General features: G+C 45.5%; 2 protein-coding genes across 3 annotated transcripts; both read left to right on the forward strand.

Annotated features, from left to right (window-relative positions):
• The first annotated feature begins 24,149 nt into the window (after positions 1–24,149).
• On the forward strand, positions 24,150–27,908 carry LOC125509734 (protein LTV1 homolog). Of its 2 annotated transcripts, XM_048674757.1 has the most exons (5): positions 24,150–24,603; positions 24,671–25,015; positions 25,634–26,242; positions 26,821–26,948; positions 27,680–27,908. In XM_048674757.1, the coding sequence occupies exons 1-5, from the start codon at positions 24,235–24,237 to the stop codon at positions 27,681–27,683; spliced, it is 1,455 nt and encodes a 484-aa protein (XP_048530714.1). In that variant the 5' UTR covers positions 24,150–24,234; the 3' UTR covers positions 27,684–27,908. The 2 variants fall into 2 exon arrangements, with proteins under 2 accessions (XP_048530714.1, XP_048530715.1); XM_048674758.1 differs by lacking the exon at positions 27,680–27,908 and having other exon boundaries at positions 26,821–26,952.
• Positions 27,909–33,466: 5,558 nt separating this feature from the next.
• LOC125507129 (mechanosensitive ion channel protein 5-like) lies at positions 33,467–36,512 on the forward strand. The gene is made up of 4 exons (XM_048671813.1): positions 33,467–35,331; positions 35,424–35,841; positions 35,931–36,133; positions 36,226–36,512. Exons 1-4 carry the CDS (start codon positions 33,467–33,469, stop codon positions 36,509–36,511), a joined length of 2,772 nt encoding a protein of 923 aa, XP_048527770.1. The 3' UTR covers position 36,512.
• Positions 36,513–72,089: the final 35,577 nt, after the last annotated feature.

Genomic DNA, 72,089 nt, shown 5'->3' on the forward strand with positions numbered 1-72,089 from the left:
AACTCGTAATTCAGATATTCATCTCTATGATCATATCATAGATATTTTATCCTCTTGTCACAACGATCTTTCAACTTCACCCTGAAATTACTTGAACCTTTCAATAATTCAGACTCATGATTCATCAAGTAAATATACTCAACATCTACTCAAATCATTTGTGAAGTAAGAACATAATGATATCCACTACACGCCTCAGCACTCATTGGACTGCACACATCAAAATGTATTACTTCCAACAAGTTGCTTTCTGGTTCCATTTTACTGAAAACGAGGCTTTCAGTCATCTTGCCCATGTGGTATGATTTGCACGTCTCAAGTGATTCAAAATCAAGTGAGTCCAAACGGTCCATTTGCATGGAGTTTCTTCATGCATATACACCAATAGACATGGTTCGCGTGTCTCAAACTTTTCAAAACGAGTGAGCCCAAAGATCCATCAACATGGAGCTTCTTCATGCGTTTTATACCGATATGACTTATGTGGCAGTGCCACAAGTAGGTGGTACTATCATTACTATCTTATATCTTTTGGCATGAACATGTGTATCACTACGATCGAGATTCAATAAACCATCTGTTTTAGGTGCAAGACCATTGAAGGTATTATTCAAATAAACAGAGTAACCATTATTCCCCTTAAATGAATAACCGTATTGCGATAGACATAATCCAATCATGTCTATGCTCAACGCAAACACCAATCTTGATGGTAGAGGGAGCTTACGATATTTGATCAACCTTGGAAATACTTCCAACACATATCGTCATCTCACCTTTAGCTAGTCTCCGTTTATTCCGTAGCTTTTATTTCGAGTTACTAACACTTAGCAACCGAACCGGTATCTAATACCCTGGTGCTACTAGGAGTACTAGTAAAGTACACATTAACATAATCTATATCCAATATACTTCTATCGACCTTGCCAGCCTTCTTATCTACCAAGTATCTAGGGTAACTCTGCTCCAGTGGCTGTTCCCCTTATTACAGAAGCACTTAGTCTCGGGTTTGGGTTCAACCTTGGGTTTCTTCACTAGAGCAGCAGCTGATTTGCCATTTCATGAAGTATCCCTTCTTGCCCTTGCCCTTCTTGAAACTAGTGGTTTCACCAACCATCAACAATTGATGCTCCTTCTTGATTTCTACTTTTGTGGTGTCAAACATCGCGAATATCTCAAGGATCATCATATATGTCCCTGATATATTATAGTTCATCACGAAGCTCTAGCAGCTTGGTGGTAATGACTTCGGAGAAACATCACTATCTCATCTGGAAGATCAACTCCCACTCGATTCAAATGATTGTTGTACTCAGACAATCTGAGCACAAGCTCAACAATTGAGCTTTCCTCCCTTAGTTTGCAGGCTAAGAAAATCGTCGGAGGTCTTATACCTCTTGACGTGGGCACGAGCCTGAAATCCCAATTTCAGCCCTCAAAACATCTCATATGTTTCGCGACGTTTCAAAACGTCTTCGGTGCCTCAACTCTAAACCGTTTAACTGAACTATCACGTAGTTATCAAAATGTGTATGTCAGATGTTCGCAACATCCACAGACGACGTTCGAGGTTCAGCACACTGAGCGGTGCATTAAGGACATAAGCCTTCTATGAAGCAATGAGGACAATCCTCAGTTTATGGACCTAGTCCGCATAATTGCTACTATCAACTTTCAACTAAATTTTCTCTAGGAACATATCTAAACAGTAGAACTAAAGCGCGAGCTACGACATAATTTGCGAAGACCTTTTGACTATGTTCAGGATAATTAAGTTCATCTTATGAACTCCCACTCAGATAGACATCCCTCTAGTCATCTAAGTGATTACATGATCCGAGTCAACTAGGCCGTGTCCGATCATCACGTGAGACAGACTAGTCAACATCGGTGAACATCTTCATGTTGATCGTATCTTCTATACGACTCATGTTCGACCTTTCGGTCTTCTGTGTTCCGAGGCCATGTCTGTACATGCTAGGCTCGTCAAGTCAACCTAAGTGTTTCGCGTGTGTAAATCTGTCTTACACCCGTTGTATGTGAACGTTAGAATCTATCACACCCGATCATCACGTGGTGCTTCGAAACAACGAACTGTCGCAACGGTGCACAGTTAGGGGGAACACTTTCTTGAAATTTTAATGAGGGATCATCTTATTTACTACCGTTGTTCTAAGCAAATAAGATGCATAAACATGATAAACATCACATGCAATCAAATAATAGTGACATGATATGGCCAATATCATATAGCTCCTTTGATCTCCATCTTGGGGCTCCATGATCATCTTGTCATCGGCATGACACCATGATCTCCATCATCATGATCTCCATCATCGTGTCTCCATGAAGTTGCTCGCCAACTATTACTTCTACTACTATGGCTACTGGTTAGCAATAAAGTAAAGTAATTACATGGCGTTGTTCAATGGCACGCGGGTCATACAATTAATAAAGACAACTCCTGTGGCTCCTGCCGGTTGTCATACTCATCGACATGCAAGTCGTGATTCCTATTACAAGAACATGATCAATCTCATACATCACATATCATTCATCACATTCTTCTTGGCCATATCACATCACATAGCATACCCTGCAAAAACAAGTTAGAGGTCCTCTAATTGTTGTTTGCATGTTTTACATGGCTGCTATGGGTTTCTAGCAAGAACGTTTCTTACCTACGCAAAAACCACAACGTGATATGCCAATTGCTATTTACCCTTCATAAGGACCCTTTTCATCGAATCCTATCCGTCTAAAGTGGGAGAGACAGACACCCGCTAGCCACCTTATGCAACTAGTGCATGTCAGTCGGTGGAACCAGTCTCACGTAAGAGTACGTGTAAGGTCGGTCCGGGCCGCTTCATCCCACAATGCCGCCGAATCAAGATTGGACTAGTAACAGTAAGCATATTGAACAAAATCAACGCCCACAACTACTTTGTGTTCTATTCGTGCATAGAAACTACGCAATAGACCTAGCTCATGATGCCACTGTTCGGGAACGTAGCAGAAATTCAAAATTTTCCTACGTGTCACCAAGATCTATCTATGGAGAAACCAGCAATGAGGGGAAGGAGAGTGCATCTACATACCCTTGTAGATCGCTATGCGGAAGCGTTCAAGAGAACAGGTTGAAGGAGTCGTACTCGTCGTGATCCAAATCACCGGAGATCCTAGTGCCGAACGGACGGCACCTCCGCGTTCAACACACGTACAGCCCGGTGACATCTCCCATGCCTTGATCCAGCAAGGAGAGAGGGAGAGGTTGAGGAAGACTCCATCCAGTAGCAGCACAACGGCGTGGTGGTGGTGGAGGAGCGTGGTACTCCAGCAGGGCTTCGCCAAGCACCGCAAGAGACGAGGAGGGAGAGGGGTAGGGCTGCGCCAAGAAGAGATCAAATCGTGTCTCTTGGGCAGCCCAAAACCCCCACTATTTATAGGAGAAGGGGAGGAGGGTGCGCCCCCTCTAGGGTTCCCACCCCTAGGGAGGCGGCAGCCCTAGATGGGATGGAGGGGGGGCGGCCAAGAGGGGGAGAGGGGGCGCGCCCTAGGGTGGGCCTTAGGCCCATCTGCGCCTAGGGTTTCCCCCTTCTCCTCCTAGCTGTGCCTTGGGCCTTGTGGGAGGCGCACCAGCCCACTCAGGGGCTGGTCCCTTCCCACTCTTGGCCCATGCAAGCCTCCGGGGCTGGTGGCCCCACTTGGTGGACCCCCGGGACCCTCCCGGTGGTCCCGGTACGTTACCGATAAAACCCGAAACTTTTCCGGTGACCAAAACAGGACTTCCCATATGTAAATCTTTACCTCCAGACCATTCCGGAACTCCTCGTGACGTCCGGGATCTCATCCGGGACTCCGAACAACATTCGATAACCACATACAAACTTCCTTTATAACCCTAGCGTCATCAAACCTTAAGTGTGTAGACCCTACGGGTTCGGGAACCATGCAGACATGACCGAGACGTTCTCCGGTCAATAACCAACAGCGGGATCTGGATACCCATGTTGGTTCCCACATGTTCCACGATGATCTCATCGGATGAACCACGATGTCGAGGATTCAATCAATCCCGTATACAATTCCCTTTGTCTAGCAGTATTGTACTTGCCCGAGATTCGATCGTCGGTATCCCGATACCTTGTTCAATCTCGTTACCGGCAAGTCTCTTTTACTCATTCCGTAACACATCATCCCGTGATCAACTCCTTGATCACATTGTGCACATTATGATGATGTCCTACCGAGTGGGCCCAGAGATACCTCTCCGTTTACACGGAGTGACAAATCCCAGTCTTGATTCGTGCCAGCCCAACAGACACTTTCGGAGATACCTGTAGTGTACCTTTATAGCCACCCAGTTACGTCGTGACGTTTAGCACACCCAAAGTATTCCTAAGGTATCTGGGAGTTGCACAATCTCATGGTCTAAGGAAATGATACTTGACATTTAGAAAAGCTTTAGCATACGAACTACACGATCTTTGTGCTAGGCTTAGGATTGGGTCTTGTCCATCACATCATTCTCCTAATGATGTGATCCTGTTATCAATGACATCCAATGTCCATGGTCAGGAAACCGTAACCATCTATTGATCAACGAGCTAGCCAACTAGAGGCTTACTGGGGACATGGTGTTGTCTATGTATCCACACATGTATCTGAGTTTCCTATCAATACAATTCTAGCATGGATAATAAACGATTATCATGAACAAGGAAATATAATAATAACTAATTTGTTATTGCCTCTAGGGCATATTTCCAACAGGTGGGCGCCCCCCCCCTATAGGGCGCACCCCCCTACCTCGTGGGCCCATGGTGGCCCTCCTCCACTTATCCCAGCATCCATCTTCTTCCTCTATCTCACACAAACCCGAAAAACCAACTCAAGCACAAGTTCCAGCCACTTTTGCTATGATTTTCGATCTCCTTGCTCAAAGCACCTCTCTCAAAACTGCTTGGGGAGATTGTTCCTTGGTATGTGACTCCTCCATTGGTCCAATTAGTTTTTGTTCTAGTGCTTTATTCTTTGCAAATTTGTGCTGCATAGGTGACCATGTTCTTGAGCTTGCATGTCAAATTTATATGGTTCCAAGTAGTTCTAATGCTTGATATAGGCTCTAGGCACTTGTAGGAGTAGTTGCTATCAATATTATTGAAGTTGGTTCACTTTTGTTTGAAGTTACTAAAAAATTCAGAGAAAAACAATATGTTTAGGAAGATGTTCCAAGGTGGTTCCTCTAAGAAGCAAGGACCCAGGATTGCTATGCGTGATGCTGACGAGGATCCACCAAGAGACGCTCCAATACGGCCTTGCGAATGGCCGTCGGAAAATTTTATGGAACGTACGGGAATTAAAGAAGAATTCAAAGCATATTTGCGCAATGCCGGTCTTGAGGATTTTGAGGCTAACAAATGCCCCCAGTATCATGATCTCACAAGTTCATTTGTGAGGAGGTTTGAGTATTCATCTTCGCGTAATTCTCCTTCAGTCATGTTTGATCTTTATGACAAATCTTATACCATGGACCTAGAGGATTTCACTTCTGCTTGCGAACTTCCATCATGGGGCAGTATTAGGGATCCCCCTAAATCTGAATTTAGAAACTTTCTTGCTAGTATAACTGTGGGGGAATCCAGAGACATAACGCAGGCTACCATAGGGAGCATTCACTTTCCTGCTATACATTATTTTGCTCTCTTCATCGGTAGATGCATAAATACTAAGGATGAAGCATGTCACATGTGTGTCCCTGATCTTAGCATCCTTAGGAGTGTTGTGTTAGGAGACCAATCTTATCATATGGGAGCCATTGTAGCTCGTAGGTTGCATCATAATAGACATAATGGAATTTTCTTTGGAGGAATTTATGCAACCCGCTTAGCTCATTTTCTTGAAATAGACATTCGTGAGGGTGATATGGAGTTGCCTCCTGCATATTTAGATTATAACTCTATAGCTTCGCACCAGTTTGTCGAGAGGCCTGAATCACCTCTCTTATATCGCTTAATTTTTGATAAACGACGTGTTTTTCGTATTACTCTCCCTGCTCCTGCCTTCTTTGATTCACAAACAAAAGGAAGATATGTTATTACCAGAGAGGAGGCAGAAGAGTACGAGAGAAGAGTGGAGGCAGCCCGACTCCATGCTGCAGCTCAACAGGCGATAACCGCTGCACATCAGTATGATCCCAACTATCCTTCCTCATCACAGTACGACCCCAACAACTATTATTATGGATATCCGCCAGGCCAGCCGTGGCCATAGACCAACTTAGGCCAAAAGCCTAAGCTTGGGGGAGTACGTATTTCTCACCGACATTACATTTATGTTCACACACACTCATTACTAGATGTCGGTGCTCATACTTTTTCACTGTAATATCCATGCTAGTTTATTTTCCTTTTCCTGCTTTCTTCTTGTGTGTTTGTTAAACCTTAAGAAAAAACCAAAAAAATTAGTAGTAGTTTATTTTCCTGCTGTAGTAGTAATAATTAAAAAGAAAACCCAAAAATATTTCACGTTCTTCTTTTGCTTGTTGGGAGCTTTCCCGTGTAAATAGTTTTATTTCTTTTCTTTTATTTGAGGGTCAGTAGGAGAAGACCATGATTAAATTATTGAAGTGGCTCTTATATGCATTATTGTTGATTTAATCAGAGCCCATATTGCCTTGTCTTCTCCTGTTTATTGAATACTCGCAGATTCCAGCTTAGTCCAATGCACATGCACTCTTATTATTATTCACACCGTTCGGTCGTGCAAGTGAAAGGCAATTATGATGATATATGATGGACTGACTGAGATGAGAAAAGCTGGTATGAACTCGACCTCTTTTGTTTTTGTAAATATGATGAGTCCCTCGTTCTTGATTCATCTTATTATGAATAAACATGTTTTCAATGACAATTAGAGATCATAGTTGCTTGTGCCATGCTTGATTAGCTATGAGTTATAATGATTTACCTTGTATGCCAACATGCTATTGAGATGATTATGATGTGGTATCATGGGGTGGTATCCTCTTTTGAATGATTTAAATGACTTGACTTGACACATGTTCACGCATGTAGTTAAAACAAAATCAACATAGCCTTCACGATATTTATGTTCATGGTGGATTATATCCTACTCATGCTTGCATCCAATGTTTATTAATTTTAATGCATGTACATGGCTGTTGTCGCTCTCTAGTTGGTCGCTTCCCAGTCTTTTGCTAGCCTTCACCTGTACTAAGCGGGAGTACTCCTTGTGCATCCAATCCCTTAAACCCCAAAGTTATTCCAGATGAGTCCACCATACCTTCCTATATGCGGTATCTACCTGCCGTTCCAAGTAAATTTGTGTGTGCCAAACTCTAAACCTTCAAATAAACATTCTGTTTTGTATGCTCAAATAGCTCATGTATCAACAAAGGCTGTCCTTATCTTCCGTGTTAGGCGGGTTATTCTCAAGAGGAGTGGACTCCGCTCCTCACTCACGAGAAAATGGCTGGTCACAGGGATGCCCAGTCCCATGCTTTATGCAAACTAAATCAAAATTAATTGCAAGCAAAACTCCCCCTGGGACCTGATGTATGTTGGAGGCACTCGTTGTTTCGAGCAAGCCATGGATTGATGCTTGTTGGTGGAGGGGGAGTATAAACTTTACCATTCTGTTTGGGAACCGCCTATAATGTGTTTAGTATGGAAGATATCGCCATCTCTTAGTTGTTACGTTGACAATGAAAGTATACCACTCAAAATACAATTTATCTCTAATTCAAAACTGAGCTCTGGCACCTCTACAAATCCCTGCTTCCCTCTGCGACGAGCCTATCCATTTAATTTTATGTTGAGTCATCACCCTCTTATTAAAAAGCACTAGCTGGAGAGCGCAGCCGTCATTTGCATTCATCACTGTTAATTTATATTGGGTATGACTATGATTGGATCTCTTTTACCATGAATTACAATGTCTAGTCAGTCCTTGATCTTTAAAGGTGCTCTGCATTTATGTTTTGCAGTCTCAGAAAGGGCTAGTGAGATACCATCTTGTTATATCATATTATGATTGTTTTGAGAAAGTGTTGTCATCCGAGATTTATTATTATGACTTGCTAGTTGATTATGCTATTGATATGAGTAATGATGAGACCTGAGAATTATTGCAAGTGTGGTTACATAGTTACAACAACAAGAGCAAATAGAGTTTGTAAAAGTTTTTCTTTCTTTCTTTCAGTTTGTCAACTGAATTGCTTGAGGACAAGCAAGGGTTTAAGCTTGGGGGAGTTGATACGTCTCCGTCGTATCTACTTTTCCAAACACTTTTGCCCTTATTTTGGACTCTGACTTGTATGATTTGAATGGAACTAACCTGGACTGACGCTGTTTTCAGCAGAATTACCATGGTGTTGTTTTATGTGCAGAAAACAAATATTCTCGGAATGACCTGAAACTCCACGGAACATCTTAAAAAAACAATAAAAAATCCTCGTCAAAGATGAAGACCAGGGGGGCCACACCCTTCTCACGAGGGTGGGGGCGCCCCCCTAGGGCGCGTCCCCTACCTCGTGGGCCCCCTGTTGCGTCTCCGACTCCAACCCCACCTTCATATATTGAGTTTCGATGAGAAAAAAATCATGGAGAAGAAATCATCGCGTTTTACGATACGGAGCCGCCGCCAAGCCCTAAAACCTCTCGGGAGGGCTGATCTGGAGTCCGTTCGTGGCTCCGGAGAGGGGGATTCGTCGCCGTCGTCATCATCAACCATCCTCCATCACCAATTTCATGATGCTCATCGTAGGCTTGCTGGACGGTGATGGGTTGGATGAGATTTATCATGTAATCGAGTTAGTTTTGTTAGGGTTTGATCCCTAGTATCCATTATGTTCTGAGATTGATGTTGCTATGACTTTGCTATACTTAATGCTTGTCACTAGGGCCCGAATGCCATGATTTCAGATCTGAACCTATTATGTTTTCATGAATATATGTGAGTTCTTGATCCTATCTTGCAAGTCTATAGTCACCCGGCAACCCCGAAGTGACAATAATCGGGACCACTCCCGGTGATGACCATAGTTTGAGAAGTTTATGTATCTACCATTCTTAAGAAGTTGCTCCCCACTACTCCCTATTCTCTCACCATGCACATTGTCCACATCAGCTATATGCCACGTCATTATTCAGAGTTCCAACTACTCCAACTCAGCATACATGCCACGTCAGCAGCTTATTTGAATGCATGCGCAAGCAGAAACGAGAATCTCAATGGTCAGCCGAAGAGTAACAGCGATTAGTGGTTCAGTTATTGCATGATGCATTGACCCGGTAGCATGAAGCGGAGTGCTACTTTTCTCTCCACGCCAACATTTTTTCCATCACCGCGTCTCTTCTCCTTCCTGTCTTCTCCACAGAAACTCCTCTCCCACTTTGTATTCTCCAATCCCCATTAAATCACGCCAGTGGAAAGGTTGCATTGGCACCTTTTCCTCCTCCTATATCCTTCCCATCTTCACGTCCAACCCCTTGCATACCTCCTGTTTCTCCGGTGCCACTTGGTTTGTCATCTTCTCCTCGGCTACAGGGCAATGGGACGCGGGCCGAGCAGGTTCAATTGCCACCCACCCAGATCGTCGAGGAGCACAAGCAAATCAGCCTATGCGCACGATGTTGCTCTTCTCCAGGTCCTCACCTGGCCGGCGGCCTCGGACACGCCGGACGCGGCTATCTGGAAAGGGAGTGCGGGTTCTAGTGGGAGGAGCTTGGCAAGGAGAAGCTCGTCGGGACTGTGGTCTTTCACGAGCGCCGTGTGTTCCTCTGCTGCAAGGCCCTGAGAAGTGGCGACTCCGAGCACCTCTCCCCGCCTCCTTGTTGCAGCCATCAACGTTGCCTCTCCACTTATCTTCCCGTGTTCTTCTGCCATCTGCTCGGCACGCCGGCTTCTACAAGATCGGATGCCAATCCCCTTGCCCTTGCTTCCGCTCTGGTAAGCTAGCTGCATCATGGTGTGGTTGGAATTCAGAATGCTTTCAAATATTTGTTGCTCGCGTATGGAGGCGCTGGCAACTCCCCGACCCCGAGTGAAGCACCTGCCATAATAGCCCCCGTCAGCCCAAAGGCATCCCTCATCTGTCATACCGCAAGCTACTCTTTTTTTCTACATCCTTTGTTGAGCGATTAGGACTTGCAAAACACTTGCTTGCATTTTTAGGTGGAACTCTTTGGTATTGATGACTACGGCTTCTGCTTGCCTTTCTCATACATGGCAGCTGAAAGCTTTTTTTCCTCATTTATTTTCTCTCAGTATGAATGTTTTCTTATCTATACTGAACCAATATATGGGCCAACTTTGGACAGGTGATGAAGTCTAGCTACTGTTTAATTAGTCTTTTGATATATTTGACAATCTTGCTACTGACTAGTAGTAGATTTCTTGAAGTCATATGTTGTTGGGCCACATGCATTCGGTGTCATTTTAGAACTGATCTACCCGAGTGAGATGGTTACACTAAAAACATAAATATGCACGTTATTTTAATTTTCATTTGTGCTCCTGATTGGTAGTAGTACTTTTTTTGTGAGGAGGGTAGTAGCAACGTTAGTTCTATCCGAGAATAATTAACAAAATAACCCGTTCCCCAGATGGGTAAGCAATATACTCCCATGTGGACAAATAGGGCAACCTGCGACTACACTAGAACAGGTAGCTACATCTGACCAGATTATTAATTTTTCCTTTTTCAGTACCACTTTATTCTACGTATCTGCAAATTATGTTCTAACTTTTAAACTCTCAACAAGTTCATCTGTCCATGTATAAAAAACATACTATAATCTATTAATTCTCCCTCTATCCTTTACATGCTACCCATTATCAATTTTCTATTCATTGTTTCAGAATTACAGTGTGATATAGCAATTTGGTCAATAATAAATATTTATTTATTTATTTAAGCTACAAACTAAAAAAATTGTTTGAGTACTATCTTCATATTTGAACCTCAACGACCTTCGATGCAAAGATACGCAGCATAGTACTTTCATGGTGTTTTAGGCAATATTATTTTCAAGTGATATTCAATGAGTATGAGACATATATGTATCTCAATTACCGTGTCATTTTTGTATATTTTTCATATGGTGCTGGACGTTAATTTTCTTCGTAGATAATACTACAATATCTCAAGTTGTCATTTAGAAATCCCGCAGCAACGCGCGGGGAATTGTCTAGATCACTATGTGCTAATGCTTTGTTCTGGTTCTCTATTAAAAGGAGGCCTTAATATCCCTTAGTTTCCAATAGGACCCCGCTGCCACGGGAGGGTAGGACAAAAGATGTCATGCAAGTTCTTTTCCATAAGCACGTATGACTATATACGGAATACATGCCTACATTACATTGATGAATTGGAGCTAGTTCTGTGTCACCCTATGTTATGACTGTTACATGATGAACCGCATCCAGCATAATTATCCATCACTGATCTGGTGCCTATGAGTTTTCCATATACTGATTTACGCTTATTTACTTTCCCGCTACTACTGTTACAATCACTACAAAATAAAAAAACATTACTTTTGCTGTCTTTACTTTTGTTGCCGCTACCACCACTATCATATTACTCTGCTACTAAACACTTTGTTGCAGATACTAAGTTTCCAGGTGTGGTTGAATTGGCAACTCAGCTGCTAATACTTGAGAATATTCTTTGGCTCCCCTTGTATCGAATCAACAAATTTGGGTTGAATACTCTACCCTCGAAAGTTGTTGCGATCCCCTATACTTGTGGGTTGTCAGCGAGCTTCACAGTATAGTGAAGCTGGAAGGACCCACTCTTCTCTTCGTCATGGAAACAAAAATCAAAGGGAAGAAAGTGCAAGAATTACAAAATCATCTTGGCTTCGGCGGATGTTTTGTTGTAGATAGTGTTGGTCTAAGTGGGGGCATAGGCCTCTTTTGGACTAGAGATGTGATGGTAGAACTGAAGAACTTTAGTTCTGCTCATATAGATGTGATGGTGAAATACAAGGACCAAAACTCCTTTGAGTGGAGGTTTACTGGTTTTTACGGAGCACCTCGAGCTGAGGATCGTCACCATAGCTGGAGGTTTTTGCGTACGTTATATGCCGTGCCACATTCAGCATGGATTTGTGTTGGTGACTTCAATGAAACTTTATATGCTTGTGAACATTTTAGCAGAGCAGCAAGGCCAGAGAGCCAGATGCGAGCCTTTCGTGAAGTTACAGATGATGTGGCCTTCCAAGATCTGGGATGGTCCGGTACTGTGTACAATTGGGACAATCGTCAAGCAGGTGTAGCAAATGTAAAATCAAGGCTTGATAGAGCTTTTGCTAATGAGGAATTCTGGCAACACTTTAGGCATATCAGGATCAAACATCTTCCCTCCATAGAGTCAGATCATTGCTTTATTGTAGTGGAAATAAAAGAGAATTTTCCAAACATGTCAAGAGCTAAGAAACAATTCATATATGAAAACGTATGGGCTTCACATGTGGATTATGATCAAATAGTCGCAAGAACTTGGGAACAAGCTCATCGTGGCCCGGGGCTCCAAGGTATAGCCGGCTCTCTTGATTTGTTAAGAAGGACGCTGGAACCATGGGGCACGCGGGAGTTTGGCTACCTCACACGTAAGGTGAGACAGCTCCAGAAAAGACTAGAGAAATTACGATGCCGATCAGTTGGACGTGGACCGACTAAAGAGGAGCGGGTTACTGTTGGTAGCTTGCGGGAGGCGCTCCAACAGGAAGAAATTTGGTTACGGTAACGTTCGCGGGTGCCCTGGCTCCGGGAGGGAGATCGCAACACCTCTTACTTCCAGGCTCAAGCAGCGCAAAGACAAAGACTTAACAGGATCCAAGGCATGCATCGTCAGGATGGTTCACTTTGTGCCACTGAAGCCGAGGACAAGAGTGAGGTGCAAGTTTTCTATGAGAACCTTTATGAATCTCAAGGTTACTCGGATGCGACCGATCAGCTGAACCATGTTCCATCCAAGGTTACTTTGGATATGAATACTGAGCTCACTAAACCATATACTGTGGCGAAGGTTCGTACAACGCTTTTTCAAATGGCCCCGTCTAAAGCACCGGTGGTAGATGGTTTCACGGCTGGTTTTTATCAGTGGCATTGGGGTTTAATTGGTGAGGATGTAACTCGAGTAGTGCTAGATTTCTTGAATGGAGGTGAACTTCCAGCTGGGTTGAATGATACTTCGATTACATTAATTCCCAAGGTACGACACCCCCGGTCAATTGCTCAATATCGACCCATTGCTCTCTGTCCAGTTCTTTATAAAACTGCAGCTAAATGTATTACAAACCGGTTGAGACCTGTAATGGACTTGATCATTAGTGAAGAGCAAAGTGCTTTTGTCCCTGGACGTCTTATAACCGACAATGTACTAGTGGCATATGAAAGTGTGCATACTATGAAGAGGAGGAAGAAGGGAAACAATTTTGCTTGTGCTGTCAAGTTAGATATGATGAAGGCCTACGATCGAGTTGAGTGGCATTTCCTTGAAGCCATCCTAACAAGACTAGGGTTCAACATGATCTTTACTCGTTTGATAATGAAGTGTGTTACTTCAGTCAGGTTCTCAATTCGTTTCAATGGAGAACTACAGCCTTTCTTCACACCTTCACGTGGATTTAGGCAAGGAGATCCAATGTCTCCATATCTCTTTTTGATATGTGCAGAAGGCCTCTCTTCGCTGCTCAAGTCTCATATTGGAGGACATATCGACAGAGGTATTTGAGTTAGTTACAGATCACCTTGGGTGTCACATTTATTGTTTGCAGATGATAGTTTGATTTTCACCAGTGCAACTAATCAAAGTGATATTCGACTGAATGAGATCCTTAGAATTTATGGTGATGCTTCGGGCAGTGTGTCAATTGTGATAAAAGCTCTATCTATTTCAGCTCCAACACACCAGCACACTTGAGACAACAGCTGAAAACGGTTCTGAACATTCATGTGGAGGCTTTCAGTGAGCGATACCCGGGCCTGCCAACTGTTGTTGGTCGTATTAACAGTGGCACTTTTGATCACATCGGGGAGAGGGCATGGAGCAGGATGCAAGGATGGTCAGAAAAGCTACTAGCTTGTGCCGGGCGGGAAACCTTGCTAAAGTCGGTGGTTCAAGCCATTCCAACTTACTCGATGAGTACTCTTTTGCGCACTAAAAAAGTCTGTAAGAGTCTTACTTCTCCAATGGCAATTTTTTTTTGGAGTAGCTCTCTTGACAAGAATGGCATGCATTGGGTGTCGTGGAAGAATCTATCAACACCGAAGTACAAAGGAGGTATGGGTTTTCAAGACCCTCATCAGTTTAACCTTGCGCTACTGGGAAAGCATGGGTGGAGGTTCCTAACCAATCCGAGCTCTCTCTGTGCACGGGTTTTAAAGGGCCGCTACTTTCCTGACACGGATTTTATGCATGCAACAGTCCCTAAGTCTGCATCTGCAACTTGGAGGGCGATCATAGCTGGGAGGGAAGCTTTGAAGGTAGGCTTGATCAAAAGAGTGGGAGATGGATCTTCCATTGATGCATGGACAGATAAGTGGATTCAGGGCACAATTTCTATGTCCCCCATGATGAAACTGGCGTCAGCTACTATCCACATGGTGACAGACCTCATTGACACGGATAACTGGTCCTGGCGACAGGAGCTAATTAGGTCAAACTTCATTGCCCCAGATGCAGATGCGATCCTCAACATGCCAATCAGACGTGGGGGTGGTGATGATTTCTTTGCTTAGGCCTTTGAGACTTCAGGTAACTACACAGTTAAATCGGCGTACCGTGCTCTAATGACTCAGAACGAGCGTCTTGCTCTAGGAGAAGGGACGGATACCGGAGCTTCAAGAGATGAATCACAACTGTGGAGTGCTCTGTGGAAAATCAAAGTTATCCCAAAGGTACATGTGTTTTGGTGGCGTGTACTTCAACGGATTCTGCCTGATGAGTGCACACTCAAACACTGCCATATTGCAGTCATCGACAGATGCAATGTTTGCTTGGCCAAGGAGGAAGATCTCATGCATTCTCTTATTCATTGCACACATGCACAGCGCTACTGGAACGAAGCGTTTGCTTGGTTTGGCATCAGATTACCTCCACTTCACCCGGACTCTTGGTCTCGGGATATCTTATGTGATACTCGATTTTCTGAGGATGATCGACCAAAAATCATCACCATCATGTGGACAATCTAGCACTCTCGCAACCGAATTAAACATGGAGAAGAAGGTAGGGACCCGGCTGCAGCTCTCCGAGCCACTAAGGAAGCCCTAGCCCTACTTGAGATGCCACACAACACACCGATTGTTCTTCCTGGACATGGGTGGCGACCACCTGAATAAGGCATGATCAAGATCACAACTGATGGGGCACTGAATTTTGCAGATGGAAGGGGGTGCAAGTGGTATAGCTCATTCCTCCAATGCATTATTGGGGGCCTAGTTCAAAACATTCGTGGGCATCTCTGACCCACTTATTGTTGAAGCGTTGGCAATGCGAGAGGGAGCCCACTTTGCTGCACTCCGAGGGCTATCGCATGTGATTATGGAAGTGGACTGTCTAGAGTTGGTGACACTCTGGAACACTCGCCACAATTCTCGATCGATTGTGGCACCTATCTTAGAAGAAATAGGAGAGCTAGTCTTTAATTTTTTCTGTATTTGTGATTCAGCATGTAAAACGGTCGGCAAACTTACCGGCACATCTTTGTGCTAAGCATGCTTGCACTCTAAATGTGACCGAAAGTTGGCTCGACAAAACCCCGAGCTTCCTGGTATCAAGCCTACTGGCTGACTGTCTAAGGAACTCTTTTGTTGAATAAAAGCTCTCTGATTTGATCGCAAAAAAAGAGTGATGTATGACTATTAAAAACAAAGGATGCACATTTCAATTTCTTTACAAGATCAATTGTCTCGATTTCGAATTATTTGTGAATTGTTGTGAAAGAGAATTCTTCCTTTTTACCTATGTCTGCTCCAACTTTATCATCGGCCGATGACCCGCACGCTGAGGCCATTCCCACCAAATGCACTCAAAGCCGTTCGATCTTCACTGGAGACCATCTGTACCATTCAGTTTGAGTCGGCAAGTGATGTTTTCGCTACTGTCGTGGTCAGCGTCCCTTTTTACATTGACACTTTGGTCCCACCATGTATTTGGCCCACATTCAGTGACGTGTGAGGTCTTGACCAGGGTGGAAAGCTCCCTCCCTGTTCAGTTGGTTTGTAATTTGTCCTTGGAAGAAAATATTTTTGTATTTTCCCTAACTCCTGAGTCCCAACCTTTTTACTCGAAAAAATAACTTCTAACCATTTCTTCTCTTTATTGTTCACTCCCGCCTTCACTATCACTGTCACCGTACCATCTACTGAACACACGAGCATCTTTGCAACACCCCTCTCACCTACTGAGTCGGTGTTGCGGTCGGGGATTCTCCCCATCTTCACCGCTGCCTCCTACACTCATGCGGCTCGACCCTCATGCCCAGCAACGCAGAGTGTAGCTCTACCCATCCCTTTGCTGCAAACACGGCCCTACACACTCTCTCCTCCTCCCATGTGGTCCGTGAGGTGAGACGATGGATGCTGTGGCCATGAAGGCGGAGAAAGGGAGGTTAACATTCGCGACGCTCGTAGGTGGCTTGGCAGTGAAGATGTACGTCGGGAAAGGGGTTGGGAGCATACACGGTACACAATGGTAGTCAAGAGAAAGTGTTTGATTCACTTTATCAACAACAACAAGACACTAACATATTTGTCTCATATTTTCACGATGAATGGTTATCACCATGCAGAAGTAAAAGGAAAAACTTCAGCAATAACCACACGGAAAACAAAAATCAAGCCTAACCTTGTGTGTATGCTAAAAGCCTCCAAATTTGGGATGAAGTCATCAAAATCATGCACAAGTTAGTGTTGTTACATATTACAACTAATTCTTCTGACTATGACAAATCGGCCTACATCAGGAAAAGGAGGTGGAAGGAAAAATTGGGGTGAGAAGAGGCGCAAGGAGAAAGGAAGTGCCTTTTGGTTGTCTTTGCTCATGTTGTCCGCTCCAGCGATCTAGACCAGTGCTCCCTCGCTTCCTGACACCATCAATGGTGCGACATGTGATGACGCCAGTCAGTGGCACCGGTTAGCCGACGACAAGCGGATGAGGATGGCCCCGGTTGAGGTAGTCAACAAGGGTGGCGGTGGTCAACAAATTGTACCTTGGCCACCCCTACCAGTGGCTCCCACCTACCACCAAATCCCCATTTTCCGTCATGGAAATGAGGAAGAACATGAGGTGAACTGGTTGAGAAGAAAAGGGGACTGGGAAGAGCGTGAGCAAGAGGAAGAGATACACTCAAGTTTTTTAGAACACCCTCAAGCTTTATTGCATAATGTCACTAGGGATACAAGCTATAAGGGGGGTGACGTAAGCCACAATTTCTACCCACACCTACAAGCTTTATTGCATTATGTTTCTTGGAAATTCATGTTGCATGTATAGCAAACAGAACATCATAGAAGCATAACATCTCATCTTTTCTATAATCATGTTACATATAGATGAGCTACCTACTGAAGGAAATATGCCCTAGAGGCAATAATAAAGTTATTATTTATTTCCTTATATCATGATAAATGCTTATTATTCATGCTAGAATTGTATTAACCGGAAACATAATACATGTGTGAATACATAGACAAACAGAGTGTCACTAGTATGCCTCTACTTGACTAGCTCGTTAACCAAAGATGGTTATGTTTCCTAACCATGGACAAAGAGTTGTTATTTGATTAACGGGATCACATCATTAGGTGAATGATATGATTGACATGACCCATTCCATTAGCTTAGCACCCGATCGTTTAGTATGTTGCTATTGCTTTCTTCATAACTTATACATGTTCCTATGACTATGAGATTATGCAACTCCCATTTGCCGGAGGAACACTTTGTGTGCTACCAAACGTCACAACGTAACTGGGTGATTATAAAGGTGCTCTACAGGTGTCTCCAAAGGTACATGTTGGGTTGGCATATTTCGAGATTAGGATTTGTCACTCCGATTGTCGGAGAGGTATCTATGGGCCCTCTCGGTAATGCACATCACATAAGCCTTGCAAGCATTGCAACTAATGAGTTAGTTGTGAGATGATGTATTATGGAACGAGTAAAGAGACTTGCCGGTAACGAGATTGAACTAGGTATTGAGATACCGACGATCGAATCTCGGGCAAGTAACATACCGATGACAAAGGGAACAACGTATGTTGTTATGCGGTCTGACCGATAAAGATCTTCGTAGAATATGTAGGAACCAATATGAGCATCCAGGTTCCGCTATTGGTTATTGACCGGAGACGTGTCTCGGTCATGTCTACATTGTTCTCGAACCGTAGGGTCCGCACGCTTAACGTTACGATGACAGTTTCATTATGAGTTTATGTATTTTGATGTACCGAAGGTTGTTCAGAGTCCCGGATGTGATCATGGACATGACGAGGAGTCTCGAAATGGTCGAGACATAAAGATCGATATATTGGAAGCCTATATTTGGATATCAGAATCGTTCCGGGTGAAATCGGGATTTTACCGGAGTACCGGGGGGTTACCGGAACCCCCCGGGGGTTATTGGGCCTACATGGGCCCTAAGGGAGAAGAGGAAAGGAGGCAAGAGGTGGCCGCGTGCCCCTCCCCTCCCTAGTCCGAATAGGACAAGGAGAGGGGGCGGCGCCCCCCCTTTCCTTTCCCTCTTCCTCCTCTTTCCCACTTCTCCTTCTCCAACTAGGAAAGAAGGGAGTCCTACTCCCGGTGGGAGTAGGACTCCCCCTTGGCGCGCCCTCCTTGGCCGGCCGCCCCCTCCCCTTGGCTCCTTTATATACGGGGGCAAGGGGGCACCCTAGAACACACAAGTTGATCTTCGTGATCGTTCCTTAGCCGTGTGCGGTGCCCCCCTCCACCATATTCCACCTCGGTCATATTGTAGCGGTGCTTAGGTGAAGCCCTGCGACGGTTCAACATCAAGATCGTCACCACGCCGTCGTGCTGACAGAACTCCTCCCCCAAGCTTTGCTGGATCGGAGCCCGGGGAGCGTCATCGAGGTGAACGTGTGCCAAGAACTCGGAGGTGCCGGAGTAACGGTGCTTGGATCGGTTGGACCGGGAAGACGTACGACTACTTCCTCTACGTTACGTCAACGCTTCCGCTTCGGTCTACGAGGGTACGTAGACAACACTCTCCCCTCTCGTTGCTATGCATCACCATGATCTTGCGTGTGCGTAGGAAAGTTTTTGAAATTACTACATTCCCCAACACTTACAATGTTAATAAAACTTTCTCATTGTGGTGAACAAAACCAGATGATAAATTTTTGGTCCAGCTTATATATACCCCACATATCCCACTAATTCATCTCAAAGCAAATTCCACTCCTACCATTTGTTCTAAGAGAGCACTCCACCTCATTGTGTTGATTTCAAAGGGCAATCCACTCAAACTATCCGTCAACCCTTCGAGATCCAATCCCCTTTCCGCCTTCCACTCCAAACCTTCTCCAAATCCATAGCCAAATCTTGAGAGTTTAAGTGTTGAGAAGATTATCATTTGAAGCGCAAGAGGAAGGGGTTCATTGTCAAGCAACCTCGTCTTGCTACTTTTGGAGGGTTTGCGCCTCCTACATCGGCTAGGTGTGCTTGGAAGTCTTCAAGTTTCTGAAGAAGCCAAGAAGTTTTTATGGGCTCGAAGGTCGCCTACTTCGTGAAACCTACCCTAGTGAGGTTGGTCCTTCGTGGACGTCAGCCATGGCGGAATAGGTTGGTTGCTCCTAAGTGGACCCTTTGTGGGTGAGTGTCCTTTGTGGAATATCACAAACCGGAATCCTTTGTGATTCTAGATCCTTCATCGATTAAAGCCTCATCAACGTGGATGAAAGATTGCCCCAACTATCTGAACCATGGGAAAAATCTTCACCAAGCCTATTTGTGTTTGTGATCTTCTCAACTCTACTCCTTTATCTTTTCACTTGCATGTTTTACAATCCGCTCCTTATTACTGTAGATATAAATGTGTCAGGTGCTCTATTGATTCCTCAAAAACCTTAAAGTCCGCGAAGAAATTAAAATTTGGGAAAGGAGTCCATTCTTGAGCTTAGTAGTCCATTCACCCCTCCCCTATAGACATACTTATCGATCCTACATATATTTTCTAAGATTTTCCCATGGATGAGTTCATGTGTGTGCAAATACTTCTGTTGTGTTAGCTTGTACTAGATGGTGACATGGTGGTACCGGAGCCAGGCAATACTTCTAGGCTTTTAGCACTAACTGTCAGCTTCCTTTTCTAGTTTCAGCTAATAGTAGATCATGCTATTACTTCAACATTATTTTGTTTCTTAATGGGAAGTTTCGGCATTTTTGACTAGCTACAATCTCTTTTTGGAGACAGACTTATCTGGGTCTCCCTAAATAGGCTTTTGGTTATGTGTTGTTACACAACAATTAGTTCCTTGGTCAAATTATTCTGCTAGGCTTTAACACTACATCAGTTCGATCAACACATGCTTTTGGTTATATGATGTTACCCTGGAATTATTCTGCCAGGCTTTAACACTAACTGACAGGAGTACTTTCTTGTAATAAAGCCCCTACAATTAATTAGTTCCCTGATCAAATTATGATGTCGTTATGTTTACCTCTAGGTAATCCATAATCTGTACGCTACATTTGCTGATCGAACTGATGTAGTGGAAATGGTTGTAGCATTGTCTCGGAGTTTTGAATCATTATGCGAGACAGAGGTTTGTTATACATTTCTGTATCAGTAGCATCTTTGTTTATTTTTTTAGCTTTCAGAGAATACATAAATTTAACTACTATTGTTTGTCATCTCTTTATGTGTGATTGTAGCATCTTTGATTTTCTATTTAACCTCCTAGAAATGTATAAATTCACAGCTCTCTATCTAAAAGTAATCTTCTAGTGCAGTTTCATTGAAGTGCATTTTAGTTTTTTTTATGCGCAATAACAAATTAGTTACTCTCACAACTAGATTAAATTATGCCGATGTACCATGCTTGCACTTTCTGATCCACATTCGGCACCTTATGAGCAAAATTACAACTCATAAGGTGCCGAATCTAGATCAGGAAGTGCAAGCATACACACACCAGCATAATTTAATCAAGCTGTGAGAGTAACTAATATGTTATTCCACATAAAAGACCCTGAAGGGCACTTTAGTGGCACTACACTAGAAGATTGCTATCGGATAGAAGAGTTGTAAAACGTATGCATTCATGAAGCTAAAATAGAAAAGCAAAGATACTACAAACACGAAAGGGATAACAAACAACATTAGTTAAATTTATGTCTTCCCTGAAAGCTGAACAGAAAGCAAATATGCTACAGCTACAGATACAAAAAAGGGATGACAAAGCTATGTCTTATATAATGATTCAAAACTCTTAGACAATGCTACAACCATTTTCACTACATCAACTTTATCAACAAATGTAGTGTCTAGATTACGGATTACCCGCAAGTAAACATAACAACATCACAATTTGACGAGGGAACTAATTGTAGGGGCCTTGTTCCAAGATAGTACAACTGGCAGTTAGTGCAAAAGCCTAACAGAATAATTGCATTGTAACATCATGTAACCAAAATCATTTGTTGATCGAACTAATATATGGAACTAATTTGACCAGGGAACTAATTGCAATGTAATATATCATATAACCAAAGCACATTTAAGGAAACCCAGACAAGACTATCGCTAAAAACAAATTGTAGTTCTCCCAAAATGTTGAAACTTCCCGTTAAGAAACAAGATAATGTTGAAGCAACACCATGATCTACTGTTAGTTGAAACTAGAGAAGCAGGCTGACAGTTAGTGCTAAAGCCTAGAAGTATTGCCTGGCCCTAGTACCACCATGTCACCATCTAGCATAAGCTAATGCAAACATGAGTATTTGCAGACACGTGAAGTCATCCATGGAAATTCTGATAAAATACCCCATGCGGATCACCATTGCATAATATATAAAAGTGTGAACAGATGCGTGATCATAGTGTTCACATTTAAAGTTCAAAATAACTACAGAGATCATCTTATTCACAAAAAAATACTAGCATGTTGAATAGCTAGCCTAAACAAAAATGGCAATCTCACCCTTACCTCCTTCCTGTAAAGTGTAATCTCGCGCAAACATTATTCACAGAGGTGTGTACAGAAGGAGAGAAGGGAGGTGTACCTGCGCATGGAGGAAGATTGCTTGGTGGCTAATCTCACGCACGATGGTGATGCAGGCTCCCTACGAAGACGCCCAACACCAGAGGTGTGAAGAGAAGGGCGAACCGGGTTGCAGAGGAGGATGGGGCTGACCTGGTGCATCTCGGAGCAGAGGAGGACGAGCCATGGCGGGTGCAGAGGAGGACATGCACCATGACGAGCGATCCCAAGGTGAGATCGAGGCGAGGAACCCATGGCTAGCAAGATCCAAGAGGAAGACGCCATGGAGTAGCCCCACATGACGCTCCCCGTTGAGCTCGTGCTGCCGGCGACGAATCGACGACTCGATGTGTTGATGCCCCCGTACAGATCAAGGGCATGCACGGTGATGGCTGGGCGGTGGGACGCTAGGGGAGGAGGCTAGATGGGAGGTCGAGACGGCTGGATCCTAGAGGTGGAGGGGCGGCGAAGGCGACATCTCGCCTCGATCTGGATCAGATCAAGGGAAAAGAGAGAGTCGGGTGTGAGATTTTTTGGGGATGGATCTGAGAGAGCTTGGTGGGTGGCGTTTGGTGTGAGAGAAAGACACAGGTGGATGGAGTTTTATTTGGTGGGGTGCGGTTTGGGTGGGGTCCTTTCCCTGTACGCCCGCACAAACTAATGTGGCAATTTTTCTTTTTCTCTCCCTATTTCTCTCACATGCACAGATCATGAGACATCCAATGTGTAGTGTAATATGTATATGCGATTTCTTTTCATCATTTTGGTTTGCATTGGTAAAAACAATCCTATTTCCAATTGGCTACCATCGGACTATTACACTATTTTCTAACACAAGGTCTTATTAAACTTTTCAATGCAATCCCAACCTATGTTTCTTCTCTATCCTGATATAAAGTGCATTTAATATTCATATATGCAGAGTATTTGCTAGAGAAAATGCTTGCTATACTCTTGCCATCCCTTGCATAAAAGGAAATGACATGTTATTAATTGAGGTGACTATAAAGCAGTTGGTGAATGGGGTTCAAACCAGGTAGAAACTTAAAAGAATTGATGGAGATGAAAACAAGCGAACACAAACTAAACTGGCAACTCAAAATCCCCTCCAAATTCATGCAGGGCTAGCTACTTGGCTCCTCGGGCCCTCCCCACTCGAGCAATTCTCACCATTCGATCTTCTTTCGGATTCATCCGGCCCATGTCGCTGATGAACTTTTAATTACCTTTGCATATATAATTCCTAACTGCCATTGAAGACCCCAATTGTAGGCCCACGATTCACTGAGATGTATGTCCCTCAATCGTCCGATAAAACTTTATTATCTTGTCGCAAGCATATCTACCCATTAAAAATATGTACAAAAGCACTTCTCAAAACACAATAGACTATTGGAAGCAGCGACGAGTGATAAAGTTACAAACTGATCAATGAAAGGTTTAAGTTTGAAATTGTCCACTAACAAAAAAAACTGCAGCTTCACCTTCTTCTTCCTCTCATTCCCCCTATTCCATTTATATAACCAATTTTTTTTTAAAAAGACACTCACACGGGCTCTCTCAGACGCGGTGGCACCCGCCGCGTCTTTCCCCGCTAATATAGGAAAGGAAGGCACCACCGTCGGACCTGCCCGCCCGCTCTCCCATACACACACAGATGCTCGTTGGTGCAATCGTAGCTTGTTTGTCTCGATCTAGATTCATCAAACTCGTTCAACTTATGTTTCAAGCCCACACAAATTTGGAATTTTGTTTTGTTTTTGCCACTCGAACTTATATATAATTAAAAGTGATATGTCAAATTTGAAGTGGCATAAGGGAAATGAGCAAAACCTAGAGGGGTGACAACGAAATTTCTCCCCCAAAAGTTCTATTCGTCCGTTTCACGCTCCCACGGTCTCACTCTCACCCCCAAACCCAAATCCCCAAACCCTAACCACAGCACCTACCTCCTCCTCCTCCGCCGCCGCCGCCATGGCAGGAGCAGGAGTCGGCGGCCGCAAGGCTCGCAACTTCGCGACCTTTCGCCTATTCCCCCGCGACGGTGCCGCCGACCCCAACGACCGCGTCTTCGTCCGCGTCGACAACAACGCCTACACCATCCCCGGCTTCGGCGACGACGAAGACCCTTCCCTCTCCCCCACCGCCGCCGCCGACCAATTCCCTTCCTCCACCTCTGCCCCCCTCCCCGACCACGTCCGCCAGCAGATCCTTGAGCTCGGCCTCCCCGACGATGGCTACAACTACCTTCTCCATCTCCGTGAGCTGCGGCCCTCCGCTGTGGCCTCCTCCTTCGTGCCCAGCCATACCGCCCGCCCAGAGCAACTTCCCCTGGACGTCAAGGTTGGTTATTTCTCAAAAGCCCATCCAAGCCTGCCATTTGAGTGTCTAATGTTGGTTCTGTGTGCAGGCCTATGATGCAAGCAAGGTGCGGGTTTCTTCTGGCAAGGTCGAGGAAGAGCTGGACGAGGGGAGGACCATGTGTAAGGTGGCCGCAAAGACGGCACCGGTGAGGCGAGTTGAGAAGGCCGTCGACCCTGACGTTGCAAGGTTGCTCGATGAGAGCGAGGATGAGGGTTTGGAGGAGGATTTCGTCATCATGGCAAACCAAGCCGAAGGGGATGACATGGAGGATGAAAGTGAGGAAGAGGGTGGTGGTGTGTTCAGTGATGTGGAAAATGATGAGGAGTTCGACAATGAAGAGGATGAGCCCAAGCCGAGGGTGCCACGATTGCTGGATGAACAATTTGATTTGGTGAGCTTCTTTCATTTGATAACCCTCTCAGTTTGCTTTGCAAGACGGTCTGAAAAAACTGTTATCTTGTTAGTTAAAGTTTATGATTGATTGATTGCTAGCTTGTTTCTGAAAGGAAGATCACTAAGTTTTGGTAAATTTAACTGATACTATAACTTGCTAACACACAATGACGAGTCTGCAGCTTTAGTATGTTACTGTCAGCGTTGAATACTACTTCCCATTTGTTGCAACCGTACCCCTACTGTTATGGATAATTAAGTACAATATGATATGGAAATATCTGTTATATATATTTTATAACAATCTTTGCTTCCTAGTTTGTCATTTGTATTTAACCATTCAGTAGATTCAACGCGTTCTCTATGTAGAAGATTTAGCAGGACTGTGTTAGGCACTTTCCTGTTGTAGACTAGGACTATGTCGAAAGTTAAATTGACCTTGTAACTATTCAAGTGAACATATAGGATGGAGTATCTTGTATTGCTTGTATCATTAACCGCCTGCTGTTTCTGAAATTTAGGCTGGAAATCTTGTTCTATGCTTTGAACCTTCACATTTATTTTATTTTATAAAAAGCTATACTTCAGATCTTGACTTCTCGTGGACCAATTGCAGCTTGCTCTGGAAGAGTATGGAGCTAGTGATGATGATGATGGAGCTGTTAGAGATGGGGAACATGAACTCCCAACAGAGGTTATAGATGAATTGAAGTTGTTCCACAATCAAAATGTATGTGTTGATGAAGAATATAGAACACCAGCAGATTTTGTTCGTGGAAAACTTGACTCAACCACCGCTGAGGAGGTGGATGAATCTGCTAATGTGATCCAAAAGTGTGCTGAATATGCTGAAAGGTATTTAAATGAAACTGCAGAAGATGAAGAGGTCTTGCTTGTTTCAGAAAGCAGTGATGAATCTGAAGTTTGGGACTGTGAGACCATTGTTTCCACGTACTCTAACTTGGACAATCATCCTGGCAAAATTCAAACTCCAGGAAATCCTAGAAATCGTCTTCCCAAAGTTTTCCCTGGGGAAACAGCAACAACGAAAGATATCATCAAGCTTCATGGTAAAGAGAAACTTCCTGTAGATTACCTGCCACAGAGGAAAAGAAAAGTTGAAAAGGAGAAGAAAGCAAAGCCCACAGAAGCTTCAGATGCTGAATATTATTTTGAAAAGGTAGTAGTTCAGAAGGAAACAAAAGATGAAAAGAAAGCTAGAAAGGTAAACATATATTTGGTTTTATGTTCCTTGAGATGATATGATCATGTGTTCATTTGATCAGCTAACATTTGAGATGGAAAAATGGGAGAACATGTTAGTATTGTTGACTTGATGCGTCACCATTCTTAAAAATTGACCAGCTACATGTGATAAACTGATGTTGGCTTAGGGGAAATTTACTTTGTTAGTATCTGAAATTGAACCTGGACCGTTAATTCTCTTACAACGTATTTGTTCTGTCCATATAGCTTTACCAAATCATGGTAATTCCAAATACACATCCGATGTAATCTGTCATCACAAAACCTATACACGAATGGACTAATTGTTTGTTAAGCACTACCAAATTCCAATCCTGAAAATGCGTGGATCATAGAAGTGCAGTCATGTTTCTTGGTTATAATTTTGAACTGCATACTGATCCATAATATGGCTCAGTTGGCGGTGCTTTCATGCTTGGTTGTTAATGGATCTGTAAAACCACATGTATACATAAATCATTTACCTTCTACACCTGATTGAGATAACATTTGCTTATTAATTTTGACAACCTTACCCTATGTGCCTAATTTTTCTAGTCCGCGGTAAAAGAAGAGAAGAGAGAAGCCCGGAAAGCAAAGAAAGAGCTGAAAGAACTGTATAAATTTGAAACACAGAAGGCTCAGAAAGTTGCCGCTGTTACAGGACCATCTTCCATACGGCTAATGTAAGTGGCCATACTGATTGTCATGTTACATTGTATGAATTGGATAAGTTTATTGGTAATTGTCACAATTCATTACATCGCGAAAAAAGGAGTACTCTTTGATCGACATGTCTGTAGATATGGAATTAACTATCATTCCTGTCCACTTAAATGTAGATGTAAATAGATATCTCTATCCATATGACTTAAGTGACATGTCTGTTGATACCTTCATATTAACCGGGATATCCATGTTTTGAAAAAAATGAGTACTCTTTGATTTTCATCTTTGATTGACATGTTTTGAAAAAAATCAGATAAGATGGACAACTATTCAAGATATAGATGTTTGATAAAATAGTAACCTGGATATCCATCTTCCTTACATTTAATCTCCAACCAGTAAATAGAATTCTTCCGAAACAAATGAGTTGAAACTCTGTGGAGCTTGCATAATCTTTTAGCATGTTATAAGTTTAATTCTGAAGGTCTTAAGAAAGATAAAATGGAGAATATCCTGATATTATTACTATTATTTCGTTCTAGTTATTTATTCTTCAGAAACTATCTGAACATAATCTATCGTATTAACTTGAAGCTTTTTGCATGGAAGTATTTGAACAAAGAAATATTTGTTGCTTGACCCAAAATGATTAGTATGATTCAATTACGCCATGGTTTGCACTTGATTTTCCCACCACTAAATTGATCAAATATTCTGTGCATGCTAAAATGTCTTTTCACCGTTGCAGATAATTGTCCTGTGTCATATGTAACATGTTTCCTACATCTGCTGAACGGTTGAAGCCTTGAAGACAGTGGTCCAGAGCAAGATAGGTTGTCCCATTCTCTGGACTGGAGGCAGTGAATGATTTTGCTTGGCGTTACCTTTTTACTGCCGAATGTATGAGTTTTGTGTTACCTTAATGAGCACACCAAGTGAATCAAATGGGCGAATAATTTTGTGAGCTTACACAGAAATTTGCAGGATCCAGATACCTCCGGAAATCCTCTCTTCAAAACAGAGGTTACAAAGATTTATCAATTCCAGGGGTTCGAGCAAAAGCAAAATGCTCTTTCCGGTTGCTGGTAGTGCTATTTCTTTCTAGGTTTTGCAGTAATATCAGTATATGAGATTGTTTATGAAAGCGGTAGTATGACAATCGAGTGGACGTGGTCCTGGTATCTTTGTTGTTTGGGATCTGTGACTGCAGTTTGTTGGGTAAAATACCGGGCTGCAGCAATATTAGCATACATTCATAACGTATTTGTCAGATTGCCATGTGGCCTTGTGACATTTCAAATCGTTAGAGCATCTCTACCCTCTACCAGATTCCTCAAAAGTAAAAGTTATATCCGAGGCAATATTTTGTTTGGTTTTAAGGGATTAGACCCCATCCACCTGATCCTCTATGTCTTTAGTTTCTTAAAATTATAACTTTGTATTTATATTGTCCTTAGGTTGGGCGTTCAGGTTTACCAGAAAACTTGCGTTTTTTTTTAATTTTTGAACAGAGTAGGGTCTCGAAGGACCCAGACTTTCATTAGATACTCCAGTGGAAAGTGTTGGCCGCCTACAGTGGAAAGCTAGATGTATACTTATTCACGGACGGTCAAAGTTTGTGACATGACTTTCCACCTCCAGTGGAAAGCGGTTAGCCGCCTACCTTCGTAAAGCATGACCCCTTTGAATATTAGGGTTCAATGGTGTTGAAATCTTTAAAGCAAGATCAATCTTGGACACATTTCAATTTTTTTTGAAATTCACAATTTAGAACTATATGCAACTTCTCCTGAACTATAACCAAATTTCCTATTAAAATAATTTATCGTGTTTGACATGTTTTATGTTAATGTGACGCATGGTTAGTATAAAAGAGGTTTCTTGAAAGTTTCATTTTATCTATTCGTTGGCATCAGATATATTTAGAATGTGTTCCATCATGTTTCATAGAGTTTCACACATGTATAAAGATCTACCCAAATGATAAGTGTTACACGTGTGGCATGAAGCAACATAGTCCAAACGCTCTCATTACCATGGCGGCTGCTACAAAACAACCGACTGAGCTCCATAGGAAATCAGTCGGGTCTGCAGCCGTCCGATTAGCCCGTGTAGTCGTTCGATCACACACAGAAAGCCCCCGCCGTATCCTTGTCCCTCCGTCGCAGCGGCCATGTATTGCAGCAACACCGGCTTGATGTTTCTATGCAACACCGACAGACGACGGGGCGTGCTGCGTCGCAGCACCGTGGCGCCTCGCCCATCTGACCAGCATCTCCGGCAAGTGCTACATCCCAAAATCAGCTGCAGCACTGTCGACCACCGACGGGTCGCATAGCAGGAGCATCACAAGTGTTGCATAGCAGGGCCGGCAAGGATGCGTTGTAGCACCGGCCGCCGCCGACAAATCCCCGTGTTAGAGCGTTGATAGCACCGTCGAACGCTGCATCGCAGCAATGACAACCGCCAACGAGCCGCCATATCAGCCCAGCATCATGAGGTGCTGCATAGCAGCGCCCGTGAGGCTACGTTGCAGCACCGACAACCGACGACGACTGCCATGTCACAGCGCCGACGGGAGCGTCAAACATGGCTGCATTCAGGAGTGCTGCATAGCAGCCGCCGGCGACATCGACGAGTGCCGCACCGCAACACCAGCATCGAGGAGCTTTGCATCGCAATATTGGTGGCACCGTCGGGCATCGAGTTATAGCACCGGAGCTCTGAATCAAATGACGAGGGCAGCGTTGCAGCCATCAGCAGCCGTCGACGACCGTGCAACGCAACGCCGACAACACCGGTGTGTGCCCTTTCGCAAAAGCGGAGTGGTGCTTGGGCAACCATGGTAGACGCGTCACGGCGCACCGGCGTGTGGTGTCGCGGAGCAGTGGGGTGGGGGGTGGGGGCTTGGCACCATAGCGGATGCTGCAGGCCATGGTGCAAGATGTGTGGGGAGCGAGAAAAGGGACCGAACTTGGTCTAAAACTCGAGCGGTTCTCGTTAGCTCTGGAAGATGAGGAGATAAAGGCTGACAGGTGGGCGGGACCCACAGGACGCATGGCGTTCGCATCGCACGATTGATGCGAGTGGAAAATCATCCGGTTGAAGTTGATTGATTTCCTATTACCATCTATTTTGTCACATCAAACAGATGACATCAGTGAAAATTTTCTATTTTTTCAAACTTAAAAATGTTTTTATCTCTTAAATAAAAAATTCAATTAAAAATCCATTTCATCATTAAATTCGTCTCGACGAGATCTTTAAAACTAGATCCCATACTGTTATGTTTCAGTGACTTTTTTGGGGCCAAAAACTTGCCATGAAGTTATACTGAAGTTGCCATAGTGTTTACATTAAAGTTGCCATGATATGTTTCATCTATTTTTTTCTTCTAGATTTAAAGCTACCATTGTATTTCAACTACTTTTCATGGCAAATTTTATTAATTGACCATGAATTTTTTTAGTAATTAACAACAGAAAATTTAATTCAAGGATCATGGCAATTTTAGTTTATAGATCATGACAATTTTAGTATTTTGACCATGGCAATTCTACTGTTTTGATCATGGAAATTATTTTTTATATGAACCATGGAAAATTTTAGTGCATGTATCATGGAAAATTTAATTAATTCACCATGGAAATTTTAGTTTCTGGTTTATGGCAAATTTGAGTCATTGACTATGCATTTTTAAAGTAATTGATAACGGATTATTTTTTAATTATGAACTATGTCGAAATTATTTCATGGATCATGATTTTTTTAATAATTCTCCGTGGAAAGTTTAGTTTTTAATCCCCTTTATTATAACATGACAAAATTAATTTAAACGTAGAAGAAAAGTAGTTGAAACATATCATGACAACTTCAGTGTAAAAACCATGACAATTTATGTGCAATAGACATGGCAACTTTTGACCGCCAAAAAATATCGTCGGAACATATCAATATGGGATCTAGTTTTGAAGTCTTTGTTGTGACGGATTTAATGATGAATACGGATTTTAAATCGGATTTTTCATTTAAGAGGTAAAGCACTTTAAAGTTTTAAAAACTCAAAAGATTCCCGCTGATATTATCTGTTTTTGTCCCTTTTTGCTTGCATGTGTGAAAAAGAGAAAAAGGCTGACGTGTTACAATGGTTGGCTAAAAAGACGTGTGGACGAAATTGCTTTGTGCCACACGTGTGACACTTATCAGGGTCCAAGTTCTATCATGTTTTGGCTATCTCTCTTTGAAATCCATTTAATACTAGCTGAAAACGCAATGACACGCACATGAACACCGGAGTGAAAACTAGTAAAGCATATTTTGGAAAATCATAAAACATAATTAAACTAAATTGTATGTAAGTTTAATTAAAAAATTATAGCTCAATGAAAATCCAAATGAAATGGGTGATTTTTTAAATGAATTTACAACCACAATGGCGAAAAAGTAATGAAGTCACAATCACAACTACCTAAATATTTTTGAAACCGAGATTAATGTGTGTAAGGTAATAACACCGAGATTTAAATGAGAAAACATATCTTTCGAGACTAATTGAAAGTTGAATAAGACTAGAATCAAATAACAAGAGTAGCATTATGCAAAATCTAGACAAGAATGAAGTTGATATCCTGAATGGAGTCACATGGGTGGGTCTAGAGCTAGGAAGGAGGTGAATGAAGTGCAAGGGAATTTAATGCATCGGGTAGTATATACTACAACGTGTCAATCCTTGGTTGGCTAAGAGAACTCCGGTAGAAACCAGCTCCGCTAGAAAAGCATTTTGCACAACCATGATTTCAGTGCTCTTAGGGGACATATCTTTGCCCAGCCCCAACCCAATGTCCATCATATTCCCCATGTGTTCGCTATAAACCATTCCACCCGTCGCAACAAATACAAAAGGATACATGAAAGGTACCACACAAACTAAGTCTTGTGGCTCGACCGACTCTGCATCGTGGATTCCGTCCAAACAAAACCAGTGGTTGGTGACCTTGATGCATGGGCATACACTGAAGTCAGGTGTGCATGAACGCTGCTACGGAGTCACTATCTAATGCACCATAGCTAGATCCAAAAGTTAATAACTGATAACAACTAACAAAAAATAGAAGTGAAAATTTGGGCAAAAGTGACGCTATAACAAATAAAAAGCTAATGTAAAAGCCCATGAAAGTAAGCGAAAATGAAAACAATAAAGCTTAAAAGGGCCGGCCAACTGGTGCATAATTTTTTTGGGAAACATTCAAAATCTACTAAATTATCACGCGCACAATGTGGGCTGGGTGTGCGGGCGCGATGTGCCCCATTTAAGGCATGTGATGTACGTTGTGCCGTATGAAACACATAAACAAATGGAAAAGTAACAAAGACTTCATAAAAAACCCTAAAATGTTAACATATCAATGGAGAACAAAAGAGAACCGTGGATCGACCAATTTTTGTTGCTGCCGTAACTTGATTGAGCGTGGAGTTTCTTCTTCCTTATCGCGTCAAGCTGCCCACTAGCCTAGCCTAACCGATGGCCCATGCACCAGCGGCATACAACGTTACCACGTGTGCCTCACCGCCCCTTCGATGTGTTGTCGCGCCCCGACCATCCCTCAACCCCGACCCCCATCCCCACCACTCATCTTCCCGGGAGCTAGCAGAATACCTGTCAGTGTCACCTCTACCGCTCGCTCTTGCTAATTTTCAGGTGACCTGCAAATCACAAGCACGAAAAGAAAGTAAAATGATGCTACTAGCCCAGCTCAACTTGATCTCTTTCTTTCTTTGCTTTTTTTTTTTCTTAAAAAAACTTGATTTTTTTGGCCATCGCGCACTATCTTTCACCCCGACGGTTTGGTCTCCTGTGTATGCACCTTTGTCATGCATGCATGGATTTTATGTTGAAAAGGAAAATACTACAACGGTTTGATGTGCGGGACAGAGGTGCATGCCCAACATTTTTGCACCCACCACCACCATTACCATCGGGGACATGCATGCATGGGAGAAGCACCAAGAGACCGACGAGGAAAGGAATCAGCGAGACCATATCTACCACCCCGAAATAGGCCTCCGTCCGCAGCTCACCACCACCACTGAGCAGCTAGCGGCCTCCACGGCGGTCTGACAGTTCCAACTTGATTTCCTCGCCGCTGGTCGCGGGGAGCGTTCCACTCCCCCGCAGCAGCCACGTCTTCCGTTGCGTCGCATGCATGCGCCTCCCCCGACCCGATATATGCCACCCCACTCCGCCCTCGACAGCTTCCACTTTTCACTCGCCGGAGCAGATCAATCGTCAGGTGAGGTGAGGTGACCTACACTCCCTCCACTGCCCGCTGCATCGCCTGAACGAACACTGACGATCGGAGGCGGCCTGGGCGGGCCGCGCCTACGTGCCTGACCGGAGGCGGCCCGACGTGCGTCCGGCGTCCCCTCCGGCGCGCGCCAAGCGATCTCCACACGTACGCCCAGCCGATCGATCCAGCCTCCCTCCGCACGTCGCCGATCATTAGCTTGCCCCTGCTGAGACTCAGGCGGAGGCGCGATGGATCTCCCGCGGAAGGGCAGCATCAAGTCGTACGGCGCGTCGCGCTCCGCGTCCTTCGACTTCGACCAGGACCAGGACCGCGGGCGCCGGGAGGTCGTCGTCAAGATCAACGACGACGTCGCCATCGCCGGCCTGGGCGCCAGCTCCTTCTCCCTCAAGGCGCCCGCCGGGCCGGCCTACACCGCCGTCCCCGTGACCGGCTCGGGCGGGTCCAGCGCGCCGGCCTCGCCCACCGGCGCGGGGAGCCGCTTCGCCGAGTCGTTCAGCTTCAAGAACCGCCCACCGCAGTCCCCCCCGTCGCCGGCGAGGGCCGAGGGGGAGTGCAGCGACGACCCGCCCGGCCGCCTCATCGACAACTTCCTGCGGAAGCAGGCCGCTGCCGGCGGCGACCAAGCGCTGGACCCCGAGCTCGAGATGGAGGAGATGCGGCGGCTCCTTAACGTCCCCTCCCCTTCCCGCGTCGCCTTCCAGCAGGACCCGCGCAAGCGCTTCTGCCCGTCGGGCTCCTCCTCCTCCTCGTCCGACGGCGGCGGCGCCAACACCCGGAAGAAGGCCGCCGCCAAAGCGGGAGCAGGAGCCGACCCCGCCGAGGTGCTACGCTGCTCGTCGTCGTCCACGGCCGGCGGTCTGCTGCCGCGCTGCAAGACGCGGTCCCGGCTAATGGACCCCCCACCGCCGTCGAGCGGGTCGACCACCGATGGGGAGCAGCGCGACCGCAAGTCGTTCGTGATGCAGGGCGGCGTGCCGCCCAAGTCCGGGCAGCTCCGGTCGGGCATCCTCAACCGGTCGGGCTTCCTCGGCAAGGCCGGCGGGCACGACGTGGAGGAGGACGACGACCCGTTCGTGGACGAGGACCTCGCCGCCGACTCCAAGCCCGACACGGTGGACTGCCTCATCATCCTGGAGTGGGTGGGCCTGGTGATCATCCTGGTGCTGCTGGTGTGCAGCGTCACCATCCCGACCCTGGCCAGGAAGAAGTTCTCGGGGCTCCACCTCTGGAAGTGGGAGGTGCTCGTCTGCGTGCTCATCTGCGGCCGCCTCATGTCCGGCTGGCTCATCCGCATGGCCGTCTTCTTCGTGGAGCGCAACTTCCTGCTCCGGAAGAAGGTGCTCTACTTCGTGTACGGCGTGCGGCGCGCCGTGCGCAACGTGCTCTGGCTGGGCGTGGCGCTGGTGGCGTGGCACCTGCTCTTCGACAAGGACGCGCAGCGGGAGCAGGACACGCACGCGCTGGTGCTCCCCTACGTCACCAAGGTGCTCTGCTGCCTGCTGGTGGCCACCGCCATCCGGCTGGTGAAGACGCTGCTGCTCAAGGTGCTCGCCTCCTCCTTCCACGTCTCCACCTTCTTCGACCGGATCCAGGACGCGCTCTTCAACCAGTACGTCATCGAGACGCTCTCCGGCCCGCCCTTGGTGGACGAGAACCGCATGCTCGCAGAGGTGCAGCGCCTGCAGAGCGCCGGGGCCAACATCCCCAGCGATCTCCAGGCGGCGGCCATGCCCAGCAAGGCCACCGCCGCCGCCGCTCAGGCGCCGCCCAAGGGCGCGCGGCTCACGGCGGCGGCGTCCCGGAGAGGGGCCAGCAAGCAGCTGCAGAGGCAGAAAAGCGATCGGCACCTGGAAGAGAGCTCCATCTCCATCGACCAGCTCCACAGGCTGAGCCAGAAGAACATCTCCGCGTGGAGCATGAAGAGGCTGATGAAGATCGTCCGCTACGGCGCGCTGACGACCATGGACGAGCAGATCAAGCACGCCACGGGGCCGGACCAGGAGGACGAGCTGGCCACGCAGATACACAGCGAGTACGAGGCCAAGGTCGCCGCCAAGAGGATCTTCCAGAACGTCGCCAAGCCTGGATCCAAGTCAGTAGCATTCCATTCCGCCATTACCGGTCCTTGCTTGCAACAGCTCTTGCCAAGATCGGCACTGATCCAGCTGTGATTTCATGGCGCAGGCACATATACCTGTCGGACCTGATGCGCTTCATGAGGCAGGAGGAGGCCCTGAAGGCCATGGACCTCTTCGAGGGGGCGCAGGAGCAGAACAGGGTGAGCAAGCGGTCGCTCAAGAACTGGGTGGTGAACGCGTTCCGGGAGCGCAAGGCGCTCGCGCTCACGCTCAACGACACCAAGACGGCCGTCAACAAGCTCCACCACATGGCCAACGTCGTGGTGGCGCTCATCGTGTTCGCGCTCTGGCTCCTCATCCTCGGCTTCGCCACCACCAAGACCTTCGTCTTCCTCAGCTCGCAGCTCCTCGTCGCCGCCTTCATCTTCGGCAACACCCTCAAGACCATCTTCGAGGCCATCATCTTCCTCTTCGTCATGCACCCTTTCGACGTCGGCGATCGGTGCGAGGTCGACGGGATGCAGGTTAAAATCCTTCCTGTTGATTTTACATGATCTGGCTGCGTCCAAGGGTTGCACTGATTGACGTGGCTCCAGACTGTTGGGAATTTCAGGTGGTCGTAGAGGAGATGAACATCATGACCACCATCTTCCTACGGTATGACAACCTCAAGGTCTACTATCCCAACAGCAAGCTCGCCACCCTGCCCATCATGAACTACTACAGGAGCCCCGACATGGGAGACGCCGTCGACTTCTCTGTCAACGTCGCCACGCCGCCGGAGAAACTGGCCCTCATGAAGGAGAGGCTGATGCAGTACGTGCCCTTGCTCCTTGCTCACCTGAAATTTGTTGCCAAAGCTCACTTTGTCATGAGCAATACTAAGCCTATGTCATTTTGAATCTCAGCTACCTTGACAACAAGAAAGAGCACTGGTACCCTGGCTCCATGGTCGTGCTCCGCGACATCGATGACACCAACAGGCTCAAAATATCCATCTGGTGCCGGCACACCATCAACTTCCAAGACATGGGGATGAGGTTCGACAGGAGGGAGCTCATTCTCCAAGAGATGATGAAGATCTTGAGAGATCTTGACATCGAGTACCGGATGCTGCCGCTCGACATAAATGTTCGCAATGCGCCTCCCATCAATTCCACTAGGATGCCCACGACATGGGCGTTGAATTTTTGAAATTCGCTATGAACACTTTGCTAGTTAGATTGTGGAGTAAAGTTGCTATGTAGTAGTTATTTAGTAGATTCAACTTTGAGCTACATGTTTGTTGCACTGTGATAGTTTGAACTATATTTGTATTTTTATGAGATGTTAAACCAGATTTACACAGAATTAGAATCAGCTCTAATTCTCACTCTAATACAAAAAGATTGGACAGACATGTTAATAACTAACGTGGCACCGAGTAAGGCGCTACATCATCTAACATGTGAGCCCCTAGCCGGCCCCCTCCATTTCTCCAGCTCAATAAAGATGGATATTTCCCCCCGATAATGGGACCTTTATTGACTCAAAACGTGATATCGAGGCAAAACAACAGCGTAGAGTTCACAACCAGCCTCTGCATATATAACGAGATATACACATACCAAAATATCATGCTTCACACACTAGAAGCAAATTAAGGTACCGGAGGATTTATCTGAAGAGTACTAAATTAAACCAACATACATATATGTGTGTAAACATATCCTTTGCTTCCCGCCCTAGCTGGATACATGCCACTAAAAGAAGCTCCTTGTGCTTTAGCCACTGAAGCAAAGACCACTGAAAGTGCATTAGTCCCCATGTGCATTAAGATATATATGAAGATATGTTCCATATGTGATGCATGCAGACGATTGGATGCATTTGGAATGAATGCCATCAAAGTCAAGATCATTAAGTTATAGTGATAAATATATTATAATCTAGAATATGCAAAATAAATGGACTCCGAGGCATCAAGATTCAATATACTAATTATATCGAATCTAATATAATTAGTATGAGATCCATGTGATGTAGAAAATGTAAATTATGATTGTGTTTTCATCTTGAGCCAAGCTTGAATGTCAGCATCAAACTCAAGTAGAATGCTCAAGGAAAAGGTATACATTTGCTAGGTTTTCTTAATTTCACCGATTTCAAGGTGCTTAGAGGGAGATTGGATTATAGGTTTGATAACCGTACTATTAAGAAGGGTTTTCACGGGAGTAGCTTCTTCATGTTGTGCATAGAGTGCTTTCCATGTTTCCTATCCACCTTTTTGGGTGATCTTGGGTGGTTCTCTGTATGAGGACCTTGGACTTGTCAATAGCTTCAAAACGACCCCAAGACTATCAAAATCAGATTTCACATGAGAAAGTTATGTAAGTTTTCATGTTGATGTCCCACCTGTTTTGTGCAGCCTGAAATTTGATGGGGAACGTAGTAATTTCAAAATTTTCCCTACGCACCCACAGGATCATGGTGATGCATAGCAACGAGAGGGAAGAGTGTTGTCCACGTACCCTCGTAGACCGAAAGCGGAAGCGTTAGCACAACGCGGTTGACGTAGTCGTACGTCTTCACGATCCGACCGATCAAGTACCGAACGTACGACACCTCCGAGTTCAGTACACGTTCAGCTCGATGACGTCCCTCGAACTCCGATCCAGCCGAGCTTTGAGGGAGAGTTCTGTCAGCACGACGGCGTGGTGACGATGATGATGGTCTATCGACACAAGGCTTCGCCTAAGCACCGCTACGATATGACCAAGGTGGATTATGGTGGAGGGGGGCACCGCACATGGCTAAGAGATCCAAGGGATCAATTGTTGTGTCTATGGGGTGCCCCCTGGCCACGTATATAAAGGAGTGGAGGAGGGGGAGAGGGCCAGCCCCTATGGCGCGCCCTGGAGGAGTCCTACTCCCATCGGGAGTAGGATTCCTCCCCTTCCAAGTAGTAGGAGTAGGAGACAAGGAAGGGGAAGAGGGAAGAGAAGGAAGGAGGGGGCGCCGCCCCTCCCCCTAGTCCAATTCGGACTAGTCATTGGGGGGCGTGCGGCCTGCCTCTCTCTCTCCCCCCTAAAGCCCAATAAGGCCCATATACTTCTTCCCCCGTATTTCCGTAACTCCCCGGTACTCCGAAAAATACCCGAACCACTCGGTACCTTTCCGATGTCCGAATATAGTCGTCCAATATATCGATCTTTACATCTCGACCATTTCGAGACTCCTCGTCATGTACCCGATCTCATCTGGGACTCCGAACTACCTTCGGTACATCAAAACACATAAACTCATATTACCGATCGTCACCGAATGTTAAGCGTGCGGACCCTACGGGTTCGAGAACTATGTAGACATGACCGAGACACGTCTTCGGTCAATAACCAATAGCGGAACATGGATGTTCACATTGGCTCCTATATATTCTATGAAGATCTTTATCGGTCAAACCGCATAACAACATACGTTGTTCCCTTTGTCATCGGTACGTTACTTGCCCGAGATTTCGATCGTCGGTATCTCAGTACCTAGTTCAATCTCGTTACCGGAAAGTCTCTTTACTCATTTCCGTAATGCATCATCCCATAACTAACTCATTAGTTGCATTGCTTGCAAGGCTTATAGTGATGTGCATTACCGAGAGGGCCCAGAGATACCTCTCCGACAATCGGAGTGAAAAATCCTAATCTCGATCTATGCCAACTCAACAAGTACCATCAGAGACACCTGTAGAGCACCTTTATAATCACCCAATTATGTTGTGACGTTTGGTAGCACACAAAGTGTTCCTCCGGTATTTGGGAGTTGCATAATTTCATAGTCAGAGGAACATGTAGAAGTCATGAAGAAAGCAGTAGCAACAAACTAAACGATCATCGTGCTAAGCTAACGGAATGGGTCAAGTCAATCACATCATTCTCTATTTATGTGATCCCGTTAATCAAATGACAACTCATGTCTATGGCTAGGAAACTTAACCATCTTTGATTCAACGAGCTAGTCAAGTAGAGGCATACTAGTGACACTCTGTTTGTCTATGTATTCACACATGTACTAAGTTTCCGGTCAATATAATTCTAGCATGAATAATAAACATTTATCATGATATAAGGAAATAAATAATAACTTTATTATTGCCTCTAGGGCATATTTCCTTCAGTCTCCCACTTGCACTAGAGTCAATAATCTAGTTCACATCTTTATGTGATTAGTTCACATCTCCATGTGACTAATACCCAAAGGGTTTACTAGAGTCTATAATCTAGTTCACATCGCTATGTGATTAACACCCAAAGAGTGATCATGTTTTGCTTGTGAGAGAAGTTTAGTCTACGGGTCTGCAACATTCAGATCCGTATGTATTTCACAAATTTCTATGTCTACAATGCTCTGCACGGAGCTACTCTAGCTAATTGCTCCCACTTTCAATATGTATCCAGATTGAGACTTAGAGTCATCTAGATCGATGTAAAAAAGCTTGCATCGACGTAACTCTTTACGACGAACTCTTTTATCACCTCCATAACCGAGAAATATTTCCTTAGTCCTCTAAGAATAATTTTGACCGCTATCTAGTGATCTACTCCTAGATCACCATTGTACTCCCTTGCCAAAAAGATGCTAAGGTATACAATAGTACCGGTAAACAGCATAGCATACTTTATAGAACCTACGAGTGAGGCATAGGGAATAACTTATCATTCTCTTTCTATTTTCTGTTGTGGTCGGGTTTTGAGTCTTTACTCAACTTCACACCTTGCAACACAAGCAAGAACTCCTTCTTCGACTGTTCCATTTTGAACTACTTCAAAATCTTGTCAAGGTATGTACTCATTGAAATAACTTATCAAGCATCTTGATCTATCTCTATAGATCTTGATGCTCAATGTGTAAGCAGCTTCTTCGAGATCTTTCTTTGAAAAAATCCTTTCAAATACTCCTTTATGCTTTCCAGAAAATTCTACATTCTTTCCGATCAACAATATGTCATTCACATATACTTATCAGAAATGTTGTAGTGCTCCCACTCACTTTCTTGTAAATACAGGCTTCACCGCAAGTCTGTATAAAACCATATACTTTGATCACTTTATCAAAGCATATATTCCAACTCCGAGATGCTTGCACCAGTCCATAGAGGGATCGCTGGAGCTTGCTCACTTTGTTAGCACCTTTAGGGTCGACAAAACCTTCTGGTTGCATCATATACAACTCTTCTTTTTAAGAAATCCATGAAGGAATACAGTTTTGACATCCATTTGCCAGATTTCATAAAATGCGGCAACTGCTAACATGATTCGGACATACTTTTAAGCATCGATACGAGTGAGAAAATCTCATCGTAGTCAACACCTTGAACTTGTCGAAAACACTTCGCAACAATTCGAGCTTTGTAGATAGTAACACTACTATCAGCGTCCGTCTTCCTCTTGAAGATCCATTTATTCTTAATGACTCACCGATCATCGGGCAAGTCAATTAATGTCCATACTTTGTTCTCATACATGGATCCAATCTCAGATTTCATGGCCTCAAACCATTTCGCGGAATCTGGCCTCATCATCGCTTCCTCATAGTTCGTAGGTTCGTCATGGTCAATTAACATGACCTCCAGAACAGTATTACCGTACCAATCTAGTGCGGATCTTACTCTGGTTGACCTACGAGGTTCGGTAGTAACTTGATCTGAAGTTACATGATCATCATCATTAGCTTCCTCACTAATTGGTGTAGAAGTCACAGAAACATATTTCTATGATGATCTACTTTCCAATAAGAGAGCAGGTACAGTTACCTCATCAAGTTCTACTTTCCTCCCACTCACTTCTTTCGAGAGAAACTCCTTCTCTAGAAAGGATCCATTCTCAGCAACGAATGTCTTACCTTCGGATCTGTGATAGAAGGTGTACCCAACTGTCTCCTTTGGGTATCCTATGAAGACACATTTCTCCGATTTGGGTTTGAACTTATCAGGATGAAACTTTTTCTTATAAGCATCGTAACCCCAAACTTTAAGAAACGACAACTTTGGTTTCTTGCCAAACGACAGTTCATACCGTTTCGTCTCAACAGATTTAGATGGTGCCATTTTTTAACGTGAATGCAGCTGTCTCTAATGCATAACCCCAAAACTATAGTGGTTAATCGGTAAGAAACATCATAGATTGCACTATATCTAATAATAGTACGGTTATGACGTTCGGACACACCATTATGCTGTGGTGTTCCAGGTGGCACGATTTTGTGAAACTCTTCCACATTATTTTAATTGAAGACCAAACTCGTAACTCAAATATTTGTCTCTGCGATCAGATCATAGAAACTTTATTTTTTTGTCACGATGATTTTCCACTTCACTATGAAGTTCTTTGAACTTTTCAAATGTTTCAAACTTATGTTTCATCAAGTAGATATACCCATATCTGCTCAAATCATTTGTGAAGGTCAAAAAATAACGATACCCGCCGCGAGCCTCAACACTCATCGGACTGCATACATCAGTATGTATTATTTCCAATAAGTCAGTTGCTCGCTCCATTGTTTCGGAGAACGGAGTCTTAGTCATCTTTCCCATAAGGCATGGTTCGCAAGCATCAATTGATTCATAATCAAGTGATTCCAAAAGCCCATCAGCATGGAGTTTCTTCATGGGCTTTACACCAATATGACCTAAACGACACTGCCACAAATAAGTTGCACTATCATTATTAACTTTGCATCTTTTGGCTTCAATATTATGAATATGTGTATCACTACGATCGACATCCAATGAACCATTTTCATTGTGTGTATGACCATAGAAGGTTTTATTCATGTAAACAGAACAACAATTATTCTCTAACTTAACTTAAATGAATAACCGTTTTGCAATAAACATGATCAAATCATATTCATGCTCAACACCAAATAAAATTTATTTAGGTTTAACACTAATCCCGAAAGTATAGGGAGTGTGCGATGATGATCATGTCAATCTTGGAACCACTTCCAACACACATCGTCACTTCACCCTTAACTAGTCTCTGTTCATTCTGCAACTCTCGTTTCGAGTTTCTACTCTAGCAACTGAACCAGTATCAAATACCGAGGGGTTGCTATAAACACTAGTAAAGTACACATCAATAACATGTACATCAAGTATAGCATTGTTCACTTTGCCATCCTTCTTATCCGCCAAATACTTGGGGCAGTTCCGCTTCCAGTGACCAGTCCCTTTGTAGTAGAAGCACTTCGTCTCAGGCTTAGGTCCAGACTTGGGCTTCTTCATTTGAGCAGCAACTTGCTTGTCGTTCTTCTTGAAGTTCCCTTTATTTCCCTTTGCCCTTTTCTTAAAACTAGTGGTCTTGTTAATCATCAACACTTGATGCTCTTTCTTGATTTCTACCTTCATCGATTTCCTCATCATGAAAAGCTCGGAAATCGTTTTCGTCATCCCTTGCATACTATAGTTCATCACGAAGTTCTACTGACTTGGTGATGGTGACTAGAGAATTCTGTCAATCACTATTTTATCTGGAAGATTAACTCCCACTTGATTCAAGCGATTGTAGTATCCAGACAATCTGAACACATGCTCACTGCTTGAGCTATTCTCCTCCATCTTTTAGCTATAGAACTTGTTGGAGACTTCATATCTCTCAACTCGGGTATTTGCTTGAAATATTAACTTCAACTCCTGGAACATCTCATATGATCCATGACATTCAAAACGTCTTTGAAGTCCCGATTCTAAGCTGTTAAGCATGGTGCACTAAACTATCAAGTAGTCATCATATTGAGCTAGCCAAACGTTCATGACATCTGCTCCTGCAATAGGTCTGTCACCTAGCGATGCATCAAGGACATAATTCTTCTGTGCAGCAATGAGGATAATCCTCAGATCACGGATCCAATCTGCATCATTGCTACTAGCATTTTTCAACTTAGTTTTCTCTAGGAACATATCAAAAATAAAACAGAGGAGCTAAATGCGAGCTATTGATCTACAACATAGATATGCTAATACTACCAGGACTAAGTTCATGATAAATTTAAGTTTAATTAATCATATTATTTAAGAACTCCCACTTAGATAGACATCCCTCTAATCCTCTAAGTGATCACGTGATCCAAATCAACTAAACCATGTCCGATCATCATGTGAGATGGAATAGTTTTCAATGGTGAACATCACTACGTCGATCATATCTACTATATGATTCACGCTCGACCTTTCGGTCTCAGTGTTCCGAGGCCATATCTGCATATGCTAGGCTCGTCAAGTTTAACCTGAGTATTCCGCGTGTGCAACTGTTTTGCACCCGTTGTATTTGAACATAGAGCCTATCACACCTGATCATCACGTGGTGTCTCAGCACGAAGAACTTTTGCAACGGTGCATACTTAGGGAGAACACTTATACCTTGATAATTTAGTGAGAGATCATATTATAATGCTACCATCAATCAAAGCAAGATAAGATGCATAAAAGATAAACATCACATGCAATCAATATAAGTGATATGATATGGCCATCATCATCTTGTGCTTGTGATCTTCATCTCCGAAGCACCGTCATGATCACCATTGTCACCAGCGCGACACTTTTATCTCCATCGTAGCATCGTTGTCGTCTCGCGAACTTATGCTTCTACGACTATCGCTACTGCTTAGTGATAAAGTAAAGCATTACAGGGCGATTGCATTGCATACAATAAAGCGACAACCATATGGCTCCTGCCAGTTGCCGATAACTCGGTTACAAAACACGATCATCTCATACAATAAAATATAGCATCATGCCTTGACCATATCACATCACAACATGCCCTGCAAAAATAAGTTAGACGTCTTCTACTTTGTTGTTGCAAGTTTTACGTGGCTGCTATGGGCTGAGCAAGAACCGTTCTTACCTACGCATCAAAACCACAACGATAGTTTGTCAAGTTAGTGTTGTTTTAACCTTCTCAAGGACCGGGCGTAGCCACACTTGGTTCAACTAAAGTTGGAGAAACTGACACCCACCAGCCACCTATGTGCAAAGCACGTCGGTAGAACCAGTTTCGCGTAAGCGTACGCGTAATGTCGGTCCGGGCCGCTTCATCCAACAATACCGCCGAACCAAAGTATGACATGCTGGTAAGCATTATGACTTATATCGACCACAACTCACTTGTGTTCTACTCGTGCATATAACATCTACACATAAAACCAGGCTCAGATGCCACTGTTGGGGAACGTAGTAATTTCAAAAATTTCCCTACGCACACACATGATCATGGTGATGCATAGAAATGAGAGGGAAGAGTGTTGTCCACGTACCCTCGTAGACCGAAAGCGGAAGCGTTAGCACAACACGGTTGATGTAGTCGTACGTCTTCACGATACGACCGATCAAGTATCGAACGTATGACACCTCCGAGTTCAGCACACGTCCAGCTCGATGACGTCCCTCGAACTCCGATCCAGTCGAGCTTTGAGGGAGAGTTCTGTCAGAACGACGATGTGGTGACGATGATGATGTTCTACCAACACAGGGCTTCGCCTAAGCACCACTACGATATGACCAAGGTGGATTATGGTGGAGGGGGGCACCGCACATGGCTAAGAGATCCAAGGGATCAATTGTTGTGTCTATGGGGTGCCCCCTGGCCACGTATATAAAGGAGTGGAGGAGGGGAAGAGGGACAGCCCCTATGGCGCGCCCTGGAGGAGTCCTATACTCCCACCGGGAGTAGGATTCCTCCCCTTCCAAGTAGTAGGAGTAGGAGACAAGGAAGGGGAAGAGGGAAGAGAAGGAAGGAGGGGGCGTCGCCCCTCCCCCTAGTCCAATTCGGACTAGCCATTGGGGGGGGGCGTATGCCCTGCCTCTCTCTCTATCCCCTAAAGCCCAATAAGGCCCATATACTTCTTCCCCCGTATTCCCGTAACTCTCCGGTGCTCTGAAAAATACCCGAACCACTTGGAACCTTTCCGATGTCCGAATATAGTCGTCCAATATATCGATCTTTACGTCTCGACCATTTCAAGACTCCTCGTCATGTCCCTGATCTCATCCGTGACTCCGAACTACCTTCGGTACATCAAAACACATAAACTCATAATATAACTGTCATCGAACTTTAAGCGTGCGGACCCTACAGGTTCGAGAACTATGTACACATGACCGAGACACGTCTCCGGTCAATAACCAATAGCGGAACCTGGATTCTCATATTGGCTCCTACATATTCTATGAAGATCTTTATCAGTCAAACCACATAACAACATACGTTGTTCCCTTTGTCATCGGTATGTTACTTGCCCGAGATTCGATCGTCGGTATCTCAATACCTAGTTCAATCTCGTTACTGACAAGTCTCTTACTCGTTCCGTAATAAATCATCCCAAATCTAACTCATTAGTTGCAATGCTTGCAATGTAACACCCCGGATGTAACTTTCCCAATTTGTACTCCAACTCTTGCCGTTTCCGGCGTTAAGTTAATTTATTTTCTCGGGTTCGGGTTTTTGTCTCCGTGTGTTGTTATCGTTGTCATGCATCTCATATCATGTCATCATGTGCATTGCATTTGCATACGTGTTCGTCTCAGGCATTCAAGCATTTTCCCCGTTGTCCGTTTTGCATTCCGGCGCTTCGTTCTCCTCCGGTGGCCATTTCTACCTTTCTTTCGTGTGTGGGGATTAAGCATTTCCGGATTGGACCGAGACTTGCCAAGCGGCCTTGGTTTACTACCGGTAGACCGCCTGTCAAGTTTCGTACCATTTGGACTTCGTTTGATACTCCAACGGTTAACCGAGGGACCGAAAAGGCCTCGTGTGTGTTGCAGCCCAACACCCCTCCAATTTGGCCCAAAACACACCTAACTCTGCTCCATCATCTAGAGCGTTCGATCACGATCGCGTGGCCGAAAACCGCACCTCATTTGGACTCTCCTAGCTCCCTCTACCTATAAAACTAGACCCCTTCCCCGAAATCCGGATCCCCCCTCGTCCAAACCCTAGAAATCGTCTCTGTCGCCGCCGGACGCGCCCAGCCAATAGCCGCGCGCCACGTGGCTCCACTCCGGCGCCGCCGCCGCAGCCCGCTCGGGCCCGGGGCAGGCCCTCCCGGCCCAGCCGCCCCGCGAGCCGCCCGCGCGCCGCCACCGCGCCGTCATCGCCGCCCCGCCGCCCGGCCACCGCCGCCTCGCGCCGCCCGGTCGCGCGCCCCGTCGCCGATGAGCTAGCCGGCCGGAGCCGAGCTCCGCCGCGGCCGGCCAGCTCCTCCTCCTCCGACCTCGCCTCCCCGCAAGGATCCGCCGCCCCGGCCGTCTTCTCCCTCTCCGTCGAGCTCCGGCGTGAACAGTAACTCCGGCCGTCGTTCCTCGATTTCCGTGCCCCGATCTAGATCTGGCGTGAACAGTAAACCCTAGAGGTTGTTTTTTCCTAAGTCCCAGAATTGCAGATCCATATGCTCATGTTCGTGGCCTCGTAACTTTGCATCAGTAGCTCCGATTCATGCATTTAGCATATCAAAATGTTCATCTCAGAGAGTACATCATTTCATTCCATTGCATTATTTTCATTTGAGTTCATCTTGATACCCGAAATGCTGTTAGAAGAGGGCTACTTGAGATATTTGTCAGATCTGCTACTCCGTTTAGGTTTTTGTCATTTTTGCCATGATTAATGTGTGCATGATATGCCCTCATGCTCTACATATGTTTTGTTAAGGGTTTTGTCATCTTTCCAGAGGTGCAACCCATGTATTTTTGTGATGTGTGTGGTGACTAGTGCAAGCTTGCAAAGTGGTGCACTTGCTAATTCTGTTTTCAGGGACTTAGCATTTCCACCAAGTCCTTGAGCTGTTTATCTCATGATGCCATATGTTCATGTTGTTTCCTAGTGATCCGTGCCTCTTTTGAGGATGATCAGTAAGGATGTTTTGTTAATATTGTAGTGCTCTATCCATCCATGTCTTTTTTTTTGCAATTATGGAGCACCCTAGCTTGAGTCAATCGAGCTCTACTTTTGCTACTTTGTGAATCTGGGCAGATTGTCAACTTGTTTGCAATTTTGCCGAAGATGTTGTAGTTGATACGTGCATGCTATGCTATTGTTCTTGCCATGTCTAGATTGCATTTTGTGCCTTCTTTATGGATGTATGCTTGTCTTGCCATGACTTGGACCGTAGTGAGTGCATCGAGCTCGTAAACATGCCTACTTGAGTTATATTTCAGCATGTGTCAGTTTTCACTAAGTCTGAAAACTGATTATGTTTTTGCTATGTTCACATGCTTGCAATTGTATTTTCTGATCCCTTTTGGCTCAAGGTCACTAAGGGACTTTTGTTAAGCTCTTTGAGTAGCTCCATGCCATGCTTTACTTTGCCATGTTCAGGTCCTATAGCATGTAGTTTCGGTGCTCCGAAGAGTGCTACCTGATCTGAAATTCCAGACAAGTGTTAATTTCACTAAGTCTGAGATCTGTTTGCCATATGCTTTTTTGACATGCTTGTTTGAACCTGTTAATGGATGAATTGGCCGTAGCTCAGTGCTAGACTTTTGTTAAACATCTTGAATGCATCCCTGCCATGTATTTTGTTGTCATGTTTGGGTGCTGTAGCATGTTCATCTCATTACTTTTAGATGCCTACTTGCTGTAAATCGTAGACCGGTGTCATTTTTGAATCGCTTGCCATTTTCAAACCGTAACTCCGATTCCGGCGTTCTTTATATCGTTTTCAAGCGATTTCATCTCATCTTTCCAGCGGCACACTTGGATTTCCAAGCTGAGTCCAGGTTCATGCTTTTCCCGTCATTTCTTGCATTTGGCATCCCGCGTCGCATCCCGCATAGCATATCATCATTGCATCATATTGCTTGATCCTTGCACGTGGTTGATGGTGTCTCTGTTGCTTGTTTATCTTGTTTGGGTAGAGCCGGGAGACGAGTTTGCTAACGAGGAGCCCGTTGAGTTTGCTTTCAAGGATCCAGTCAACTCTGACAACTGTGCAGGCAAGATGATCATACCCTCGAAATCACTACTATCTTTGCTATGCTAGTTTGCTCGCTCTTTTGCTATGCCAATGCTATGATGCCTACCACTTGCTTTCAAGCCTCCCAAATTTCCATGTCAAACCTCTAACCCACCATTGGCCTAGCAAACCGTTGATTGGCTATGTTACTGCTTTGCTCAGCCCCTCTTATAGCGTTGCTAGTTGCAGGTGAAGATTGAAGGTCATTCCTTGTTGGAACATTTATTTACTTGTTGGGATATCATTATATTATCTTGTTATCTTAATGCATCTATATACTTGGTAAAGGGTGGAAGGCTCGGCCTCTCGCCTAGTGTTTTGTTCCACTCTTGCCGCCCTAGTTTCCGTCATATCGGTGTTATGTTCCCGGATTTTGCGTTCCTTACGCGGTTGGGTTATAATGGGAACCCCTTGATAGTTCGCCTTGATTAAAGCTTTTCCATCAATGCCCAACCTTGGTTTTACCATTCGCCACCTAGCCTCTTTTACCCTTGGGTTACCGGAGCCCAAGGGTCATCTTATTTTAACCCCCCCGGGCTAGTGCTCCTCTGAGTGTTGGTCCGAACCGGGCAGCCTGCGGGGCCACCTCGGGGAAACTCGAGGGTTGGTTTTACTCGTAGCTTGACCTATCTGAGTGTGCCCTGAGAACGAGATATGTGCAGCTCCTATCGGGATTTGTCGGCACATTCGGGCGGTGTTGCTGGTCTTGTTTTAACCTGTCGAAGTGTCTTGAGTAACCGAGATACCGAGTCTGATCGGAACGTCTTGGGAGGAGGTCTATTCCTTCGTTGACCGTGAGAGCTTGTCATGGGCTAAGTTGGGACTCCCCTGCAGGGATTTGAACTTTCGAAAGCCGTGCCCGCGGTTATGGGCAGATGGGAATTTCTTAATGTCCGGTTGTAGATAACTTGGACCTTAACTTAATTAAAATGAATCAACTGAGTGTGTTACCGTGATGGCCTCTTCTCGGCGGAGTCTGGGAAGTGGACACGGTGTTGGAGTAATGATTGCGCAGGTTGTTCTCTAGTTTCTCGCTCGCGCTTTGCCTCCTCTTCTCGCTCTCTTTTGCGAATAAGTTAGCCACCATATTTGCTAGTCGCTTGCTGCAGCTCCACTCATATTTACCTTGCCTTACCTATAAGCTTAAATAGTCTTGATCGCGAGGGTGCGAGATTGCTGAGTCCCTGTGGCTCACAGATTACTATTACACCAGATGCAGGGGCTGATGATTCCGCTCCAGGAGACGCGCTTGAGATCAAGTGGGAGTTCGACGAGGACTCTCAACGTTACTATGTTTCTTTTCCCGATGATCAGTAGTGGTGCCCAGTTGGAGGTGAACGAGACCGTTGTCGCATGTTGGGTTCTCTTTTATTTTGGCGCCGTAGTCAGGCCATGAGTGTTTGGATGACGTAATGTTATTTATGTACTTGATTGACGTGGTGAGTGTAAGCCAACTATGTTATCTCCCCTTTCATTATTATATTACATGGGATGTTGTGAAGATTGCCTAACTTGCGACATATGCCTTCAATGCGATTATGCCTCTAAGTCGTGCCTCGATACGTGGGAGATATAGTCACATCGAGGGTGTTACATGCAAGGCTTAAGTGATGTGTATTACCGAGTGGGCCCAGAGATACCTCTCCGACAATCGGAGTGACAAATCCTAATCTCAAAATACGCCAACCCAACAAGTACCTTCGGAGACACCTGTAGAGCACCTTTATAATCACCCAGTTACGTTGTGACGTTTGGTAGCACACAAAGTGTTCCTCTGGTAAACGGGAGTTGCATAATCTCATAGTCATAGGAACATGTATAAGTCATGAAGAAAGCAATAGCAAAAAAATAAACGATCAAGTGCTAAGCTAACGGAATGGGTCAAGTCAATAACATCATTCTCCTAATGATGTGATCCCGTTAATCAAATGACAACTCTTTGTCTATGGCTAGGAAACATAACCATCTTCGATCAAGGAGCTAGTCAAGTAGAGGCATACTTGTGACACTCTGTTTGTCTATGTATTCACACATGTATCATGTTTCCGGTTAATACAATTCTAGCATGAATAATAAACATTTATCATGATATAAGAAAATAAATAATAACTTTATTATTGCCTCTAGGGCATATTTCCTTCAAAATTCACTACTGCAATTATTGTATTTTCCAAGTGCCCAGAAAACTCGGCAAAAGCCAATTTAAACTCAGTTTGCAAAGTTCCACTCTCGCCTTAGGGTACTCGGCCCACACCCTTCAGGAAAAGGCTCGAGTGCCAGTTGTCGGGGACTCGACAAACACTTTGCCGAATTCTAAATATAGATAAAATCTGAACCGACTATGCTACGCATTGGGTGACGTCAAGTGTATGAATGTCCTCATGGCTTACATGCTACATTTCCTTAAGTGCTTCCTCTGTAAAGAAATATAAGAGCGTTTAGATCACTACTTTAGTGATCTAAACACTCTTATATTTCCTTACGGAGGGAGTACTAAGCATATGAAATCTCCAATCAGGGGACTCGACAGAAAAAACGTACTTAACATGTGATGAGTCCAATTTATGTGATGACTTACACTTATAATTTTGTTCTATAGTATAAAATTCTTTGGATTTTAGCGCATTCGTGCACTTCTTTTTGTATGTTTTCGTCAGGATATCATGTATGGGAATAATATGGAGTATCAAGGAAAGAACTTGATCGATCGACGCATCACCGAGGAACCACCTAAGTAAATAAATACATCTTAGGAAGAAAGCTAAGCTGCAGTCATAGGAAATAAAAAGCAACTGTCATTTATCTTCGTGTACTCTTGATTCGTAAGATGCTTCTGTCAGACATCCATTTTCTCAAGCTTAATATTGAGTTGTTCCGCGTGATACTGGACCACTCACCTGGCGCGCCCCTCATAGTGCGTGTCATGGACAAGCTTCTTGCCAATATTTTCCACGAGCATATTTGCGTGATTCTTCTCACCCTCGGCACAAGTAAAGAAATCTTATAATCATGAATACAGGCAAAGGATGAAGTCATGAGTACAACAATTTTCAAGCTCTTGGTATTGACCTTGCAGTCTTTCAAAGGAACTCACCAAGAAATCAACGGATCACAGGCACAATGGCGTTGTCATACACCCTCTTTCTTCTGTCCGAAAACCCTTCACGTATTTATAGTGCTCCCATGACCAGGCTCATTCCGTGCTATTATTCGGCATAGTTACTAAGCGAGGGTAATATAATTTACATAGAAGACCAATGATGTCGTCTGATGACCCACAAGTATAGGGGATCTATCATAGTCCTTTCGATAAGTAAGAGTGTCGAACCCAACGAGGAGCAGAAGGAAATGATAAGCGGTTTCCAGCAAGGTATTCTCTACAAGTACTGAAATAAGTGGTAACAGATAGTTTTGTGATAGGATAATTTGTAACGAGCAACAAGTAACAAAAGTAAATAAAGTGCAGCAAGGTGGCCCAATTTTTGTAGCAAAGGACAAGCCTGGACAAACTCTTATATAGAGAAAAGCGCTCTCGAGGACACATGGGAATATCGTCAAGCTAGTTTTCATCACGTTCATATGATTCGCGTTCGGTACTTTGATAATTTGGTATGTTGGTGGACCAGTGCTTGTGTACTGCCCTTACTTGGACAAGCATCCCACTTATGATTAACCTCTATTACAAGCATCCACAACTACAACAAAAGTATTAAGATAAACCTAACCATAGCATGAAACATATGGATCCAAATCAGCCCCTTACAAAGCAACACATAAACTAGGGTTTAAGCTTCTGTCACTCTAGCAACCCATCATCTACTTATTACTTTCCAATGCCTTCCTCTAGGCCCAAATAATGGTGAAGTGTCATGTAGTCGACGTTCACATAACACCACTAGACGAGAGACAAGATACATCTCATCAAAATATCGAACGAATACCAAATTCACATGACTACTGATAGCAAGACTTCTCCCATGTCCTCAGGAACAAACGTAACTACTCACAAAGCATAAACATGTTCATAATCAGAGGGGTATTAATATGCATATATGATCTGAACACATGATGTTCCACCAATTAAACCAACTAGCATCAACTACAAGGAGTAATTAACACTACTAGCAACCTACTAGCACCAATCCCGGACTTGGAGACAAGAATTGGATACAAGAGATGAACTAGGGTTTTGAGAGGAGATGGTGCTGATGAAGATGTTGATGGAGATTGCCCTCTCCCGATGAGAGGAGCATTGGTGATGATGATGGCGATGATTTCCCCCTCCGGGAGGGAAGTTTCCCCGGCAGAACAGCTCCGCCAGAGCCCTAGATTGGTTCCGCCAAGGTTCTGCCTCGTGGCGGCGGAGTTTCGTCCGAGAAGATGGCTTGTTATTTTTTTCCCATCGAAAGACTTCATATAGCAGAAGATGGCCACCGGAGGGCCACCAGGGGGCCCACGAGGTAGGGGGCGCACCTAGGGGGGTAGGACGCGCCCCCACCCTCGTGGGCAGGGTGTGGCCCCCTGGTGAATCTCTTCCGCTGAGTATTTTTTTTATATATTCTGAAAACGTCTTCCGTGAAGTTTCAGGACTTTTGGAGCTGTGCAGAATAGGTCTCTAACATTTGCTCCTTTTCCAGCTGAAAGGATCAATATGGTTGACTAGAGGGGGGGGGGTGAATAGGCAACTACCAATTTTTAACTTTTCTTTATCAAATTAAACTTTGCATCAAAGTAGGTTGTCTAGATGTGCAACTAGGTGAGCAACCTATATGATGCAAAACCAACAAGCAAGCTAGCAAGCAAGAGAAGTAACACTAAAGAGCTTGCACAAGTAAAGGTAAGAGATAACCAAGAGTGGATCCGGTGAAGACGAGGATGTGTTACCGAAGTTCCTTCCCTTTGAAGGGAAGTACGTCTCCGTTGGAGCGGTGTGGAGGCACGATGCTCCCCAAGAAGCCACTAGGGCCACCGTATTCTCCTCACGCCCTCACACAATGCGAGATGCAGTGATTCCACTATTGGTTCCCTTGAAGGCGGCGACCAAACCTTTACAAACAAGGTTGGGGCAATCTCCACAACTTAATCAGAGGCTCCCAACAAAACCACGAAGCTTCACCACAATGGATTATGGCTCCATGGTGACCTCAACCGTCTAGGGTGATCAAACACCCAAGAGTAACAAGATCCGCTAGAGATGAGTGGGGGAATCGAAAATCCCTTGGTGGAAGTGTAGATCAGGGCCTTCTCAACCACCGAGCAAATCAACAAGTTTGATTGGCTAGAGAGATAGATCGGGCGAAAATGGAGCTTGGAGCATTTAATGGAGCTTGAGCAATAAATGGAGCTTGGGGGAGGAAGAGGTAGGTCAAAGAGAAGAAGGGGACTCCATTTTATAGTGGGGGCAACAATCCAACCGTTGCCCCTCACCAACCAGCCCCGCATAGGGCGGTAGTACTGCTGAGAGGGGGCGGTACTACCGCCAGGTCAGCGGCACTGCCGCGCCAGCCAGCGGCACTGCCGCGCAGAGGAGACTAGTAGGGAATAGGACCCAACGCGGTACTACCGCGGTGGTAGGGGCGGTACTACCGCTCCTGGAACGGTACTACCGCCTCTACAACCGCAACTAGTGCCGCAAAACCCGACACAAGAAAAAGACCCCTCGAGTTGAGGCGGTAAGAGCCACACAGCCCAGCGGTACTACAGCAGCGGGGTCACGGGCGGTACTACCGCCGTGGAGCAGTACTGCCGCTTGTGACCCTTCGGCCGTACTACCGCTGGTAGTGCGGTTCTACCGCTGGGGCACAGAAGAGAGAGAGAATCTCTCCAAAGAGGCTGAGGACGAGGCGGAGGTGCCAGGCACCCCAGCGGCACTACTGCTGTGGAGCCACGGGCGGTACTACCGCTGTGGAGCGGTACTGCCGCTTGTGGCTCCTCAGCGGTACTACCGCTGGGTTGCACGATACTACCGCTTGGACCGAGACAGGACAAGGAAGAGAGGAGAGATCTCTACAATGGAATGGAAAAGCTCGGAGGGTGAGAAGCTGATGTGTACGTGTTGATTCCACCCATGCAATACCCCAGCGGACCCCCTCTTGATAGTACGGTGCCCTCTACGCAACTAGTCCACTGAGAAAGAAACGAAAGAGCTACACCGTCTTGAAATATACTCCGAGGGGAAGAAAACGTCTCGTGCCAGGGGAGAATCTGTGAAATATTCAAAGCACAAGATTAGTCCGCAAACATGTTGTCATCAATCACCAAAACTACCTTGAGAGAGATATGCCGTAACAATCTCCCCCTTTTTGGTGGATTGATGACAACTAGGGATTTGCACAAGGAAAAGAAATAAAAGAAGAAAACTCTGAACTACAAAATATAGACGGGCTCCCCCAGAATGTGTGCACCTAGATAGTGGAGCATTCAGAGCAAGACACACAGATTCGGATCAACACTCCCCCTATACTTTATAGTCCAACAATACTAAGCACAAGATATAAGAGAGAAGAGAATAAAACAGGACAAGCATGCATCTCATAATAAACTACAGTACTGAATAGACATAAGTAATAAGGTAGCGATAGGGAGCATATGTCTCACACCATATGTCTAGAACTTAGGTCTCACAGGCACCAAACCAAACCAAATAAAGACACCGAGAGAACACACAAGAAACCACAAGACGACTCAAAGCACGGCAATAACACAAATCCCTACACTCTCTCCCCCTTTGGCAGCGAGACACCAAAAAGGGCAAAGAGTGACGCTACGACTCCAGGTGATGGGAAGATGAAGATCTCGAACATCACATCTCTACATCTTCATCGTGGGTCGAAAACTGCTCGGCATCGGAGTCGGTCCAAGGGCAATGCTGATGAATCCATTCCTCCTCTTCAGTGATCTGACCCTCAGACCCACTGGCAACTGTCGCTCCCATCTGACGCATGAGCTCCTTGTGGCGCGTCCTGCATGCTTCTCCGCCACATGAGTCATGTACTGACCATGAGACTCCATGTAGAAAAGCTTCTTCATCTTGCGTTTAAGCTTCTGTGCCCATGATGGTTTTGTACTAGAGGGCCCAAAGTCCTCCTCATGATCATCAGTAGCAGCCCCACCCTCGGTCCCCATGGCAGCAGCAGCAGCAGACGGATCCCCCATGGCAGCAGCAGCAGACGGACCCCCCCATGGCAGCAGCAGCATACGGACCCCCTGTGTGAGGCGCTGGGGTGGCCCAATTGTCCTTCTTCCTCAGACGCTTGATCTCATGAGAAACCAAGTCTCCAGTTTCTAGCAACACTCTGGGATAAGTCTGTGCCCAGGCCCTCTCAATGAGCCTCATGATGAATGGACCATATATAGGGCACTTGCGCTCAGACACGGCAGAGAGAAGTTCAGACCACATGACATGAGAAATATCCAGGCTCTCTCCAGTGCTTGCTTTCTTCTCATGCTGACAGAAAAGGAGCATGTCCACGAGGTAAGAGTGGACCATATCCAGATTCCCGATCCGAGGGAAGAGAGTCTCACGGAAGATGCGATGAAGAATGTCCAGATACGGAGACAGCTCATAGGTCTTCTTCTCAGTTACTGGGTGAACTTTCACAATGCAGTAGGGCCAAAGGGCTTGCTTGTGGGTGGACGTACCATTGCGGTGAGGGCGGAAACCGACAGGAGTCTCAAGCCCGTGATCCACCACATCAAGTAACTCCATGAAAGCCTTCCACTTGACGGAAAGCAGCTTGCCATTGGTCATCCATGTCAGAGTCCTGTCGACATCTGTCCCAAGATGGACGGTGGCATAGAATTGAGCCACTAAATCCGCATCGAAATCCTTGTTGAATTGCATGATCCTGAGAATGTTCAGCTGAGTGCACATCTGAAGGGCTTCGCCAAAGTACTCCGGGTCCTTCTCCATAGCATCAGTGTCAATGGAGCGAACATCAACAAAGAGATTCTTCTTGGCCTTGATCACATCAAAGTAGATGGCAAACTGAAAACGGTTCTAGAACGGGTGGTTGACCAAAGTGCGTTCTTGGTCCACCGCATAGGGGTTGCGGCACCGCTTCTCCCAAAACTCCTTGTTGGTCATCTCAGTCACAGTCTTCCCTTTTGGCTTGTTGGCGGATCTCTTCGTTTGCTAAGGAGGTGGAGGAACACTTGCGGATGCACTTGCTGGAGGCGGTTGGGTGCTCGAGGAGCCACCGGCTGGCTCAGAGGTGCGGTAGCGTTTTGATGTTGCACGCCCGGGGTTGATACGGCGAGCTTGATGCTCAGAATGGTCATCACCTGGAGCCAAACACAAGAACACGCAAAACAACCAGAAAGAACGAGCATAAGCCAACAAACACAACACAAATAATCAAGGTAAGGTAGGAATTTGATGGAATTTGGCATGCATCGGTAGTACCGTGACATGCCCGCGGTAGTACCGCCGAAGCGGTAGTACCGCCCCAAAAAGAGCAGTAGTACCGCTCCAACGAGAGCGGTAGTACTGCTCGAGGCAGAGAAACAGCAGTTTCCTACAGCACGAGGCGGAGAAACAGCGGTTTCCTACTACCGTGGTCAGATCCGGCACTACCGGCCTGCTAAATTCAAAAATATTCCTACCAAACTCTAATCGAGATAGTCTAGTTGCCTTCTCCAACCAACTCAAGCCTAGATTTAGCCAAAAATCTAGAGATGCAACCACCATTACCCCTAAGAAACAAGATCTGAAAACGAGACAAAAGGAAAGAAGGAACGGGGGCAATACCGGCATCCATGGCAAGAGAACGGGGTGGGGATCGACTCCACCAAAGGAAATGGAGAGGGACGCCCCGGAGACGGAGATCCGCCGGAGCCCTCCCGCGGCGAGTGGAGGCTGGAGAGAGGAAGAGGAAAGAGGGGGCGAAGTGAATGGGTATGGGGGAGAAGAAACCTCCCCCTGCCCCGATATAACCCCCTGGTCCCGTCCCTCAGCGGTAGTACCGTGTTGGGGGCGGTAGTACCGCTTATGAGCGGTAGTACCGCGCACCACCAGCGGTAGTACCGCCCAGCATGCCACGGCAACCAAAAAAATAAGGCTTTTGCTCGAAGGAAAGATAAAAACGGCAAGAAAAAGAGCACACCAGCAAACGACCAAGACACACCTCTCAAAAGAGGGCGGTGGCCGAGGCCACCTATGTTTGAGTCAAAAGGTATGGCGCAGCGAAGATTTTAACCTTGGGCCCATGACCAAAACTCGTCTTTGAAGCACAAGTACCATCAACAATGGCTAAAGTGAAAGACTTGATCAATTTATGCATAATGGGGGGAGGGAGAGTTCATTGAGAGAACAACACTCCCCCTATGTCCATGCCTACACCTAAACTAGACAACAAAATGAGCGTGGTGGGGTGTGCAAGGGTTCAAGCCACATTGCTCGAATCAATGATATTTAGCTCATGCCTTAACTTGCGAAATCTTTCTTCATCCAAGGGCTTCGTGAAAATATCTGCAAGGTTGTCATGAGTGTTGACATAGTTGAGCTCGATCTCTCCTCGCCTAATGTGATCCCGGATGAAGTGATACCGAATCTCAATATGCTTCGTCTTGAAGTGTTGCACCGGGTTGAGAGAGATCTTGATGGCACTTTCATTGTCACACCAAAGAGGCACTTTGTCACTGTTGGGGAACGTAGCAGAATTTAAAAATTTTCTACCCATCACCAAGATCAATCTATGGAGTCATCTAGCAATGAGGGAGAGAGGAGTGCATCTACATACCCTTGTAGATCACGAGCGGAAGCGTTCAAGAGAACGGGGTTGATGGAGTCGTACTCGACGTGATCCAAATCACCGAAGATCCTAGTGCCGAACGGACGGCACCTCTGCGTTCAACACACGTACGGAGCGAGGACGTCTCCCACGCCTTGATCCAGCAAGGAGGAGGGAGAGATTGAGGAAGAGGGCTCCAACAGCAGCACGACGGTGTGGTGGTGATGAAGCTGCAGTACTCCGGCAGGGCTTCGCCAAGCTCTTATGGAGGAGGAGAGGTGTTGGGGAGGGGAGGGGCTGCGCCTTGAATGTTATGTGCAGCCCTCCCCTCACCCCTCTATTTATAGGGGAAAGGGGAAGGGGGCCAGCCCCCTCTAGATGAGATCTAGAGGGGGGCGGCCAAGGGGGGGGGGGCTTGCCCCCCAAGCAAGGGGGCGCCCCCCCTTAGGGTTTCCCCCAACCCTAGGCGCATGGGCCCTAGGGGTGTGTGGCGCCCCAGCCCACTTGGGCTGGTTCCCTTCTCCATACAGCCCATAAGGCTCTCCGGAAGAGGTGGACCCTCCCGGTGGACCCCCGGAACCCCTCCGGTGGCCCCGGTACAATACTGATATGCCCCCGAAACTTTCCGGCGACCATATGACAACTTCCCATATATAAATCTTTACCTCCGGACCATTCCGGAACTCCTCGTGACGTCCGGGATCTCATCCGGGACTTCAAACAACATTCGATAACGGTAATCACATACAAGTCTTCCTAACAACCCTAGCATCACCGAACCTTAAGCGTGTAGACCCTACGGGTTCGGGAGACATGCAGACATGACCAAGACGACTCTCCAGTCAATAACCAACAGCGGGATCTGGATACCCATGTTGGTTCCCACATGATCCACGATGATCTCATTGGATGAACCACGATGTCGAGGATTCAATCAATCCGTATACAATTCCCTTTGTCAATCGGTACGTTACTTGTCCGAGACTCGATCGTCGGTATCCCAATACCTTGTTCAGTCTCGTTACCGGCAAGTCACTTTACTCGTACCGTAATGCATGATCCTGTGATCAACCACTTCATCACATTGAGCTCATTATGATGATGCATTACTGAGTGGGCCCAGAGATACCTCTCCGTCATACGGAGTGACAAATCCCAGTCTCGATTCGTGCCAACCCAACAGACACTTTCGGAGATACCTGTAATGTACCTTTATAGTCACCCAGTTACGTTGTGACGTTTGGCACACCCAAGGCACTCCTACGGTATCCGGGAGTTGCACAATCTGATGGTCTAAGGAAATGATACTTGACATTCAGAAAAGCTACAGCAAACGAACTACACGATCTTTGAGCTAAGCTTAGGATTGGGTCTTGTCCATCACATCATTCTCCTAATGATGTGATCCCATTACCAATGACATCCAATGTCCATAGTCAGGAAACCATGACCATCTTTTGATCAACGAGCTAGTCAACTAGAGGCTCACTAGGGACGGTCGTGGTCTATGTATTCACACATGTATTACGATTTCCGGATAACACAATTATAGCATGAACAATAGAAAATTATCATGAACAAAGAAATATAATAATAACCATTTTATTATTGCCTCTAGGGCGTATTTCCAACAGTCACAAGTGACACCATAATCCTTTAAAGTTTGCCTCATCCATAGGAGTTGTGCACAACAACTACCGGCGGCAACATACTCCGCCTCAGTGGACGAGAGAGACACACAACTTTGCTTTTTGGAAGACCAACTTACCAAAGAGCAACCAAGGAATTGGCACCCTCCGGAAGTGGACTTCCTATCCACTTTGTCTCCCGCCCAATCGGAATCCGAGTACCCTACAAGCTTGAAGTTTGATCCTCTTGGGTACCATAAGCCAAAGTTTGGGGTATGAGCCAAATATCGAAAGATTCGTTTGACCGCCACATAGTGACTTTTCTTAGGTGCGGCTTGAAACCGTGCACAAATTCCCACAGTCAACATGATGTCCGGTCTAGATGCACAAAGGTAAAGCAAGGATCCAATCATGGAACGATATACCTTTTGATCCACCACTTTACCATTGGGATCTAAGTCAAGTTGGCACTTGGTGGGCATTGGAGTGGAAGCCGGCTTGACGTCACTTAGCTTGAATCTCTTGGGCATGTCTTGAGTGTATTTGGATTGATTGATGAAGGTTCCTTCTCTTCTTTGCTTCACTTCGAACCCTAGAAAGAACTTCAACTCTCCCATGGAGGACATCTCGAACTTTGAGGTCATGAGGGCGGCAAATTCCTCATTGAAAGCTTTGTTAGGAGAACCAAAGATAATATCATCAACGTATAATTGGCACACAAACAACTCCCCTTTGACCTTCTTAGTAAAAAGAGTGGGGTCGATTAGCCCAACTTCAAAACCACGGTCTTGTAACAACTCGGTAAGGTGGTCATACCACGCACGTGGGGCTTGTTTAAGGCCATAGAGTGCCTTATCGAGTTGATACACATGATCGGGAAAGTAGGGATCCTCGAACCCGGGGGGTTGCTTGACGTAAACCAACTCATTAATAGGACCATTAAGAAAAGCACTCTTCACATCCATTTGTTGTAACTTAAAATTATGATGAGAAGCATATGCAATCAACATGCGAATGGATTCAAGACGAGAAACGGGAGCAAAGGTTTCACCGTAGTCGATACCCTCGACTTGGGAGTAGCCTTGTGCTACCAAACGAGCCTTGTTGCGAATGATAATCCCATGGGCATCTTGCTTGTTCTTAAATATCCACTTGGTTCCTATGACATTGTGATTCCCGGTCGGTCTTGGCACCAATCTCCACACTTTGTTGCGCTCGAAGTTGTTGAGTTCTTCATGCATGGCATTGAGCCAATCCGGATCTTCTAGCGCTTCATAGACCTTGTGGGGTTCCACACAAGAGACAAACGCGTGATGCTCACAATAATTTGCTAATTGTCTACGAGTGCTTACCCCCTTTCTTAAGCTTCCAAGCACATTCGTCATGAGATGATCCTTGGTGGAGAGCTTGGAAGCAACCTTGGCGGCACGGCGCTCTAATTCCTCCTCGGGGGTGAGACGAGGAGTGGTCACTTGATCATCTTGAGTGTCGTCTTGGGCTTGTTCTTGTTCTTGAACTTGCTCGGAGGAGAGAACTTGACCTTGGGCATCACTTGATGTGTCAACACCGTCTTGAGCGTGATCTTGCCCTTGGTCATGTTCTTGAGGATGAGGGCCTTCATGTTGTTCTTCGGAAGCGTGTGGGCCTTGGGTTGGTGATGGCTCCACTTGAGTGGAGCTTTGTCCTTCTCCTTCGGCCACAAGGGGTTCCTCAATGGGTAGGATAAAGCCAACACCCATTCTTCTTATGGCTTGGGGAGGAATTTCCTCACCTACATCACAAGTGCCACTTTGCTCCACTTGGGAGCCGTTATTCTCATCAAACTCCACGTTACACGTCTCCTCAATAAGTCCCGTGGATTTATTGAGGACACGGTAAGCATGAGAGTTTGTAGCATAACCAACAAATATGCCCTCATAAGCTCTAGCCTCAATTTTAGACAACCGAACACCTTTCTTGAGAATGAAACACTTACACCCGAATACCCGGAAGTACTTGAGATTGGGCTTGTTACCGGTGAGTATCTCATATGGAGTCTTGTTCAAGCCCTTGCGGAGGTAGAGCCGATTTGATGCATGACACGCGGTGTTGATGGCTTCGGCCCAAAAGTTGTACGGAGACTTGAACTCTGCCATCATGGTCCTTGCCGCATCCATCAACGTCCGGTTCTTTCTCTCTGCAACACCGTTTTGTTGAGGGGTGTATGGTGTGGAATATTGGTGCTTGATTCCCTCATCACTGAGAAATTCATCCAAGGTGTAGTTCTTGAACTCGGTGCCGTTGTCACTTCTTATTGTCAAGATCTTTGCATTGTGTTGACATTTTGCTTCATTTGCAAAGTCAATGACGGTTTGTTGGGTCTCGCTCTTCCTCTTGAAGAAATACACCCACGTGTACCTTGAGTAGTCATCCACAATCACCAAGCAATACTTCCTACCTCCAAGACTATCGAAGGATGGAGGCCCAAAGAGATCCATGTGAAGGAGCTCCAAAGGCCTCTTCGAATAAATGATAGTCGTGGGAGGGTGAGCCTTCTCATGTAGCTTTCCTTCGATACAGGCACTGCAAGCACGATCTTTAGCAAAACTAACATTCGTTAGTCCACGGACATGGTCCCCCTTGAGAAGACTCTGCAAAGATCTCATATTGACATGGGCTAAACGGCGATGCCAAAGCCATCCCACATCAACTTTAGCCATTAGGCATGTCGCGGTCTTAGTGGGTCGCTCCGAAAAGTTAATCACATATAGACCGTTCTCGACATGCCCAACAAAGGCTACTTTAAGAGTCTTGCTCCACAAGAGGGCCACGGTATCGATATCAAAGAAAGTGGCAAAGCCCATGATTGCAAGTTGACGAACGGAAAGTAAATTGTATGCAAGGGACTCAACAAGCATGACCTTCTCGATCGTGAGATCATGAGAGATGACCACCTTGCCAAGTCCCAATACCTTAGAAGATGAGGCGTCACCCCACTCGACATTGGTGGGCATAGATGGAACCTTGTGCACGTTCACCACCAAGTCCTTGCTTCCGGTCATATGATTTGTAGCTCCGCTATCGAGCAACCATGATCCCCCACCGGAAGCAAACACCTACAAGAGATCAATGCTTGGTTTTAGGTACCAATTTTATAATTGGTCCTTTGATGTTAGTAACAAGGGTTTTTGGAACCCAAATAGACCATTCAATGTATTCATGAGGAGAACCAACAAATTTGGCATAAACATGCCCATCACTAGCACGGCATAACACATAAGAAGGATTAAAATCGCCGGCTTTGTTGGGAGGGGTGACATTGCCCTTCTTGACATTGTTCTTCTTCTTCTCCTCGGAGGCACTCTCTCCCTCCTTCACAAAGGTTTGCATGAGAGGAGGAGGTCGTTTGGTCTTGTCATTCTTCTTCTTGTTCTTGGAGTCGGGCACGTACCCAACCCCTTCCTTGGCCACAACTCCCTTTTGGTTGATCAAGAGATCGTTGAGGTTCTTCTTGCCTTGTATGCAAGTCACAAGACCTCTCTCAAGTTGCCCCTTTAGCTTAGCGTTCTCCTCAATGAGATGCACATGCTCACAACACGGGTTAGTAGCATTTGCATTATCAATTAACATCATACGAGGGAAAGTGGCTTTTTCCTTGGTTAGCTTTACTTGAAGTTGATCATGAGACTCTTTGAGGCTAGCATGAGCACCCTTCAAGACCTTGTGAGCCTTGTCAAGTAGATCAAACTCCTCTTTGAGTCTAGTAAGATCAACCTCAAGTTCGGCCTTCTCGGAGTTTAGCACATGAGAAACTATGAGGACATGATCATAATCTTTCTTTAACTTAGCATGATCAACGTTGTGTGACTCCTCAAGAGCCAAATGAAGACCACGCTCTTCCTCAAGAGCATTGGAAATATCCGAAATCTCATCGGCATAGTCACGACTATGCCCTTCCATCTTAGTGATGGTGTCTTCGTGAGCCTCGATCATGTCATTGGCTTCACCAAGTTGTTCCAAGAGAGCAACAAAGTGCTTCTTGGATATTCCCTTGAGTTTGCCCATAAAGGCCTCAAACTCGTTAGCCTCCACATTAGCTCCCTCAAGTTCATTAATGCTATCCGTCAGAGAAGGATGATTAATGATGGTAGTTTTGATATTGGGGGTTACCTTGTTGGTGGCTTTAGCCATGAGGCACTTGGCGGTGATGCTCTCATTGGGTGAGTCGAAGAGAGACACCCGTGAAGTCGTCGCAATGGCAATGGAGGCCATGGCAACCGACTCATCATCTTCATCATCGTCATCATCCTCATTGTACTCTTCTTGTACAACCAATGCCTTGGGAGGAGTCTTCTTGGTGAAGTTGTTCTTGTTGGGGAACGACTTGGCCTTGTCTTTTCGGATGAGCTTTCCACCATTGTCTTCCCTCTTCTCATACGGGCATTCCGCAACAAAATGACTCACATTGCCGCAATTGTAGCAAGTCCTTACACGTTGCTTGCCCCTCGTGCCACTCGAGTTGTTTTTGCTAAAGTTTGGCCTCGAGTTTTCTTGCTCCAAAATTGCCTTGAAGCAAGTGCCATGTGTTCATGATATGCATACTTCGTATCTTTGGGGTTGCTCTCCTCTTCTTCCTCTTCTTCTTCTTCAACGGTGAGCTTGGCCTTCAATGCAAGGTTAGACTTCTTTGCCCATTGAGAACGGAGCACCGCATTGTCGGCGGTCTTGTCCAAAATGTTCATGGCCACAAACTCATCCAACACTTCGCTTGAGGTCAAAGTGTGGAAGTCCGGTCTTTGACGAATGACGGAGGACATGGCCTTGTGGTAGGGCATCATTGCCTTGAGGAATTTGCGCTTGATCCAATTGTCATCCGTGTCCTTGCTCCCGTGATCTCGTAGTGAGACCGCGAGTTTGGTTACTCCCCGATAAATCTCACGAGGTTCTTCATCTTCTTTCATAGCAAACTCATCGGCCTCATCTTGCACCACTTCATAGTTGGAGCGTTGAATGCTTGCGCTTCCCCGGTAGAGAGAGACAACACAATGCCATGCATCTTTGGCCAAGGCGAAGGGACGAAGATGAGGTAGGTCTTCGGGTGGAATTGCATCTTGAATGATAAAGAGAGAATTCTCATTGAATTGATTATCCACGGCTTCTCGAGGAGTGAAGTTGCTTGGATCATGCGGATAAAAACCTTCTTCAACGATTCTCCAAAGGTTAGTGTTCACATGATTTAAATGACGTTTAAAGCGGCAAACCCAAGAATCAAAGTCCTCATTTTTCACAATCTTAGGGGGAGGACCGGCATGATTCAAATGAGTAGAAGGAACCGGTCCACCATAAACAAGTGGTGGTTCCACATGAGCAAAGATGCCGGTGCCATTTTTACCACTAGAAGATGGAGCCTTTTCACTACTAGCTTCCCCCTTGTCGGGGATAGCATCCGTCACCTTGTTGGTGAGATCACCCACTTTCAACGGTGCGGTGGAAAGTTTAAGTCCCTCAAGAAATTTAGTAAACATGCTTTCAACCTCGGTCGTCATGGAGGTCTTCAATGTCTCTAAGGCCACATTGAATTCCTCACGAGAGACCGAGGTTCCCCCATCGCCCGTGGACGAGATCGAATTCACACCGGAGTGTTCCTCCACACCGTCTACGGTATCAACCATACTCTTTGGACGGTAAAGTCCTTAATAAAGAGACGAGGCTCTGATACCAATTGAAAAGATCGATATGGTTGACTAGAGGGGGGGGGGTGAATAGGCAACTACTAATTTTTAACTTTTCTTTATCAAATTAAACTTTGCATCAAAGTAGGTTGTCTAGATGTGCAACTAGGTGAGCAACCTATATGATGTAAAACCAAAAGCAAGCTAGCAAGCAATAGAAGTAACACTAAAGAGCTTGCACAAGTAAAGGTAAGAGATAACCAAGAGTGGATCCGGTGAAGACGAGTATGTGTTACCGAAGTTCCTTCCCTTTGAAGGGAAGTACATCTCCATTGGAGCGGTGTGGAGGCACGATGCTCCCCAAGAAGCCACTAGGGCCACCGTATTCTCCTCACGCCCTCACACAATGCGAGATGCAGTGATTCCACTATTGGTGCCCTTGAAGGCGGCGACCGAACCTTTACAAACAAGGTTGGGGCAATCTCCACAACTTAATCGGAGGCTCCCAACAAAACCACGAAGCTTCACCACAATGGACTATGGCTCCATGGTGACCTCAACCGTCTAGGGTGCTCAAACACCCAAGAGTAACAAGATCCACTAGGGATGAGTGGGGGAATCGAAAATCCCTTGGTGGAAGTGTAGATCGGGGCCTTCTCAACCACTCTCGAGCAAATCAACAAGTTTGATTGGCTAGAGAGATAGATCGGGCGAAAATGGAGCTTGGAGCATTTAATGGAGCTTGAGCAATAAATGGAGCATGGGGGAGGAAGATGTAGGTCAAAGAGAAGAAGGGGACTCCCTTTTATAGTGGGGGCAACAATCCAACCGTTGCCCCTCACCAACCAGCCCCGCACAGGGCGGTACTACCGTTGAGAGGGGGCGGTACTACCGCCAGGTCAGCGGTACTGCCGCGCCAGCCAGCGGCACTGCCGCGCAGAGGAGACTAGTAGGGAATAGGACCCAACGCGGTACTACCGCGGTGGTAGGGGCGGTACTACCGCTCCTGGAACGGTACTATCGCCTCTACAACCGCAACTAGTGCCGCAAAACCCGACACGAGAAAAAGACCCCTCGAGTCAAGGCGGTAGGAGCCACACAGCCCAGCGGTACTACGGCAGCGGGGTCACGGGCGGTACTACCGCCGTGGAGCGGTACTGCCGCTTATGACCCTTTGGCCGTACTACCACTGGTAGTGCGGTACTACCGCTGGGGCACAGAAGAGAGAGAGAGAGAATCTCTCCAAAGAGGCTGAGGACGAGGCGGAGGTGCCAGGCACCCTAGCAGTACTACTGCTGTGGAGCCACGGGCGGTACTACCGCTGTGGAGCGGTACTGCCGCTTGTGGCTCCTTAGCGGTACTACCGCTGGGTTGCGCGGTACTACCGCTTGGACCCAGACAGGACAGGGAAGAGAGGAGAGATCTCTACAATGGAATGGAAAAGCTTGGAGGGTGAGAAGCTGATGTGTACGTGTTGATTCCACCCATGCAATACCCCAGCGGACCCCCTCTTGATAGTACGGTGCTCTCTACGCAACTAGTCCACCGAGAAAAAAACGAAAGAGCTACACCGTCTTGAAATATACTCTGAGGGGAAGAAAACGTCTCGTGCCAGGGGAGAATCTGTGAAATATTCAAAGCACAAGATTAGTCCGCAAACATGTTGTCATCAATCACCAAAACTACCTTGAGAGAGAAATGCCGTAACACCAGCCCAGAATCCCAGCTGCCGGCATTCTCCCTCTTTATGTAAACCTTGTAAAATAAGGGAGAATAGGCATAAGTATTGTGACATAATGTGTAATAACAGCCCATAATGCAATAAATATCGATATAAAAGCATGATGCAAAATGGACGTATCATCGTCCGACAAGTGTGGTGGAGGCGTGTCACCAGCATGTGTGAAGCTCCTGCATAATGGAAATCCATGTCGTTCTGTATGTGATGAAATATACCAGGTGCAAATGTAGTAATTTCTAAGAGTCGAGCGAACCACTTGTCTCCAACTAGTTTAAGCACCATGTGTTTATGCGCATAAGGTCGTCGGGACAACCTTGAAGGCCTACACAACCACACTTTTTCCATCATAGTGGTGGCACACGAACCCCCATGCTCGGCCACCTCAACCTCATGGTCCTAATCAGTCGCCACTTGTGAGGGCACATCCCCACCCCGCGATCCTAACAAACAATCAGTTGTCGCCTATCCCCCTCCTCCATATCTTTCTCTACATCCTCCCTGTTCTTCTCCTCCATATCCTTCACCTCCTCCAATCATCGCACATCCTCCTCCTCCTCCTCAGCGGGCTCACACCCACTGGAGCGGAAGGTGTAGGACGGAACTTAGCAAGCGGCCTCCCCGGCCTTTACAACCCCCTTGCTCGTTTCTCCACTTATTTTCTATGTGGATGGTTCTGTAGCCGCCAACCGTTTGGTCCTCTTGGTGGTAGTAGCATCGCGCAACGCTGTCACCGTCAGTTTTCCCTTCTTTGCAGCCGTGCCAAGTAATGGAGGAACAACTAGTTGAGTAGTATCGTATAGAACAAACATGATTTTATGCACCATCTTGCCAAGGCCCTTGTTGTTGCTGCCACCTAGCATGTTTCAACCACCTAATATGAGAAACAATAAACGAATTAGTATGGATGATACAACTTGGTATAAATATATGGATCCTAGTAAAATAAAAAGAGTAAAGCAATAATGCATAAACAACAATACAAGGCATGGAGTTGTTACACGAACCCAAGTTACGATGGATGAACAACTCGGCAGTTTCGATTGGAAGAATTTGAAGCTTTGAAGTGTTGAAGTATATGTAGATATAATGGAGATATGAAAGAGAGAATTGGGGTTTGATCTTTAAGCGTGAAGAGAAATAAACTCAGCTTAGCAACCTCATTTTCCTTTTGATGGACTCAATCTTCGATCACTAAAATGAAGAAGGTAGGTCCTTGGCTTGGTGAGCACTAGTCTTCATGAGAAGGGGGAGGTCTCTTTTAATCTCCTTTGTTGCAACCTAAGGAAACTTTCCTGAGATAAGCTAGTTAAAGCATTAACATCTCAAATATGTTGATATTAATTGCCAAAATCCACCAACAAGATTAGATACACTTTTAGCCGCCCCTCCACTAGCCCAATCAAGTTGCCCTTCTTGGAAGCTGGGTCCTCCTACGCTGTGACAACCCTACGAGATGGAGAGAAGACTAACTCCACCCCACCAGCTAACCTAGCTTGGAACTCATTCCACTCAATGAAACTCAAGCCGTACTCATTGATAGGAACAGAGATGTGACACATTTCCCAAGCATCCCCTCTAGGATGACAATGCTCATTTGAGTGAAGTCAAAAGAAAGCATCATGAACCACAAGTGACTCAGATGGCTAAGCCCGCCATCAAATAGTAAATACCGATAAACACACAAAAAACATTAGCCTTCACATGGCCACAAATTCCTAAATTTAAAGGGAGGAGATGTGCCACAATTGCCTAATTTTTTCCCAATTCACTCTCTTTCCTCCTTCCTCATCCTCCTTCTTTTGTGTTCATATTATCCTCTTCATGGCGTCGATGACATGCCACCCCTTTGTTGCATGCTAATGTCGGCCTAATTGTCGTCCACGCGGTCGGCATCGCTCCCTCGCTGGTCGGGCACACCTCCCTACCCGAGTCGACACCTCCACCTAGTTTGGCTAACCTCTAACCTCCTAGCCCCCCTCGGGGCGGAGCCAACGTTGTATCATTGGGTTCAGATGAACCCAATGAAATTTTCCATGTACGTGCATGTTATATACCACATATTAGGCCTGGCCCCAATAAAAAATTAGGCTTGACCCCATCAAGCGCTGCTAACGCCACATGCATAGATAAATAAGAGGCCCAAAAGCCCACTGTCAGGTCTGTTCGTTACTAGATCAATACATGTACATAATTCAACAAGTTATGAAGCAGTAATTTGGGAGATCATTATCCATTTTGTTTCCTTTACTTCTTGTAAAATAGTTCATGAAACGTAGGAGCTCAAATTTTGAGGCTGACAATTTAGCGAAGCATGCTCTTACCCTTGTAGGTGGCCGCCATGTCTGGTTAGGTCATCCGGCGAATCTTCCTTCCATCCCTGTAAACATTGTGATGAATTAATAAAGCTCCAGTGAATTGTCTAAAAAAAGAGATCAATACATGTAAGATGAATACACGGATGATAGCCGCACGCCTCGTCAATTTTCCAACTTGCCTCGCCTCTCTCTCTCTCTCTCCTATCTTGACCAGTTTGCTGTTAGCCCTAGCCCATCGCTCCGGTCCTCACCTCCTAAGACGCCGACGCCTGACAGAATCGATAGTGCCATAGTGGCAATCAACTGTAATTTAATTTGAGGCAACAAGATCACCGCCACATCTCTTTCCTCTGTATGTTCTACCCAATCTAAATCTAATAGCCTGATATGGGAAACTTTCTTCCCTAATTTTCTAATTCCTTTTCTCCTGGACTTTGATTTATGTAGGCTATGGAAAGATATTTTTCAAAGAAGAGAAGTCGATAACCTAATCCTGATAATGATGCGGGGACATCAAGGTCACCCATTAGATGTAAGCAAAGAGCACAAATGTTGCTTCCAATAGTCTCCCGAAGCCTTCTATCCAAAAAGAGATTAATTTAGATGAGGTTCCCTATGATACAGCTGATCGGAAGAGAATTTCAGAGTTCACAAGAAACCCTAAGAAGCAAGATGAGATTAGGCGACGATATTTAATGAGGGGACCTTACAGGCCGCCGTCTACTTTTGTTTATCCACATAGGGACATTGGAGATACTCCATGAAGGTTTAATCCGGAATAGTTTAAAGATTATGGTCGTTGGCTTGAGTATAGTGATAAGGTGCATAAGGCCTTTTGTTTGTGTTGCTATATTTTTAGAGATAACAATGAGGGACAAGCTGGGAGTGATTCATTTGGAATTAATGGTTGAAATGGTTGGAACAAGAAAAGTAGGTTGGATAAGGTACCCATGAGGGTAAAGATAATGTTAATAGCTTTCATAATGTAGCAGTAAAACGATGTGATGCTTTGATGAATCAAGATCAATCAATTCAGGTTGCCTCGATAAGCAAACTAATCTTACAAAAAAGCAAAATTGATTTCGTCTTAATGCTTCAATTGATTCAGTTAGATACTTGTTGCATCAAGGCTTAGCTTTCCGAGGCCATGACGAATCAGAAGAGTCAAAAAACAAGAGGAAATTTTGAGAGTTGGTAAAGACTTTGGCAAATTAGAATGATGATATACGGAAGGTAGTTCTTGAGAATGCTCCACAAAATTGCAAGCAGGTATGTGGAGATATTTAGAAGGAAATTGCCAACTATTTTGCCAAGGTAGCATCGTCATTAAATTATATTTCCTACCATTTTTGTTGTCTCACAAGTTACACTAATTTCTAATGACCCCCTTATATTTGTGCATAGATAACTTTGAATTCTATTGTTTAAGAAACTGGAGCTGATGTGTTCAGCTTGTTGATTGATGAGGCTGTTGATGTGTCTGACAAAGAGGAAATGACAGTTGGTTTGAGATATCTTAGCAAGCGCGGATTTATCAATGAATGGTTAGTTGGAGTTGTACATGTGCAAGAAACATCAACAATATGTCTTCATGCCGCACTTCAAAAATTATTCACCGATATTGGTTTAAGCATAAAACAAGTCAGATGACAATGCTATGACGGGGCTAGCAATATGCATGGCGAGTTCAATGGCTTGAAAGCAAAGATTTTGCAACAGAATAAGTCAGCCTATTATGTGCATTGTTTTTCTCACCAACTCCACTTTGTTATTGTAGCAGTACCAAAGAAGCATGAAGATATTGCAGATTTTTTCTACATGATCTCCATTTTATTTAATGCAGTTGGAGCTTCTTGCAAAAGAAAGGACATGATTAGAGAGAAACATCAAGAGGATGTAATAAAAGCCATAGGTAGTGGGCAAATTAGCACTGGCAGAGGGTTAAATCAAGATCAAACTCTTCAGAGAGCTGGTGACACATGTTGGGGCTTGTTGGGGAACGTAGCATGCAATTTCAAAAAAAATCCTACGATCACGCAAGATCTATCTAGGAGATGCATAGCAATGAGAGGGGGAGAGTGTGTCCATGTACCCTCGTAGACCGAAAGCGGAAGCGTTTGACAATGCGATTGATGTAGTCGAACTTCTTCTCGTTTCGACCGATCAAGCACCGAACGTACGGCACCTCTGAGTTCTGCACACGTTCAGCTCGATGACGTCCCTCGAACTCTTGATCCAGCAAAGTATCAAGGGAGAGTTCCGTCAGCATGACGGCGTGGTGACGGTGATGGTGAAGTGATCCGCGCAGGGCTTAGTCTAAGCACTATGTGAATATGACCGGAGGCGTAAACTATGGAGGGGGGCGCCGCACACGGCTAACAATGTTTGTTGTGTGTTCTAGCGGTTCCCCCCTTCATATATATAGGTTGGAGGGGAGGAGAGGCATCCAAGGGGGCACCCCAAGTAGGAGGAATCCTACTTGGGGTCCTCTCAATTCAGCCTCCCACCTTTCCTATCCCTATTCGGAGTAGGAAGGCAAGAGGGGGATGGGGGAATTCTATTCCCTTTTTCCTTTCCTCCTTCCCCTTTTCTACTCCAATTTGGCCAGCCCATATGAGGGAGGCGCACCAGCCCCTTAGGGGCTGGTCTGTCCCTCTCTTGGCCCATTAGGCCCATATAGTTTGCCGGGGGTTACCGAAACCCCTTCCGGTGACCCGAT

This window comes from Triticum urartu, chromosome 5 (genome assembly GCF_003073215.2).
Source record: "Triticum urartu cultivar G1812 chromosome 5, Tu2.1, whole genome shotgun sequence".
NCBI lineage: Eukaryota > Viridiplantae > Streptophyta > Magnoliopsida > Poales > Poaceae > Triticum > Triticum urartu.

What these genes read in the sequence shown, in the direction of transcription:
- LOC125507129 (XM_048671813.1), top strand. Translation starts at nt 33,467, where the DNA reads ATGGATCTCCCGCGGAAGGGCAGCATCAAGTCGTACGGCGCGTCGCGC. An exon ending in GTCGCCAAGCCTGGATCCAA is followed by an intron (nt 35,332 to 35,423) that starts GTCAGTAGCATT and finishes TTCATGGCGCAG; the next exon opens with GCACATATACCTGTCGGACC. An exon ending in GCGAGGTCGACGGGATGCAG is followed by an intron (nt 35,842 to 35,930) that starts GTTAAAATCCTT and finishes TGGGAATTTCAG; the next exon opens with GTGGTCGTAGAGGAGATGAA.
- LOC125509734 (XM_048674757.1), top strand. Translation starts at nt 24,235, where the DNA reads ATGGCAGGAGCAGGAGTCGGCGGCCGCAAGGCTCGCAACTTCGCGACC. An exon ending in TGGATGAACAATTTGATTTG is followed by an intron (nt 25,016 to 25,633) that starts GTGAGCTTCTTT and finishes GACCAATTGCAG; the next exon opens with CTTGCTCTGGAAGAGTATGG. An exon ending in ATGAAAAGAAAGCTAGAAAG is followed by an intron (nt 26,243 to 26,820) that starts GTAAACATATAT and finishes TAATTTTTCTAG; the next exon opens with TCCGCGGTAAAAGAAGAGAA.